The sequence below is a fragment of the Platalea leucorodia genome (genome assembly GCF_965183815.1).
Source record: "Platalea leucorodia genome assembly, chromosome: 9".
In the NCBI taxonomy this organism is placed as follows: domain Eukaryota; kingdom Metazoa; phylum Chordata; class Aves; order Pelecaniformes; family Threskiornithidae; genus Platalea; species Platalea leucorodia.
This window is the reverse complement of record NC_138831.1, coordinates 26,781,147-26,852,760: the sequence shown is the minus strand read 5'-3', so window position 1 is coordinate 26,852,760 and position 71,614 is coordinate 26,781,147.

The following is a 71,614-nucleotide window of genomic DNA, read 5'->3' as shown; positions in this document are numbered from 1 at the left end:
GGACACGACCAAAAGCTCTTGCTGCTCTTCAAGTGTCCAGGAAACCCCATTCACAGCCCCACAAACGCTGCGGCTCTCTCTTTCTACAGCCTCTCAAAGTGCAATCCTATCGGCCTGGGCAAATGAGTACAGCCCAACTCCGCAATTGCGACCGTCCAGGGATTCCTCCCACACCAAAGGGGACACGACCAAAAGCTCTTGCTGCTCTTCAAGTGTCCAGGCAACCCCATTCACAGCCCCACAAACGCTGCGGCTCTCTCTTTCTACAGCCTCCCAAAGTGCAATCCTATCGGCCTGGGCCGATGAGTAGAGCCCAACTCAGCAATTGTGATCGTCCAGGGATTCCTCCCACACCAAGGGGACACGACCAAAAGCTCTTGCTGCTCTTCAAGTGTCCAGGCAACCCCATTCACAGCCCCACAAACGCTGCGGCTCTCTCTTTCTACAGCCTCCCAAAGTGCAATACTGTCGGCCTGGGACAATTAGTAGAGCCAGAGCCCAGCTCAGCAATTGCGAACGTCCAGGGATTCCTCCCACACCAAAGGGGCCACAAACAAAAGCTCTTGCTGCTCTTCAAGCGTCCAGGCAACCCCGTTCACAGCCCCACAAACGCTGCGGCTCTCTTTTTCTAGAGCCTCCCAAAGTGCAATACTGTCGGCCTGGGCCAATGAGTAGAGCCAGAGACCAGCTCAGCAATTGCGACCGTCCAGGGATTCCTCCCACCCCAAAGGGGCCACGACCAGAAGCTCTTGCTGCTCTTCAAGTGTCCAGGCAACCCCATTCACAGCCCCACAAATGCTGCGGCTCTCTCTTTCTACAGCCTCCCAAAGTGCAATACTATCTGCCTGGGACAATGAGTAGAGCCCAACTCAGCAATTGCGACCGTCCAGGGATTCCTCCCACACCAAAGGGGACACGACCAAAAGCTCTTGCTGCTCTTCAAGTGTCCAGGAAACCCCATTCACAGCCCCACAAACGCTGCGGCTCTCTCTTTCTACAGCCTCCCAAAGTGCAATACTATCTGCCTGGGCCGATGAGTAGAGCCCAACTCAGCAATTGCGACCGTCCAGGGATTCCTCCCACACCAAAGGGGACACGACCAAAAGCTCTTGCTGCTCTTCAAGTGTCCAGGAAACCCCATTCACAGCCCCACAAACGCTGCGGCTCTCTTTTTCTACAGCCTCCCAAAGTGCAATACTGTCGGCCTGGGCCAATGAGTAGAGCCAGAGCCCAGCTCAGCAATTGCGAACGTCCAGGGATTCCTCCCACACCAAAGGGGCCACAAACAAAAGCTCTTGCTGCTCTTCAAGTGTCCAGGCAACCCCATTCACAGCCCCACAAACGCTGCGGCTCTCTCTTTCTACAGCCTCCCAAAGTGCAATCCTATGGGCCTGGGCCAATGAGTAGAGCCCAACTCAGCAATTGCGACCGTCCAGGGATTCCTCCCATCCCAAAGGGGACACGACCAAAAGCTCTTGCTGCTCTTCAAGTGTCCAGGAAACCCCATTCACAGCCCCACAAACGCTGCGGCTCTCTCTTTCTACAGCCTCTCAAAGTGCAATCCTATCGGCCTGGGCAAATGAGTAGAGCCCAACTCCGCAATTGCGACCGTCCAGGGATTCCTCCCACACCAAAGGGGCCACAACCAAAAGCTCTTGCTGCTCTTCAAGTGTCCAGGAAACCCCATTCACAGCCCCACAAACGCTGCGGCTCTCTCTTTCTACAGCCTCTCAAAGTGCAATCATATCGGCCTGGGCCGATGAGTAGGGCCAGAGCCCAGCTGAGCAATTGCGACCGTCCAGGGATTCCTCCCACCCCAAAGGGGCCACGACCAAAAGCTCTTGCTGCTCTTCAAGTGTCCAGGCAACCCCATTCACAGCACCACAAACGCTGCGGCTCTCTCTTTCTACAGCATCCCAAAGTGCAATCCTATCGGCCTGGGACAATGAGTAGGGCCAGAGACCATCTCAGCAATTGCGAACGTCCAGGGATTCCTCCCACACCAAAGGGGCCACGACCAGAAGCTCTTGCTGCTCTTCAAGCGTCCAGGCAACCCCGTTCACAGCCCCACAAACGCTGCGGCTCTCTTTTTCTACAGCCTCCCAAAGTGCAATCCTATCGGCCTGGGCCAATGAGTAGAGCCAGAGACCAGCTCAGCAATTGCGACCGTCCAGGGATTCCTCCCACCCCAAAGGGGCCACGACCAGAAGCTCTTGCTGCTCTTCAAGTGTCCAGGCAACCTCATTCACAGCACCACAAAAGCTGCGGCTCTCTCTTTCTACAGCCTCCCAAAGTGCAATACTATCTGCCTGGGACAATGAGTAGAGCCCAACTCAGCAATTGCGACCGTCCAGGGATTCCTCCAACACCAAAGGGGACACGACCAAAAGCTCTTGCTGCTCTTCAAGTGTCCAGGCAACCCCATTCACAGCCCCACAAACGCTGCGGCTCTCTCTTTCTACAGCCTCCCAAAGTGCAATACTATCTGCCTGGGCCGATGAGTAGAGCCCAACTCAGCAATTGCGACCGTCCAGGGATTCCTCCCACCCCAAAGGGGACACGACCAAAAGCTCTTGCTGCTCTTCAAGCGTCCAGGAAACCCCATTCACAGCCCCACAATCGCTGCGGCTCTCTTTTTCTACAGCCTCCCAAAGTGCAATACTGTCGGCCTGGGCCAATGAGTAGAGCCAGAGCCCAGCTCAGCAATTGCGACCGTCCAGGGATTCCTCCCACACCAAAGGGGCCACGACCAGAAGCTTTTGCTGCTCTTCAAGTGTCCAGGCATCCCCATTCACAGCCCCACAAACGCTGCGGCTCTCTCTTTCTACAGCCTCCCAAAGTGCAATACTATCTGCCTGGGCCGATGAGTAGAGCCCAACTCAGCAATTGCGACCGTCCAGGGATTCCTCCCACCCCAAAGGGGACACGACCAAAAGCTCTTGCTGCTCTTCAAGCGTCCAGGAAACCCCATTCACAGCCCCACAATCGCTGCGGCTCTCTTTTTCTACAGCCTCCCAAAGTGCAATACTGTCGGCCTGGGCCAATGAGTAGAGCCAGAGCCCAGCTCAGCAATTGCGACCGTCCAGGGATTCCTCCCACACCAAAGGGGCCACGACCAGAAGCTTTTGCTGCTCTTCAAGTGTCCAGGCATCCCCATTCACAGCCCCACAAACGCTGCGGCTCTCTCTTTCTACAGCCTCCCAAAGTGCAATACTATCTGCCTGGGCCGATGAGTAGAGCCCAACTCAGCAATTGCGACCGTCCAGGGATTCCTCCCACCCCAAAGGGGCCACGACCAAAAGCTCTTGCTGCTCTTCAAGTGTCCAGGCAACCCCATTCACAGCCCCACAAACGCTGCGGCTCTCTCTTTCTACAGCCTCCCAAAGTGCAATCCTATCGGCCTGGGCCGATGAGTAGAGCCCAACTCAGCTATTGTGATCGTCCAGGGATTCCTCCCACACCAAGGGGACACGACCAAAAGCTCTTGCTGCTCTTCAAGTGTCCAGGCAACCCCATTCACAGCCCCACAAACGCTGCGGCTCTCTCTTTCTACAGCCTCCCAAAGTGCAATACTGTCGGCCTGGGACAATTAGTAGAGCCAGAGCCCAGCTCAGCAATTGCGAACGTCCAGGGATTCCTCCCACACCAAAGGGGCCACAAACAAAAGCTCTTGCTGCTCTTCAAGCGTCCAGGCAACCCCGTTCACAGCCCCACAAACGCTGCGGCTCTCTTTTTCTAGAGCCTCCCAAAGTGCAATACTGTCGGCCTGGGCCAATGAGTAGAGCCAGAGACCAGCTCAGCAATTGCGACCGTCCAGGGATTCCTCCCACCCCAAAGGGGCCACGACCAGAAGCTCTTGCTGCTCTTCAAGTGTCCAGGCAACCCCATTCACAGCCCCACAAATGCTGCGGCTCTCTCTTTCTACAGCCTCCCAAAGTGCAATACTATCTGCCTGGGACAATGAGTAGAGCCCAACTCAGCAATTGCGACCGTCCAGGGATTCCTCCCACACCAAAGGGGACACGACCAAAAGCTCTTGCTGCTCTTCAAGTGTCCAGGAAACCCCATTCACAGCCCCACAAACGCTGCGGCTCTCTCTTTCTACAGCCTCCCAAAGTGCAATACTATCTGCCTGGGCCGATGAGTAGAGCCCAACTCAGCAATTGCGACCGTCCAGGGATTCCTCCCACACCAAAGGGGACACGACCAAAAGCTCTTGCTGCTCTTCAAGTGTCCAGGAAACCCCATTCACAGCCCCACAAACGCTGCGGCTCTCTTTTTCTACAGCCTCCCAAAGTGCAATACTGTCGGCCTGGGCCAATGAGTAGAGCCAGAGCCCAGCTCAGCAATTGCGAACGTCCAGGGATTCCTCCCACACCAAAGGGGCCACAAACAAAAGCTCTTGCTGCTCTTCAAGTGTCCAGGCAACCCCATTCACAGCCCCACAAACGCTGCGGCTCTCTCTTTCTACAGCCTCCCAAAGTGCAATCCTATGGGCCTGGGCCAATGAGTAGAGCCCAACTCAGCAATTGCGACCGTCCAGGGATTCCTCCCATCCCAAAGGGGACACGACCAAAAGCTCTTGCTGCTCTTCAAGTGTCCAGGAAACCCCATTCACAGCCCCACAAACGCTGCGGCTCTCTCTTTCTACAGCCTCTCAAAGTGCAATCCTATCGGCCTGGGCAAATGAGTAGAGCCCAACTCCGCAATTGCGACCGTCCAGGGATTCCTCCCACACCAAAGGGGCCACAACCAAAAGCTCTTGCTGCTCTTCAAGTGTCCAGGAAACCCCATTCACAGCCCCACAAACGCTGCGGCTCTCTCTTTCTACAGCCTCTCAAAGTGCAATCATATCGGCCTGGGCCGATGAGTAGGGCCAGAGCCCAGCTGAGCAATTGCGACCGTCCAGGGATTCCTCCCACCCCAAAGGGGCCACGACCAAAAGCTCTTGCTGCTCTTCAAGTGTCCAGGCAACCCCATTCACAGCACCACAAACGCTGCGGCTCTCTCTTTCTACAGCATCCCAAAGTGCAATCCTATCGGCCTGGGACAATGAGTAGGGCCAGAGACCATCTCAGCAATTGCGAACGTCCAGGGATTCCTCCCACACCAAAGGGGCCACGACCAGAAGCTCTTGCTGCTCTTCAAGCGTCCAGGCAACCCCGTTCACAGCCCCACAAACGCTGCGGCTCTCTTTTTCTACAGCCTCCCAAAGTGCAATCCTATCGGCCTGGGCCAATGAGTAGAGCCAGAGACCAGCTCAGCAATTGCGACCGTCCAGGGATTCCTCCCACCCCAAAGGGGCCACGACCAGAAGCTCTTGCTGCTCTTCAAGTGTCCAGGCAACCTCATTCACAGCACCACAAAAGCTGCGGCTCTCTCTTTCTACAGCCTCCCAAAGTGCAATACTATCTGCCTGGGACAATGAGTAGAGCCCAACTCAGCAATTGCGACCGTCCAGGGATTCCTCCAACACCAAAGGGGACACGACCAAAAGCTCTTGCTGCTCTTCAAGTGTCCAGGCAACCCCATTCACAGCCCCACAAACGCTGCGGCTCTCTCTTTCTACAGCCTCCCAAAGTGCAATACTATCTGCCTGGGCCGATGAGTAGAGCCCAACTCAGCAATTGCGACCGTCCAGGGATTCCTCCCACCCCAAAGGGGACACGACCAAAAGCTCTTGCTGCTCTTCAAGCGTCCAGGAAACCCCATTCACAGCCCCACAATCGCTGCGGCTCTCTTTTTCTACAGCCTCCCAAAGTGCAATACTGTCGGCCTGGGCCAATGAGTAGAGCCAGAGCCCAGCTCAGCAATTGCGACCGTCCAGGGATTCCTCCCACACCAAAGGGGCCACGACCAGAAGCTTTTGCTGCTCTTCAAGTGTCCAGGCATCCCCATTCACAGCCCCACAAACGCTGCGGCTCTCTCTTTCTACAGCCTCCCAAAGTGCAATACTATCTGCCTGGGCCGATGAGTAGAGCCCAACTCAGCAATTGCGACCGTCCAGGGATTCCTCCCACCCCAAAGGGGACACGACCAAAAGCTCTTGCTGCTCTTCAAGCGTCCAGGAAACCCCATTCACAGCCCCACAATCGCTGCGGCTCTCTTTTTCTACAGCCTCCCAAAGTGCAATACTGTCGGCCTGGGCCAATGAGTAGAGCCAGAGCCCAGCTCAGCAATTGCGACCGTCCAGGGATTCCTCCCACACCAAAGGGGCCACGACCAGAAGCTTTTGCTGCTCTTCAAGTGTCCAGGCATCCCCATTCACAGCCCCACAAACGCTGCGGCTCTCTCTTTCTACAGCCTCCCAAAGTGCAATACTATCTGCCTGGGCCGATGAGTAGAGCCCAACTCAGCAATTGCGACCGTCCAGGGATTCCTCCCACCCCAAAGGGGCCACGACCAAAAGCTCTTGCTGCTCTTCAAGTGTCCAGGCAACCCCATTCACAGCCCCACAAACGCTGCGGCTCTCTCTTTCTACAGCCTCCCAAAGTGCAATGCTATCGGCCTGGGCCGATGAGTAGAGCACAACTCAGCTATTGCGACCGTCCAGGGATTCCTCCCACCCCAAAGGGGCCACGACCAAAAGCTCTTGCTGCTCTTCAAGTGTCCAGGCAACCCCATTCACAGCCCCACAAACGCTGCGGCTCTCTCTTTCTACAGCCTCTCAAAGTGCAATCATATCGGCCTGGGCCAATGAGTAAGGGCCAGAGACCATCTCAGCAATTGCGACCGTCCAGGGATTCCTCCCACCCCAAAGGGGCCACAAACAAAAGCTCTTGCTGCTCTTCAAGTGTCCAGGCATCCCCATTCACAGCCCCACAAACGCTGCGGCTCTCTCTTTCTACAGCCTCCCAAAGTGCAATACTATCTGCCTAGGGGATGAGTAGAGCCAAGCTCAGCAATTGAAAACGTCCAGGGATTCCTCCCACACCAAAGGGGCCACAAACAAAAGCTCTTGCTGCTCTTCATGTGTCCAGGCAACCCCATTCACAGCCCCACAAACGCTGCGGCTCTCTTTTTCTACAGCCTCCCAAAGTGCAATACTGTCGGCCTGGGCCAATGAGTAGAGCCAGAGACCAGCTCAGCAATTGCGACCGTCCAGGGATTCCTCCCACACCAAAGGGGCCACGACCAGAAGCTTTTGCTGCTCTTCAAGTGTCCAGGCATCCCCATTCACAGCCCCACAAACGCTGCACCTTTCTCTTTCTACAGCCTCCCAAATTGCAATACTATCTGCCTGGGCCAATGAGTAGAGCCAAGCTCAGCAATTGCGAACTTCCAGGGATTCCTCCCACACCAAAGGGGCCACAAACAAAAGCTCTTGCTGCTCTTCAAGTGTCCAGGCAACCTCATTCAAAGCACCACAAAAGCTGCGGCTCTCTCTTTCTACAGCCTCCCAAAGTGCAATACTATCTACCTGTGCCAATGAGTAGAGCCATAGACAGGCTCAGCAATTGCGAACGTCCAGGGATTCCTCCCACACCAAAGGGGCCACGACCAGAAGCTTTTGCTGCTCTTCAAGTGTCCAGGCATCCCCATTCACAGCCCCACAAACGCTGCACCTTTCTCTTTCTACAGCCTCCCAAATTGCAATACTATCTGCCTGGGCCAATGAGTAGAGCCAAGCTCAGCAATTGCGAACTTCCAGGGATTCCTCCCACACCAAAGGGGCCACAAACAAAAGCTCTTGCTGCTCTTCAAGCGTCCAGGCAACCTCATTCACAACCCCACAAACTCTGCGCCTTTCTCTTTCTACAGCCTCCCAAAGTCCAATCCTATCTGCCTAGGGGATGAGTAGAGCCAACCTCAGCAATTGCGAACGTCCAGGGATTCCTCCCACACCAAAGGGGCCACAAACAAAAGCTCTTGCTGCTCTTCAAGTGTCCAGGCAACCCCATTCACAGCCCCACAAACGCTGCGGCTCTCTTTTTCTAGAGCCTCCCAAAGTGCAATACTGTCGGCCTGGGACAATTAGTAGAGCCAGAGCCCAGCTCAGCAATTGCGAACGTCCAGGGATTCCTCCCACACCAAAGGGGCCACAAACAAAAGCTCTTGCTGCTCTTCAAGTGTCCAGGCAACCCCATTCACAGCCCCACAAACGCTGCGCCTCTCTTTTTCTAGAGTCTCCCAAAGTGCAATACTGTCGGCCTGGGCCAATGAGTAGAGCCAGAGACCAGCTCAGCAATTGCGAACGTCCAGGGATTCCTCCCACACCAAAGGGGACACGACCAAAAGCTCTTGCTGCTCTTCAAGTGTCCAGGCAACCCCATTCACAGCCCCACAAACGCTGCGGCTCTCTCTTTCTACAGCATCCCAAAGTGCAATCCTATCGGCCTGGGCCGATGAGTAGAGCCCAACTCAGCAATTGTAACCGTCCAGGGATTCCTCCCACACCAAAGGGGCCACGACCAAAAGCTCTTGCTGCTCTTCAAGTGTCCAGGCAACCCCATTCACAGCCCCACAAACGCTGCGCCTCTCTCTTTCTACAGCCTCTCAAAGTGCAATCCTATCGGCCTGGGCCGATGAGTAGGGCCAGAGCCCAGCTGAGCAATTGCGACCGTCCAGGGATTCCTCCCACACCAAAGGGGCCACGACCAAAAGCTCTTGCTGCTCTTCAAGTGTCCAGGCAACCCCATTCACAGCCCCACAAACGCTGCGGCTCTCTCTTTCTACAGCCTCCCAAAGTGCAATCCTATCGGCCTGGGACAATGAGTAGGGCCAGAAACCATCTCAGCAATTGCGACCGTCCAGGGATTCCTCCCACACCAAAGGGGCCACGACCAGAAGCTTTTGCTGCTCTTCAAGTGTCCAGGCATCCCCATTCACAGCCCCACAAACGCTGCGGCTCTCTTTTTCTAGAGTCTCCCAAAGTGCAATACTGTCGGCCTGGGCCAATGAGTAAAGCCATAGACAGGCTCAGCAATTGCGACCGTTCAGGGATTCCTCCCACCCCAAAGGGGCCACGACCAGAAGCTCTTGCTGCTCTTCAAGTGTCCAGGCAACCTCATTCACAGCACCACAAAAGCTGCGGCTCTCTCTTTCTACAGCCTCCCAAAGTGCAATACTATCTGCCTGGGACAATGAGTAGAGCCCAACTCAGCAATTGTGATCGTCCAGGGATTCCTCCCACACCAAGGGGACACGACCAAAAGCTCTTGCTGCTCTTCAAGTGTCCAGGCAACCCCATTCACAGCCCCACAAACGCTGCGCCTCTCTCTTTCTACAGCCTCCCAAAGTGCAATACTGTCGGCCTGGGCCAATGAGTAGAGCCAGAGACCAGCTCAGCAATTGCGACCGTCCAGGGATTCCTCCCACACCAAAGGGGCCACAAACAAAAGCTCTTGCTGCTCTTCAAGTGTCCAGGCATCCCCATTCACAGCCCCACAAACGCTGCAGCTCTCTCTTTCTACAGCCTCCCAAAGTGCAATACTGTCGGCCTGGGACAATGAGTAGAGCCCAACTCAGCAATTGCGACCGTCCAGGGATTCCTCCCACCCCAAAGGGGCCACGACCAAAAGCTCTTGCTGCTCTTCAAGTGTCCAGGCAACCCCATTCACAGCCCCACAAACGCTGCGGCGCTCTCTTTCTACAGCCTCTCAAAGTGCAATCCTATCGGCCTGGGCCAATGAGTACAGGCATAGACAGGCTCAGCAATTGCGAACGTCCAGGGATTCCTCCCACACCAAAGGGGCCACGACCAGAAGCTCTTGCTGCTCTTCAAGTGTCCAGGCAACCCCATTCACAGCCCCACAAACGCTGCGCCTCTCTCTTTCTACAGCCTCCCAAAGTGCAATCCTATCAGCTTGGGCCGATGAGTAAGGCCAGAGACCAGCTCAGCACTTGCGAACGTCCAGGGATTCCTCCCACACCAAAGGGGCCACGACCAGAAGCTTTTGCTGCTCTTCAAGTGTCCAGGCATCCCCATTCACAGCCCCACAAACGCTGCACCTTTCTCTTTCTACAGCCTCCCAAATTGCAATGCTATCGGCCTGGGCCAATGAGTAGAGCCAAGCTCAGCAATTGCGAACTTCCAGGGATTCCTCCCACACCAAAGGGGCCACAAACAAAAGCTCTTGCTGCTCTTCAAGCGTCCAGGCAACCTCATTCACAACCCCACAAACTCTGCGCCTTTCTCTTTCTACAGCCTCCCAAAGTCCAATCCTATCTGCCTAGGGGATGAGTAGAGCCAAGCTCAGCAATTGCGAACGTCCAGGGATTCCTCCCACACCAAAGGGGCCACAAACAAAAGCTCTTGCTGCTCTTCAAGTGTCCAGGCAACCCCATTCACAGCCCCACAAACGCTGCGGCTCTCTTTTTCTACAGCCTCCCAAAGTGCAATACTATCTGCCTAGGGGATGAGTAGAGCCAAGCTCAGCAATTGCGACCGTCCAGGGATTCCTCCCACACCAAAGGGGCCACAAACAAAAGCTCTTGCTGCTCTTCAAGTGTCCAGGAAACCCCATTCACAACCCCACAAACGCTGCGCCTCTCTTTTTCTAGAGTCTCCCAAAGTGCAATACTGTCGGCCTGGGCCAATTAGTAGAGCCAGAGACAAGCTCAGCAATTGCGAACGTCCAGGGATTCCTCCCACACCAAAGGGGCCACAAACAAAAGCTCTTGCTGCTCTTCAAGTGTCCAGGCAACCCCATTCACAGCCCCAAAAACGCTGCGGCTCTCTCTTTCTACAGCCTCCCAAAGTGCAATACTATCTGCCTGGGCCGATGAGTAGAGCCCAACTCAGCAATTGCGACCGTCCAGGGATTCCTCCCACCCCAAAGGGGCCACGACCAAAAGCTCTTGCTGCTCTTCAAGTGTCCAGGCAACCGCATTCACAGCCCCACAAACGCTGCGGCTCTCTCTTTCTAGAGCCTCCCAAAGTGCAATCCTATCGGCCTGGGACAATGAGTAGGGCCAGAGACCATCTCAGCAATTGCGAACGTCCAGGGATTCCTCCCACACCAAAGGGGCCACGACCAGAAGCTCTTGCTGCTCTTCAAGTGTCCAGGCAACCCCATTCACAGCCCCACAAACGCTCCGCCTTTCTCTTTCTACAGCCTCCCAAAGTGCAATACTATCTGCCTAGGGGATGAGTAGAGCCAAGCTCAGCAATTGAAAACGTCCAGGGATTCCTCCCACACCAAAGGGGCCACAAACAAAAGCTCTTGCTGCTCTTCAAGTGTCCAGGCAACCCCATTCACAGCCCCACAAACGCTGCGCCTCTCTTTTTCTAGTGTCTCCCAAAGTGCAATACTGTCGGCCTGGGCCAATGAGTAGAGCCATAGACAGGCTCAGCAATTGCGAACGTCCAGGGATTCCTCCCACACCAAAGGGGCCACAAACAAAAGCTCTTGCTGCTCTTCAAGTGTCCAGGCAACCCCATTCACAGCCCCACAAACGCTGCGGCTCTCTCTTTCTACAGCCTCCCAAAGTGCAATACTATCTGCCTGGGCCGATGAGTAGAGCCCAACTCAGCAATTGCGACCGTCCAGGGATTCCTCCCACCCCAAAGGGGACACGACCAAAAGCTCTTGCTGCTCTTCAAGTGTCCAGGCAACCCCATTCACAGCACCACAAACGCTGTGGCTCTCTCTTTCTACAGCATCCCAAAGTGCAATCCTATCGGCCTGGGCAAATGAGTAGAGCCCAACTCAGCAATTGCGACCGTCCAGGGATTCCTCCCACACCAAAGGGGCCACGACCAAAAGCTCTTGCTGCTCTTCAAGTGTCCAGGCAACCCCATTCACAGCCCCACAAACGCTGCGCCTCTCTTTTTCTAGAGTCTCCCAAAGTGCAATACTGTCGGCCTGGGCCAATGAGTAGAGCCAGAGACCAGCTCAGCAATTGCGAACGTCCAGGGATTCCTCCCACACCAAAGGGGACACGACCAAAAGCTCTTGCTGCTCTTCAAGTGTCCAGGCAACCCCATTCACAGCCCCACAAACGCTGCGGCTCTCTCTTTCTACAGCATCCCAAAGTGCAATCCTATCGGCCTGGGCCGATGAGTAGAGCCCAACTCAGCAATTGTAACCGTCCAGGGATTCCTCCCACACCAAAGGGGCCACGACCAAAAGCTCTTGCTGCTCTTCAAGTGTCCAGGCAACCCCATTCACAGCCCCACAAACGCTGCGGCTCTCTCTTTCTACAGCCTCTCAAAGTGCAATCCTATCGGCCTGGGCCGATGAGTAGGGCCAGAGCCCAGCTGAGCAATTGCGACCGTCCAGGGATTCCTCCCACACCAAAGGGGCCACGACCAAAAGCTCTTGCTGCTCTTCAAGTGTCCAGGCAACCCCATTCACAGCCCCACAAACGCTGCGGCTCTCTCTTTCTACAGCCTCCCAAAGTGCAATCCTATCGGCCTGGGACAATGAGTAGGGCCAGAAACCATCTCAGCAATTGCGAACGTCCAGGGATTCCTCCCACACCAAAGGGGCCACGACCAGAAGCTTTTGCTGCTCTTCAAGTGTCCAGGCATCCCCATTCACAGCCCCACAAACGCTGCGGCTCTCTTTTTCTAGAGTCTCCCAAAGTGCAATACTGTCGGCCTGGGCCAATGAGTAAAGCCATAGACAGGCTCAGCAATTGCGACCGTTCAGGGATTCCTCCCACCCCAAAGGGGCCACGACCAGAAGCTCTTGCTGCTCTTCAAGTGTCCAGGCAACCTCATTCACAGCACCACAAAAGCTGCGGCTCTCTCTTTCTACAGCCTCCCAAAGTGCAATACTATCTGCCTGGGACAATGAGTAGAGCCCAACTCAGCAATTGTGATCGTCCAGGGATTCCTCCCACACCAAGGGGACACGACCAAAAGCTCTTGCTGCTCTTCAAGTGTCCAGGCAACCCCATTCACAGCCCCACAAACGCTGCGCCTCTCTCTTTCTACAGCCTCCCAAAGTGCAATACTGTCGGCCTGGGCCAATGAGTAGAGCCAGAGACCAGCTCAGCAATTGCGACCGTCCAGGGATTCCTCCCACACCAAAGGGGCCACAAACAAAAGCTCTTGCTGCTCTTCAAGTGTCCAGGCATCCCCATTCACAGCCCCACAAACGCTGCAGCTCTCTCTTTCTACAGCCTCCCAAAGTGCAATACTATCTGCCTGGGACAATGAGTAGAGCCCAACTCAGCAATTGCGACCGTCCAGGGATTCCTCCCACCCCAAAGGGGCCACGACCAAAAGCTCTTGCTGCTCTTCAAGTGTCCAGGCAACCCCATTCACAGCCCCACAAACGCTGCGGCGCTCTCTTTCTACAGCCTCTCAAAGTGCAATCCTATCGGCCTGGGCCAATGAGTACAGGCATAGACAGGCTCAGCAATTGCGAACGTCCAGGGATTCCTCCCACACCAAAGGGGCCACGACCAGAAGCTCTTGCTGCTCTTCAAGTGTCCAGGCAACCCCATTCACAGCCCCACAAACGCTGCAGCTCTCTCTTTCTACAGCCTCCCAAAGTGCAATCCTATCAGCTTGGGCCGATGAGTAAGGCCAGAGACCAGCTCAGCACTTGCGAACGTCCAGGGATTCCTCCCACACCAAAGGGGCCACGACCAGAAGCTTTTGCTGCTCTTCAAGTGTCCAGGCATCCCCATTCACAGCCCCACAAACGCTGCACCTTTCTCTTTCTACAGCCTCCCAAATTGCAATGCTATCGGCCTGGGCCAATGAGTAGAGCCAAGCTCAGCAATTGCGAACTTCCAGGGATTCCTCCCACACCAAAGGGGCCACAAACAAAAGCTCTTGCTGCTCTTCAAGCGTCCAGGCAACCTCATTCACAACCCCACAAACTCTGCGCCTTTCTCTTTCTACAGCCTCCCAAAGTCCAATCCTATCTGCCTAGGGGATGAGTAGAGCCAAGCTCAGCAATTGCGAACGTCCAGGGATTCCTCCCACACCAAAGGGGCCACAAACAAAAGCTCTTGCTGCTCTTCAAGTGTCCAGGCAACCCCATTCACAGCCCCACAAACGCTGCGGCTCTCTTTTTCTACAGCCTCCCAAAGTGCAATACTATCTGCCTAGGGGATGAGTAGAGCCAAGCTCAGCAATTGCGACCGTCCAGGGATTCCTCCCACACCAAAGGGGCCACAAACAAAAGCTCTTGCTGCTCTTCAAGTGTCCAGGAAACCCCATTCACAACCCCACAAACGCTGCGCCTCTCTTTTTCTAGAGTCTCCCAAAGTGCAATACTGTCGGCCTGGGCCAATTAGTAGAGCCAGAGACCAGCTCAGCAATTGCGAACGTCCAGGGATTCCTCCCACACCAAAGGGGCCACAAACAAAAGCTCTTGCTGCTCTTCAAGTGTCCAGGCAACCCCATTCACAGCCCCAAAAACGCTGCGGCTCTCTCTTTCTACAGCCTCCCAAAGTGCAATACTATCTGCCTGGGCCGATGAGTACAGCCCAACTCAGCAATTGCGACCGTCCAGGGATTCCTCCCACCCCAAAGGGGCCACGACCAAAAGCTCTTGCTGCTCTTCAAGTGTCCAGGCAACCGCATTCACAGCCCCACAAACGCTGCGGCTCTCTCTTTCTAGAGCCTCCCAAAGTGCAATCCTATCGGCCTGGGACAATGAGTAGGGCCAGAGACCATCTCAGCAATTGCGAACGTCCAGGGATTCCTCCCACCCCAAAGGGGCCACGACCAGAAGCTCTTGCTGCTCTTCAAACGTCCAGGCAACCCCATTCACAGCCCCACAAACGCTCCGCCTTTCTCTTTCTACAGCCTCCCAAAGTGCAATACTATCTGCCTAGGGGATGAGTAGAGCCAAGCTCAGCAATTGAAAACGTCCAGGGATTCCTCCCACACCAAAGGGGCCACAAACAAAAGCTCTTGCTGCTCTTCAAGTGTCCAGGCAACCCCATTCACAGCCCCACAAACGCTGCGCCTCTCTTTTTCTAGTGTCTCCCAAAGTGCAATACTGTCGGCCTGGGCCAATGAGTAGAGCCATAGACAGGCTCAGCAATTGCGACCGTCCAGGGATTCCTCCCACCCCAAAGGGGCCACAAACAAAAGCTCTTGCTGCTCTTCAAGTGTCCAGGCAACCCCATTCACAGCCCCACAAACGCTGCGGCTCTCTCTTTCTACAGCCTCCCAAAGTGCAATACTATCTGCCTGGGCCGATGAGTAGAGCCCAACTCAGCAATTGCGACCGTCCAGGGATTCCTCCCACCCCAAAGGGGCCACGACCAAAAGCTCTTGCTGCTCTTCAAGTGTCCAGGCAACCGCATTCACAGCCCCACAAACGCTGCGGCTCTCTCTTTCTAGAGCCTCCCAAAGTGCAATCCTATCGGCCTGGGACAATGAGTAGAGCCAGAGACCATCTCAGCAATTGCGAACGTCCAGGGATTCCTCCCACCCCAAAGGGGCCACGACCAGAAGCTCTTGCTGCTCTTCAAACGTCCAGGCAACCCCATTCACAGCCCCACAAACGCTCCGCCTTTCTCTTTCTACAGCCTCCCAAAGTGCAATACTATCTGCCTAGGGGATGAGTAGAGCCAAGCTCAGCAATTGAAAACGTCCAGGGATTCCTCCCACACCAAAGGGGCCACAAACAAAAGCTCTTGCTGCTCTTCAAGTGTCCAGGCAACCCCATTCACAGCCCCACAAACGCTGCGGCTCTCTTTTTCTAGAGCCTCCCAAAGTGCAATACTGTCGGCCTGGGCCGATGAGTAGAGCCAGAGCCCAGCTCAGCAATTGCGAACTTCCAGGGATTCCTCCCACACCAAAGGGGCCACAAACAAAAGCTCTTGCTGCTCTTCAAGTGTCCAGGCAACCCCATTCACAGCCCCACAAACGCTGCGGCTCTCTCTTTCTACAGCCTCCCAAAGTGCAATACTATCTGCCTGGGCCGATGAGTAGAGCCCAACTCAGCAATTGCGACCGTCCAGGGATTCCTCCCACCCCAAAGGGGACACGACCAAAAGCTCTTGCTGCTCTTCAAGTGTCCAGGCAACCCCATTCACAGCACCACAAACGCTGCGGCTCTCTCTTTCTACAGCATCCCAAAGTGCAATCCTATCGGCCTGGGCAAATGAGTAGAGCCCAACTCAGCAATTGCGACCGTCCAGGGATTCCTCCCACACCAAAGGGGACACGACCAAAAGCTCTTGCTGCTCTTCAAGTGTCCAGGAAACCCCATTCACAGCCCCACAAACGCTGCGGCTCTCTCTTTCTACAGCCTCCCAAAGTGCAATCCTATCGGCCTGGGACAATGAGTAGGGCCAGAGACCATCTCAGCAATTGCGAACGTCCAGGGATTCCTCCCACACCAAAGGGGCCACGACCAGAAGCTCTTGCTGCTCTTCAAGCGTCCAGGCAACCCCGTTCACAGCCCCACAAACGCTGCGGCTCTCTTTTTCTAGAGTCTCCCAAAGTGCAATACTGTCGGCCTGGGCCAATGAGTAGAGCCAGAGACCAGCTCAGCAATTGCGACCGTCCAGGGATTCCTCCCACCCCAAAGGGGCCACGACCAGAAGCTCTTGCTGCTCTTCAAGTGTCCAGGCAACCTCATTCACAGCACCACAAAAGCTGCGGCTCTCTCTTTCTACAGCCTCCCAAAGTGCAATACTATCTGCCTGGGACAATGAGTAGAGCCCAACTCAGCAATTGCGACCGTCCAGGGATTCCTCCCACACCAAAGGGGACACGACCAAAAGCTCCTGCTGCTCTTCAAGTGTCCAGGCAACCCCATTCACAGCCCCACAAACGCTGCGGCTCTCTCTTTCTACAGCCTCCCAAAGTGCAATACTATCTGCCTGGGCCGATGAGTAGAGCCCAACTCAGCAATTGCGACCGTCCAGGGATTCCTCCCACACCAAAGGGGACACGACCAAAAGCTCTTGCTGCTCTTCAAGTGTCCAGGAAACCCCATTCACAGCCCCACAAACGCTGCGGCTCTCTTTTTCTACAGCCTCCCAAAGTGCAATACTGTCGGCCTGGGCCGATGAGTAGAGCCAGAGCCCAGCTCAGCAATTGCGACCGTCCAGGGATTCCTCCCACACCAAAGGGGCCACGACCAGAAGCTTTTGCTGCTCTTCAAGTGTCCAGGCATCCCCATTCACAGCCCCACAAACGCTGCGGCTCTCTCTTTCTACAGCCTCCCAAAGTGCAATACTATCTGCCTGGGCCGATGAGTAGAGCCCAACTCAGCAATTGCGACCGTCCAGGGATTCCTCCCACACCAAAGGGGACACGACCAAAAGCTCTTGCTGCTCTTCAAGTGTCCAGGAAACCCCATTCACAGCCCCACAAACGCTGCGGCTCTCTCTTTCTACAGCCTCCCAAAGTGCAATACTATCTGCCTGGGCCGATGAGTAGAGCCCAACTCAGCAATTGCGACCGTCCAGGGATTCCTCCCACACCAAAGGGGACACGACCAAAAGCTCTTGCTGCTCTTCAAGTGTCCAGGCAACCCCATTCACAGCCCCACAAACGCTGCGGCTCTCTTTTTCTACAGCCTCCCAAAGTGCAATACTGTCGGCCTGGGCCAATGAGTAGAGCCAGAGACCAGCTCAGCAATTGCGACCGTCCAGGTATTCCTCCCACACCAAAGGGGCCACGACCAGAAGCTCTTGCTGCTCTTCAAGTGTCCAGGCATCCCCATTCACAGCCCCACAAACGCTGCGGCTCTCTCTTTCTACAGCCTCCCAAAGTGCAATACTATCTGCCTGGGCCGATGAGTAGAGCCCAACTCAGCAATTGCGACCGTCCAGGGATTCCTCCCACACCAAAGGGGACACGACCAAAAGCTCTTGCTGCTCTTCAAGTGTCCAGGCAACCCCATTCACAGCCCCACAAACGCTGCGGCTCTCTTTTTCTAGAGCCTCCCAAAGTGCAATACTGTCGGCCTGGGCCAATGAGTAGAGCCAGAGACCAGCTCAGCAACTGCGACCGTCCAGGGATTCCTCCCACACCAAAGGGGCCACGACCAGAAGCTCTTGCTGCTCTTCAAGTGTCCAGGCAACCCCATTCACAGCACCACAAAAGCTGCGGCTCTCTCTTTCTACAGCCTCCCAAAGTGCAATACTATCTACCTGGGCCAATGAGTAGAGCCATAGACAGGCTCAGCAATTGCGAACGTCCAGGGATTCCTCCCACACCAAAGGGGCCACGACCAGAAGCTTTTGCTGCTCTTCAAGTGTCCAGGCAACCCCATTCACAGCCCCACAAACGCTGCACCTTTCTCTTTCTACAGCCTCCCAAATTGCAATACTATCTTCCTGGGCCAATGAGTAGAGCCAAGCTCAGCAATTGCGAACTTCCAGGGATTCCTCCCACACCAAAGGGGCCACAAACAAAAGCTCTTGCTGCTCTTCAAGCGTCCAGGCAACCTCATTCACAACCCAACAAACTCTGCGCCTTTCTCTTTCTACAGCCTCCCAAAGTCCAATCCTATCTGCCTAGGGGATGAGTAGAGCCAAGCTCAGCAATTGAAAACGTCCAGGGATTCCTCCCACACCAAAGGGGCCACAAACAAAAGCTCTTGCTGCTCTTCAAGTGTCCAGGCAACCCCATTCACAGCCCCACAAACGCTGCGCCTCTCTTTTTCTAGAGCCTCCCAAAGTGCAATACTGTCGGCCTGGGCCAATTAGTAGAGCCAGAGACCAGCTCAGCGATTGCGAAAGTCCAGGGATTCCTCCCACACCAAAGGGGCCACAAACAAAAGCTCTTGCTGCTCTTCAAGTGTCCAGGAAACCCCATTCACAGCCCCACAAACGCTGCGGCTCCCTCTTTCTACAGCATCCCAAAGTGCAATCCTATCGGCCTGGGCCGATGAGTAGAGCCCAACTCAGCAATTGCGACCGTCCAGGGATTCCTCCCACACCAAAGGGGCCACAACCAAAAGCTCTTGCTGCTCTTCAAGTGTCCAGGCAACCCCATTCACAGCCCCACAAACGCTGCGGCTCTCTCTTTCTGCAGCCTCCCAAAGTGCAAACCTATCGGCCTGGGACAATGAGTAGGGCCAGAGACCATCTCAGCAATTGCGAACGTCCAGGGATTCCTCCCACACCAAAGGGGCCACGACCAGAAGCTTTTGCTGCTCTTCAAGTGTCCAGGCATCCCCATTCACAGCACCACAAACGCTGCGGCTCTCTCTTTCTACAGCCTCCCAAAGTGCAATCCTATCTGCCTGAGCCGATGAGTAGAGCCAGAGCCAAGCTCAGCAATTGCGAACGTCCAGGGGTTCCTCCCACACCAAAGGGGCCACGACCAAAAGCTCTTGCTGCTCTTCAAGTGTCCAGGCAACCTCATTCACAGCACCACAAAAGCTGCGGCTCTCTCTTTCTACAGCCTCCCAAAGTGCAATACTGTCGGCCTGGTACAATGTGTAGAGCACAACTCAGCAATTGCGACCGTCCAGGGATTCCTCCCACACCAAAGGGGCCACAAACAAAAGCTCTTGCTGCTCTTCAAGTGTCCAGGCAACCCCATTCACAGCCCCACAAACGCTGCGGCTCTCTCTTTCTACAGCCTCTCAAAGTGCAATCCTATCGGCCTGGGCCAATGAGTAAGGGCCAGAGACCAGCTCAGCAATTGCGACCGTCCAGGGATTCCTCCCACACCAAAGGGGCCACAAACAAAAGCTCTTGCTGCTCTTCAAGTGTCCAGGCAACCCCATTCACAGCCCCACAAACGCTGCGGCTCTCTCTTTCTACAGCCTCCCAAAGTGCAATACTATCTGCCTGGGCCGATGAGTAGAGCCCAACTCAGCAATTGCGACCGTCCAGGGATTCCTCCCACCCCAAAGGGGACACGACCAAAAGCTCTTGCTGCTCTTCAAGTGTCCAGGCAACCCCATTCACAGCACCACAAACGCTGCGGCTCTCTCTTTCTACAGCATCCCAAAGTGCAATCCTATCGGCCTGGGCAAATGAGTAGAGCCCAACTCAGCAATTGCGACCGTCCAGGGATTCCTCCCACACCAAAGGGGCCACGACCAAAAGCTCTTGCTGCTCTTCAAGTGTCCAGGCAACCCCATTCACAGCCCCACAAACGCTGCGGCTCTCTCTTTCTACAGCCTCCCAAAGTGCAATCCTATCGGCCTGGGACAATGAGTAGGGCCAGAGACCATCTCAGCAATTGCGAACGTCCAGGGATTCCTCCCACACCAAAGGGGCCACAAACAAAAGCTCTTGCTGCTCTTCAAGCGTCCAGGCAACCCCGTTCACAGCCCCACAAACGCTGCGGCTCTCTTTTTCTAGAGCCTCCCAAAGTGCAATACTGTCGGCCTGGGCCAATGAGTAGAGCCAGAGACCAGCTCAGCAATTGCGACCGTCCAGGGATTCCTCCCACCCCAAAGGGGCCACGACCAGAAGCTCTTGCTGCTCTTCAAGTGTCCAGGCAACCTCATTCACAGCACCACAAAAGCTGCGGCTCTCTCTTTCTACAGCCTCCCAAAGTGCAATACTATCTGCCTGGGCCAATGAGTAGAGCCCAACTCAGCAATTGCGACCGTCCAGGGATTCCTCCCACACCAAAGGGGACACGACCAAAAGCTCTTGCTGCTCTTCAAGTGTCCAGGCAACCCCATTCACAGCCCCACAAACGCTGCGCCTTTCTCTTTCTACAGCCTCCCAAAGTGCAATACTATCTGCCTGGGCCGAAGACTAGAGCCCAACTCAGCAATTGCGACCGTCCAGGGATTCCTCCCACACCAAAGGGGACACGACCAAAAGCTCTTGCTGCTCTTCAAGTGTCCAGGAAACCCCATTCACAGCCCCACAAACGCTGCGGCTCTCTTTTTCTACAGCCTCCCAAAGTGCAATACTGTCGGCCTGGTCCAATGAGTAGAGCCAGAGCCCAGCTCAGCAATTGCGACCGTCCAGGGATTCCTCCCACACCAAAGGGGCCACGACCAGAAGCTTTTGCTGCTCTTCAAGTGTCCAGGCAACCCCATTCACAGCCCCACAAAAGCTGCGGCTCTCTCTTTCTACAGCCTCCCAAAGTGCAATCCTATCTGCCTGGGCCGATGAGTAGAGCCCAACTCAGCAATTGCGACCATCCAGGGATTCCTCCCACCCCAAAGGGGACACGACCAAAAGCTCTTGCTGCTCTTCAAGCGTCCAGGCAACCCCATTCACAGCCCCACAAACGCTGCGGCTCTCTTTTTCTAGAGCCTCCCAAAGTGCAATACTGTCGGCCTGGGCCAATGAGTAGAGCCAGAGACCAGCTCAGCAATTGCGACCGTCCAGGGATTCCTCCCACCCCAAAGGGGCCACGACCAGAAGCTCTTGCTGCTCTTCAAGTGTCCAGGCAACCTCATTCACAGCACCACAAAAGCTGCGGCTCTCTCTTTCTACAGCCTCCCAAAGTGCAATACTATCTGCCTGGGACAATGAGTAGAGCCCAACTCAGCAATTGCGACCGTCCAGGGATTCCTCCCACACCAAAGGGGACACGACCAAAAGCTCCTGCTGCTCTTCAAGTGTCCAGGCAACCCCATTCACAGCCCCACAAACGCTGCGGCTCTCTCTTTCTACAGCCTCCCAAAGTGCAATACTATCTGCCTGGGCCGATGAGTAGAGCCCAACTCAGCAATTGCGACCGTCCAGGGATTCCTCCCACACCAAAGGGGACACGACCAAAAGCTCTTGCTGCTCTTCAAGTGTCCAGGCAACCCCATTCACAGCCCCACAAACGCTGCGGCTCTCTTTTTCTACAGCCTCCCAAAGTGCAATACTGTCGGCCTGGGCCGATGAGTAGAGCCAGAGCCCAGCTCAGCAATTGCGACCGTCCAGGGATTCCTCCCACACCAAAGGGGCCACGACCAGAAGCTTTTGCTGCTCTTCAAGTGTCCAGGCATCCCCATTCACAGCCCCACAAACGCTGCGGCTCTCTCTTTCTACAGCCTCCCAAAGTGCAATACTATCTGCCTGGGCCGATGAGTAGAGCCCAACTCAGCAATTGCGACCGTCCAGGGATTCCTCCCACACCAAAGGGGCCACGACCAAAAGCTCTTGCTGCTCTTCAAGTGTCCAGGAAACCCCATTCACAGCACCACAAACGCTGCGGCTCTCTCTTTCTACAGCCTCCCAAAGTGCAATACTATCTGCCTGGGCCGATGAGTAGAGTCCAACTCAGCAATTGCGACCGTCCAGGGATTCCTCCCACACCAAAGGGGCCACGACCAAAAGCTCTTGCTGCTCTTCAAGTGTCCAGGCAACCCCATTCACAGCCCCACAAACGCTGCGGCTCTCTTTTTCTACAGCCTCCCAAAGTGCAATACTGTCGGCCTGGGCCAATGAGTAGAGCCAGAGACCAGCTCAGCAATTGCGACCGTCCAGGGATTCCTCCCACACCAAAGGGGCCACGACCAGAAGCTCTTGCTGCTCTTCAAGTGTCCAGGCATCCCCATTCACAGCCCCACAAACGCTGCGGCTCTCTCTTTCTACAGCCTCCCAAAGTGCAATACTATCTGCCTGGGCCGATGAGTAGAGCCCAACTCAGCAATTGCGACCGTCCAGGGATTCCTCCCACACCAAAGGGGCCACAAACAAAACCTCTTGCTGCTCTTCAAGTGTCCAGGCAACCCCATTCACAGCCCCACAAACGCTGCGCCTCTCTTTTTCTAGAGTCTCCCAAAGTGCAATACTGTCGGCCTGGGCCAATGAGTAGAGCCAGAGACCAGCTCAGCAACTGCGACCGTCCAGGGATTCCTCCCACACCAAAGGGGCCACGACCAGAAGCTCTTGTTGCTCTTCAAGTGTCCAGGCAACCCCATTCACAGCACCACAAAAGCTGCGGCTCTCTCTTTCTACAGCCTCCCAAAGTGCAATACTATCTACCTGGGCCAATGAGTAGAGCCATAGACAGGCTCAGCAATTGCGAACGTCCAGGGATTCCTCCCACACCAAAGGGGCCACGACCAGAAGCTTTTGCTGCTCTTCAAGTGTCCAGGCATCCCCATTCACAGCCCCACAAACGCTGCACCTTTCTCTTTCTACAGCCTCCCAAATTGCAATACTATCTTCCTGGGCCAATGAGTAGAGCCAAGCTCAGCAATTGCGAACTTCCAGGGATTCCTCCCACACCAAAGGGGCCACAAACAAAAGCTCTTGCTGCTCTTCAAGCGTCCAGGCAACCTCATTCACAACCCAACAAACTCTGCGCCTTTCTCTTTCTACAGCCTCCCAAAGTCCAATCCTATCTGCCTAGGGGATGAGTAGAGCCAAGCTCAGCAATTGAAAACGTCCAGGGATTCCTCCCACAGCAAAGGGGCCACAAACAAAAGCTCTTGCTGCTCTTCAAGTGTCCAGGCAACCCCATTCACAGCCCCACAAACGCTGCGCCTCTCTTTTTCTAGAGCCTCCCAAAGTGCAATACTGTCGGCCTGGGCCAATTAGTAGAGCCAGAGACCAGCTCAGCGATTGCGAAAGTCCAGGGATTCCTCCCACACCAAAGGGGCCACAAACAAAAGCTCTTGCTGCTCTTCAAGTGTCCAGGAAACCCCATTCACAGCCCCACAAACGCTGCGGCTCCCTCTTTCTACAGCATCCCAAAGTGCAATCCTATCGGCCTGGGCCGATGAGTAGAGCCCAACTCAGCAATTGCGACCGTCCAGGGATTCCTCCCACACCAAAGGGGCCACAAACAAAAGCTCTTGCTGCTCTTCAAGTGTCCAGGCAACCCCATTCACAGCCCCACAAACGCTGCGGCTCTCTCTTTCTGCAGCCTCCCAAAGTGCAAACCTATCGGCCTGGGACAATGAGTAGGGCCAGAGACCATCTCAGCAATTGCGAACGTCCAGGGATTCCTCCCACACCAAAGGGGCCACGACCAGAAGCTTTTGCTGCTCTTCAAGTGTCCAGGCATCCCCATTCACAGCACCACAAACGCTGCGGCTCTCTCTTTCTACAGCCTCCCAAAGTGCAATCCTATCTGCCTGAGCCGATGAGTAGAGCCAGAGCCAAGCTCAGCAATTGCGAACGTCCAGGGGTTCCTCCCACACCAAAGGGGCCACGACCAAAAGCTCTTGCTGCTCTTCAAGTGTCCAGGCAACCTCATTCACAGCACCACAAAAGCTGCGGCTCTCTCTTTCTACAGCCTCCCAAAGTGCAATACTGTCGGCCTGGTACAATGTGTAGAGCACAACTCAGCAATTGCGACCGTCCAGGGATTCCTCCCACCCCAAAGGGGCCACAAACAAAAGCTCTTGCTGCTCTTCAAGTGTCCAGGCATCCCCATTCACAGCCCCACAAACGCTGCGGCTCTCTCTTTCTACAGCCTCCCAAAGTGCAATACTATCTGCCTAGGGGATGAGTAGAGCCAAGCTCAGCAATTGAAAACGTCCAGGGATTCCTCCCACACCAAAGGGGCCACAAACAAAAGCTCTTGCTGCTCTTCATGTGTCCAGGCAACCCCATTCACAGCCCCACAAACGCTGCGGCTCTCTTTTTCTACAGCCTCCCAAAGTGCAATACTGTCGGCCTGGGCCAATGAGTAGAGCCAGAGACCAGCTCAGCAATTGCGACCGTCCAGGGATTCCTCCCACACCAAAGGGGCCACGACCAGAAGCTCTTGCTGCTCTTCAAGTGTCCAGGCAACCTCATTCAAAGCACCACAAAAGCTGCGGCTCTCTCTTTCTACAGCCTCCCAAAGTGCAATACTATCTACCTGTGCCAATGAGTAGAGCCATAGACAGGCTCAGCAATTGCGAACGTCCAGGGATTCCTCCCACACCAAAGGGGCCACGACCAGAAGCTTTTGCTGCTCTTCAAGTGTCCAGGCATCCCCATTCACAGCCCCACAAACGCTGCACCTTTCTCTTTCTACAGCCTCCCAAATTGCAATACTATCTGCCTGGGCCAATGAGTAGAGCCAAGCTCAGCAATTGCGAACTTCCAGGGATTCCTCCCACACCAAAGGGGCCACAAACAAAAGCTCTTGCTGCTCTTCAAGCGTCCAGGCAACCTCATTCACAACCCCACAAACTCTGCGCCTTTCTCTTTCTACAGCCTCCCAAAGTCCAATCCTATCTGCCTAGGGGATGAGTAGAGCCAAGCTCAGCAATTGAAAACGTCCAGGGATTCCTCCCACACCAAAGGGTCCACGACCAAAAGCTCTTGCTGCTCTTCAAGTGTCCAGGCAACCCCATTCACAGCCCCACAAACGCTGCACCTCTCTTTTTCTAGAGCCTCCCAAAGTGCAATACTGTCGGCCTGGGCCAATGAGTAGAGCCAGAGACCAGCTCAGCAATTGCGAACGTCCAGGGATTCCTCCCACACCAAAGGGGACACGACCAAAAGCTCTTGCTGCTCTTCAAGTGTCCAGGCAACCCCATTCACAGCCCCACAAACGCTGCGGCTCTCTCTTTCTACAGCATCCCAAAGTGCAATCCTATCGGCCTGGGCCGATGAGTAGAGCCCAACTCAGCAATTGTAACCGTCCAGGGATTCCTCCCACACCAAAGGGGCCACAAACAAAAGCTCTTGCTGCTCTTCAAGTGTCCAGGAAACCCCATTCACAGCCCCACAAACGCTGCGGCTCTCTCTTTCTACAGCCTCTCAAAGTGCAATACCATCGGCCTGGGCCGATGAGTAGGGCCAGAGCCCAGCTGAGCAATTGCGACCGTCCAGGGATTCCTCCCACCCCAAAGGGGCCACGACCAAAAGCTCTTGCTGCTCTTCAAGTGTCCAGGCAACCCCATTCACAGCACCACAAACGCTGCGGCTCTCTCTTTCTACAGCCTCCCAAAGTGCAATCCTATCGGCCTGGGACAATGAGTAGGGCCAGAAACCATCTCAGCAATTGCGAACGTCCAGGGATTCCTCCCACACCAAAGGGGACACGACCAGAAGCTCTTGCTGCTCTTCAAGTGTCCAGGCATCCCCATTCACAGCCCCACAAACGCTGCGGCTCTCTTTTTCTAGAGCCTCCCAAAGTGCAATACTGTCGGCCTGGGCCAATGAGTAAAGCCATAGACAGGCTCAGCAATTGCGACCGTCCAGGGATTCCTCCCACCCCAAAGGGGCCACGACCAGAAGCTCTTGCTGCTCTTCAAGTGTCCAGGCAACCTCATTCACAGCACCACAAAAGCTGCGGCTCTCTCTTTCTACAGCCTCCCAAAGTGCAATACTATCTGCCTGGGACAATGAGTAGAGCCCAACTCAGCAATTGTGATCGTCCAGGGATTCCTCCCACACCAAGGGGACACGACCAAAAGCTCTTGCTGCTCTTCAAGTGTCCAGGCAACCCCATTCACAGCCCCACAAACGCTGCGCCTCTCTCTTTCTACAGCCTCCCAAAGTGCAATACTGTCGGCCTGGGCCAATGAGTAGAGCCAGAGCCCAGCTCAGCAATTGCGACCGTCCAGGGATTCCTCCCACACCAAAGGGGCCACAAAGAAAAGCTCTTGCTGCTCTTCATGTGTCCAGGCAACCCCATTCACAGCCCCACAAACGCTGCGCCTCTCTTTTTCTAGAGTCTCCCAAAGTGCAATACTGACGGCCTGGGTCAATGAGTAGAGCCAGAGACCAGCTCAGCAATTGCGAACGTCCAGGGATTCCTCCCACACCAAAGGGGCCACAAACAAAAGCTCTTGCTGCTCTTCAAGTGTCCAGGCAACCCCATTCACAGCCCCACAAACGCTGCGGCGCTCTCTTTCTACAGCCTCTCAAAGTGCAATCCTATCGGCCTGGGCCAATGAGTACAGGCATAGACAGGCTCAGCAATTGCGAACGTCCAGGGATTCCTCCCACACCAAAGGGGCCACGACCAGAAGCTCTTACTGCTCTTCAAGTGTCCAGGCAACCCCATTCACAGCCCCACAAACGCTGCGCCTCTCTCTTTCTACAGCCTCCCAAAGTGCAATCCTATCAGCTTGGGCCGATGAGTAAGGCCAGAGACCAGCTCAGCACTTGCGAACGTCCAGGGATTCCTCCCACACCAAAGGGGCCATGACCAGAAGCTTTTGCTGCTCTTCAAGTGTCCAGGCATCCCCATTCACAGCCCCACAAACGCTGCACCTTTCTCTTTCTACAGCCTCCCAAATTGCAATACTATCTGCCTGGGCCAATGAGTAGAGCCAAGCTCAGCAATTGCGAACTTCCAGGGATTCCTCCCACACCAAAGGGGCCACAAACAAAAGCTCTTGCTGCTCTTCAAGCGTCCAGGCAACCTCATTCACAACCCCACAAACTCTGCGCCTTTCTCTTTCTACAGCCTCCCAAAGTCCAATCCTATCTGCCTAGGGGATGAGTAGAGCCAAGCTCAGCAATTGCGAACGTCCAGGGATTCCTCCCACACCAAAGGGGCCACGACCAAAAGCTCTTGCTGCTCTTCAAGTGTCCAGGCAACCTCATTCACAGCCCCACAAACGCTGCGCCTTTCTCTTTCTACAGCCTCCCAAAGTCCAATACTATCTGCCTAGGGGATGAGTAGAGCCAAGCTCAGCAATTGCGACCGTCCAGGGATTCCTCCCACACCAAAGGGGCCACAAACAAAAGCTCTTGCTGCTCTTCAAGTGTCCAGGAAACCCCATTCACAACCCCACAAACGCTGCGCCTCTCTTTTTCTAGAGTCTCCCAAAGTGCAATACTGTCGGCCTGGGCCAATTAGTAGAGCCAGAGACCAGCTCAGCAATTGCGAACGTCCAGGGATTCCTCCCACACCAAAGGGGCCACAAACAAAAGCTCTTGCTGCTCTTCAAGTGTCCAGGCAACCCCATTCACAGCCCCACAAACGCTGCGCCTCTCTTTTTCTAGAGTCTCCCAAAGTGCAATACTGTCGGCCTGGGCCAATGAGTAGAGCCAGAGACCAGCTCAGCAATTGGAACGTCCAGGGATTCCTCCCACACCAAAGGGGCCACAAACAAAAGCTCTTGCTGCTCTTCAAGTGTCCAGGCAACCCCATTCACAGCCCCACAAACGCTGCGGCTCTCTCTTTCTACAGCCTCCCAAAGTGCAATACTATCTGCCTGGGCCAATGAGTAGAGCCAAGCTCAGCAATTGCGAACTTCCAGGGATTCCTCCCACCCCAAAGGGGCCACGACCAAAAGCTCTTGCTGCTCTTCAAGTGTCCAGGCAACCGCATTCACAGCCCCACAAACGCTGCGGCTCTCTCTTTCTACAGCCTCCCAAAGTGCAATCCTATCGGCCTGGGACAATGAGTAGGGCCAGAGACCATCTCAGCAATTGCGAACGTCCAGGGATTCCTCCCACCCCAAAGGGGCCACGACCAGAAGCTCTTGCTGCTCTTCAAGCGTCCAGGCAACCCCATTCACAGCCCCACAAACGCTCCGCCTTTCTCTTTCTACAGCCTCCCAAAGTGCAATACTATCTGCCTAGGGGATGAGTAGAGCCAAGCTCAGCAATTGAAAACGTCCAGGGATTCCTCCCACAGCAAAGGGGCCACAAACAAAAGCTCTTGCTGCTCTTCAAGTGTCCAGGCAACCCCATTCACAGCCCCACAAACGCTGCGCCTCTCTTTTTCTAGTGTCTCCCAAAGTGCAATACTGTCGGCCTGGGCCAATGAGTAGAGCCAGAGACCAGCTCAGCAATTGCGAACGTCGAGGGATTCCTCCCACACCAAAGGGGCCACAAACAAAAGCTCTTGCTGCTCTTCAAGTGTCCAGGCAACCCCATTCACAGCCCCACAAACGCTGCGGCTCTCTCTTTCTACAGCCTCCCAAAGTGCAATACTATCTGCCTGGGCCGATGAGTAGAGCCCAACTCAGCAATTGCGACCGTCCAGGGATTCCTCCCACACCAAAGGGGACACGACCAAAAGCTCTTGCTGCTCTTCAAGTGTCCAGGCAACCCCATTCACAGCACCACAAACGCTGCGGCTCTCTCTTTCTACAGCATCCCAAAGTGCAATCCTATCGGCCTGGGACAATGAGTAGGGCCAGAGACCATCTCAGCAATTGCGAACGTCCAGGGATTCCTCCCACACCAAAGGGGCCACGACCAGAAGCTCTTGCTGCTCTTCAAGCGTCCAGGCAACCCCGTTCACAGCCCCACAAACGCTGCGGCTCTCTTTTTCTAGAGCCTCCCAAAGTGCAATACTGTCGGCCTGGGCCAATGAGTAGAGCCAGAGCCCAGCTCAGCAATTGCGACCGTCCAGGGATTCCTCCCACCCCAAAGGGGCCACGACCAGAAGCTCTTGCTGCTCTTCAAGTGTCCAGGCAACCTCATTCACAGCACCACAAAAGCTGCGGCTCTCTCTTTCTACAGCCTCCCAAAGTGCAATACTATCTGCCTGGGCCAATGAGTAGAACCCAACTCAGCAATTGCGACCGTCCAGGGATTCCTCCCACCCCAAAGGGGACACGACCAAAAGCTCTTGCTGCTCTTCAAGTGTCCAGGCAACCCCATTCACAGCCCCACAAACGCTGCGGCTCTCTCTTTCTACAGCCTCCCAAAGTGCAATCCTATCTGCCTGGGCCGATGAGTAGAGCCAGAGACCAGCTCAGCAATTGCGACCGTCCAGGGATTCCTCCCACCCCAAAGGGGCCATGACCAGAAGCTCTTGCTGCTCTTCAAGTGTCCAGGCAACCTCATTCACAGCACCACAAAAGCTGCGGCTCTCTCTTTCTACAGCCTCCCAAAGTGCAATACTATCTGCCTGGGACAATGAGTAGAGCCCAACTCAGCAATTGCGACCGTCCAGGGCTTCCTCCCACACCAAAGGGGACACGACCAAAAGCTCTTGCTGCTCTTCAAGTGTCCAGGCAACCGCATTCACAGCCCCACAAACGCTGCGGCTCTCTCTTTCTACAGCCTCCCAAAGTGCAATACTATCTGCCTGGGCCGATGAGTAGAGCCCAACTCAGCAATTGCGACCGTCCAGGGATTCCTCCCACACCAAAGGGGACACGACCAAAAGCTCTTGCTGCTCTTCAAGTGTCCAGGAAACCCCATTCACAGCCCCACAAACGCTGCGGCTCTCTTTTTCTACAGCCTCCCAAAGTGCAATACTGTCGGCCTGGGCCAATGAGTAGAGCCAGAGCCCAGCTCAGCAATTGGAACGTCCAGGGATTCCTCCCACACCAAAGGGGCCACGACCAGAAGCTTTTGCTGCTCTTCAAGTGTCCAGGCATCCCCATTCACAGCCCCACAAACGCTGCGGCTCTCTCTTTCTACAGCCTCCCAAAGTGCAATACTATCTGCCTGGGCCGATGAGTAGAGCCCAACTCAGCAATTGCGACCGTCCAGGGATTCCTCCCACACCAAAGGGGACACGACCAAAAGCTCTTGCTGCTCTTCAAGTGTCCAGGAAACCCCATTCACAGCCCCACAAACGCTGCGGCTCTCTCTTTCTACAGCCTCCCAAAGTGCAATACTATCTGCCTGGGCCGATGAGTAGAGTCCAACTCAGCAATTGCGACCGTCCAGGGATTCCTCCCACACCAAAGGGGACACGACCAAAAGCTCTTGCTGCTCTTCAAGTGTCCAGGAAACCCCATTCACAGCCCCACAAACGCTGCGGCTCTCTTTTTCTACAGCCTCCCAAAGTGCAATACTGTCGGCCTGGGCCAATGAGTAGAGCCAGAGACCAGCTCAGCAATTGCGACCGTCCAGGGATTCCTCCCACACCAAAGGGGCCACGACCAGAAGCTCTTGCTGCTCTTCAAGTGTCCAGGCATCCCCATTCACAGCCCCACAAACGCTGCGGCTCTCTCTTTCTACAGCCTCCCAAAGTGCAATACTATCTGCCTGGGCCGATGAGTAGAGCCCAACTCAGCAATTGCGACCGTCCAGGGATTCCTCCCACACCAAAGGGGACACGACCAAAAGCTCTTGCTGCTCTTCAAGTGTCCAGGCAACCCCATTCACAGCCCCACAAACGCTGCGGCTCTCTTTTTCTAGAGCCTCCCAAAGTGCAATACTGTCGGCCTGGGCCAATGAGTAGAGCCAGAGACCATCTCAGCAACTGCGACCGTCCAGGGATTCCTCCCACCCCAAAGGGGCCACAAACAAAAGCTCTTGCTGCTCTTCAAGTGTCCAGGCAACCCCATTCACAGCACCACAAAAGCTGCGGCTCTCTCTTTCTACAGCCTCCCAAAGTGCAATACTATCTACCTGGGCCAATGAGTAGAGCCATAGACAGGCTCAGCAATTGCGAACGTCCAGGGATTCCTCCCACACCAAAGGGGCCACGACCAGAAGCTTTTGCTGCTCTTCAAGTGTCCAGGCATCCCCATTCACAGCCCCACAAACGCTGCACCTTTCTCTTTCTACAGCCTCCCAAATTGCAATACTATCTTCCTGGGCCAATGAGTAGAGCCAAGCTCAGCAATTGCGAACTTCCAGGGATTCCTCCCACACCAAAGGGGCCACAAACAAAAGCTCTTGCTGCTCTTCAAGCGTCCAGGCAACCTCATTCACAACCCAACAAACTCTGCGCCTTTCTCTTTCTACAGCCTCCCAAAGTCCAATCCTATCTGCCTAGGGGATGAGTAGAGCCAAGCTCAGCAATTGAAAACGTCCAGGGATTCCTCCCACAGCAAAGGGGCCACAAACAAAAGCTCTTGCTGCTCTTCAAGTGTCCAGGCAACCCCATTCACAGCCCCACAAACTCTGCGCCTCTCTTTTTCTAGAGCCTCCCAAAGTGCAATACTGTCGGCCTGGGCCAATTCGTAGAGCCAGAGCCCAGCTCAGCGATTGCGAAAGTCCAGGGATTCCTCCCACACCAAAGGGGCCACAAACAAAAGCTCTTGCTGCTCTTCAAGTGTCCAGGAAACCCCATTCACAGCCCCACAAACGCTGCGGCTCTCTCTTTCTACAGCATCCCAAAGTGCAATCCTATCGGCCTGGGCCGATGAGTAGAGCCCAACTCAGCAATTGCGACCGTCCAGGGATTCCTCCCACACCAAAGGGGCCACAAACAAAAGCTCTTGCTGCTCTTCAAGTGTCCAGGCAACCCCATTCACAGCCCCACAAACGCTGCGGCTCTCTCCTTCTACAGCCTCCCAAAGTGCAATCCTATCGGCCTGGGACAATGAGTAGGGCCAGAGCCCAGCTGAGCAATTGCGACCGTCCAGGGATTCCTCCCACACCAAAGGGGCCACGACCAAAAGCTCTTGCTGCTCTTCAAGTGTCCAGGCAACCCCATTCACAGCCCCACAAACGCTGCGGCTCTCTCTTTCTGCAGCCTCCCAAAGTGCAAACCTATCGGCCTGGGACAATGAGTAGGGCCAGAGACCATCTCAGCAATTGCGAACGTCCAGGGATTCCTCCCACACCAAAGGGGCCACGACCAGAAGCTTTTGCTGCTCTTCAAGTGTCCAGGCATCCCCATTCACAGCACCACAAACGCTGCGGCTCTCTCTTTCTACAGCCTCCCAAAGTGCAATCCTATCTGCCTGAGCCGATGAGTAGAGCCAGAGCCAAGCTCAGCAATTGCGAACGTCCAGGGGTTCCTCCCACACCAAAGGGGCCACGACCAAAAGCTCTTGCTGCTCTTCAAGTGTCCAGGCAACCTCATTCACAGCACCACAAAAGCTGCGGCTCTCTCTTTCTACAGCCTCCCAAAGTGCAATACTGTCGGCCTGGTACAATGTGTAGAGCCCAACTCAGCAATTGTAACCGTCCAGGGATTCCTCCCACACCAAAGGGGACACGACCAAAAGCTCTTGCTGCTCATGAAGTGTCCAGGCAACCCCATTCACAGCCCCACAAACGCTGCGGCTCTCTCTTTCTACAGCCTCTCAAAGTGCAATACTATCGGCCTGGGCCGATGAGTAGAGCCCAACTCAGCAATTGCGACCGTCCAGGGATTCCTCCCACCCCAAAGGGGCCACGACCAGAAGCTCTTGCTGCTCTTCAAGTGTCCAGGCAACCCCATTCACAGCCCCACAAACGCTGCACCTTTCTCTTTCTACAGCATCCCAAAGTGCAATACTATCTACCTGAGCCAATTAGTAGAGCCATAGACAGGCTCAGCAATTGCGACCGTCCAGGGATTCCTCCCACACCAAAGGGGACACGACCAAAAGCTCTTGCTGCTCTTCAAGTGTCCAGGCAACCCCATTCACAGCCCCACAAACGCTGCGGCTCCCTCTTTCTACAGCCTCCCAAAGTGCAATACTATCTACCTGGGCCAATGAGTAGAGCACAACTCAGCAATTACGAACGTCCAGGGATTCCTCCCACACCAAAGGGCCACGACCAAAAGCTCTTGCTGCTCTTCAAGTGTCCAGGCAACCCCATTCACAGCCCCACAAACACTGTGGCTCTCTCTTTCTACAGCCTCTCAAAGTTCAATCCTATCAGCCTGGGCCAATGAGTAAAGCCATAGACAGGCTCAGCAATTGCGACCGTCCAGGGATTCCTCCCACACCAAAGGGGCCACAAACAAAAGCTCTTGCTGCTCTTCAAGTGTCCAGGCAACCCCATTCACAGCACCACAAAAGCTGCGGCTCTCTCTTTCTACAGCCTCCCAAAGTGCAATACTATCTACCTGGGCCAATGAGTAGAGCCATAGACAGGCTCAGCAATTGCGAACGTCCAGGGATTCCTCCCACACCAAAGGGGCCACGACCAGAAGCTTTTGCTGCTCTTCAAGTGTCCAGGCATCCCCATTCACAGCCCCACAAACGCTGCACCTTTCTCTTTCTACAGCCTCCCAAATTGCAATACTATCTTCCTGGGCCAATGAGTAGAGCCAAGCTCAGCAATTGCGAACTTCCAGGGATTCCTCCCACACCAAAGGGGCCACAAACAAAAGCTCTTGCTGCTCTTCAAGCGTCCAGGCAACCTCATTCACAACCCAACAAACTCTGCGCCTTTCTCTTTCTACAGCCTCCCAAAGTCCAATCCTATCTGCCTAGGGGATGAGTAGAGCCAAGCTCAGCAATTAAAAACGTCCAGGGATTCCTCCCACAGCAAAGGGGCCACAAACAAAAGCTCTTGCTGCTCTTCAAGTGTCCAGGCAACCCCATTCACAGCCCCACAAACTCTGCGCCTCTCTTTTTCTAGAGCCTCCCAAAGTGCAATACTGTCGGCCTGGGCCAATTCGTAGAGCCAGAGCCCAGCTCAGCGATTGCGAAAGTCCAGGGATTCCTCCCACACCAAAGGGGCCACAAACAAAAGCTCTTGCTGCTCTTCAAGTGTCCAGGAAACCCCATTCACAGCCCCACAAACGCTGCGGCTCTCTCTTTCTACAGCATCCCAAAGTGCAATCCTATCGGCCTGGGCCGATGAGTAGAGCCCAACTCAGCAATTGCGACCGTCCAGGGATTCCTCCCACACCAAAGGGGCCACAAACAAAAGCTCTTGCTGCTCTTCAAGTGTCCAGGCAACCCCATTCACAGCCCCACAAACGCTGCGGCTCTCTCCTTCTACAGCCTCCCAAAGTGCAATCCTATCGGCCTGGGACAATGAGTAGGGCCAGAGCCCAGCTGAGCAATTGCGACCGTCCAGGGATTCCTCCCACACCAAAGGGGCCACGACCAAAAGCTCTTGCTGCTCTTCAAGTGTCCAGGCAACCCCATTCACAGCCCCACAAACGCTGCGGCTCTCTCTTTCTGCAGCCTCCCAAAGTGCAAACCTATCGGCCTGGGACAATGAGTAGGGCCAGAGACCATCTCAGCAATTGCGAACGTCCAGGGATTCCTCCCACACCAAAGGGGCCACGACCAGAAGCTTTTGCTGCTCTTCAAGTGTCCAGGCATCCCCATTCACAGCACCACAAACGCTGCGGCTCTCTCTTTCTACAGCCTCCCAAAGTGCAATCCTATCTGCCTGAGCCGATGAGTAGAGCCAGAGCCAAGCTCAGCAATTGCGAACGTCCAGGGGTTCCTCCCACACCAAAGGGGCCACGACCAAAAGCTCTTGCTGCTCTTCAAGTGTCCAGGCAACCTCATTCACAGCACCACAAAAGCTGCGGCTCTCTCTTTCTACAGCCTCCCAAAGTGCAATACTGTCGGCCTGGTACAATGTGTAGAGCCCAACTCAGCAATTGTAACCGTCCAGGGATTCCTCCCACACCAAAGGGGACACGACCAAAAGCTCTTGCTGCTCATGAAGTGTCCAGGCAACCCCATTCACAGCCCCACAAACGCTGCGGCTCTCTCTTTCTACAGCCTCTCAAAGTGCAATACTATCGGCCTGGGCCGATGAGTAGAGCCCAACTCAGCAATTGCGACCGTCCAGGGATTCCTCCCACCCCAAAGGGGCCACGACCAGAAGCTCTTGCTGCTCTTCAAGTGTCCAGGCAACCCCATTCACAGCCCCACAAACGCTGCACCTTTCTCTTTCTACAGCATCCCAAAGTGCAATACTATCTACCTGAGCCAATTAGTAGAGCCATAGACAGGCTCAGCAATTGCGACCGTCCAGGGATTCCTCCCACACCAAAGGGGACACGACCAAAAGCTCTTGCTGCTCTTCAAGTGTCCAGGCAACCCCATTCACAGCCCCACAAACGCTGCGGCTCCCTCTTTCTACAGCCTCCCAAAGTGCAATACTATCTACCTGGGCCAATGAGTAGAGCACAACTCAGCAATTACGAACGTCCAGGGATTCCTCCCACACCAAAGGGGCCACAAACAAAAGCTCTTGCTGCTCTTCAAGTGTCCAGGCAACCCCATTCACAGCCCCACAAACACTGTGGCTCTCTCTTTCTACAGCCTCTCAAAGTTCAATCCTATCAGCCTGGGCCAATGAGTAAAGCCATAGACAGGCTCAGCAATTGCGACCGTCCAGGGATTCCTCCCACACCAAAGGGGCCACAAACAAAAGCTCTTGCTGCTCTTCAAGTGTCCAGGCAACCCCATTCACAGCCCCACAAACGCTGCGCCTCTGCCTTTCTAGAGCCTCCCAAAGTGCAATAATATCTGCCTGGGCCAATGAGTAGGGCCAGAGACCATCTCAGCAATTGCGAACGTCCAGGGATTCCTCCCACACCAAAGGGGCCACGACCAAAAGCTCTTGCTGCTCTTCAAGCGTCCAGGCAACCCCATTCACAGCCCCACAAACGCTGCGGCTCTCTCTTTCTACAGCCTCCCAAAGTGCAATACTTTCGGCCTGGGCCAATGAGTAGAGCCAGAGACCAGCTCAGCAATTGCGAACGTCCAGGGATTCCTCCCACACCAAAGGGGCCACAAACAAAAGCTCTTGCTGCTCTTCAAGTGTCCAGGCAACCCCATTCACAGCCCCACAAACGCTGCGGTGCACTCTTTCTACAGCCTCTCAAAGTGCACTCCTATCGGCCTGGGCCAATGAGTACAGGCATAGACAGGCTCAGCAATTGCGACCGTCCAGGGATTCCTCCCTCACCAAAGGGGCCACAAACAAAAGCTCTTGCTGCTCTTCAAGTGTCCAGGCAACCTCATTCACAGCCCCACAAACGCTGCGCCTCTCTCTTTCTACAGCCTCCCAAAGTGCAATACTATCTGCCTGGGCCGATGAGTAGAGCCCAACTCAGCAATTGCGACCGTCCAGGGATTCCTCCCACACCAAAGGGGACACGACCAAAAGCTCTTGCTGCTCTTCAAGTGTCCAGGCATCCCCATTCACAGCCCCACAAACACTGCGCCTCTCTCTTTCTACAGCCTCTCAAAGTGCAATCCTATCGGCCTGGGCCGATGAGTAGGGCCAGAGCCCAGCTGAGCAATTGCGACCGTCCAGGGATTCCTCCCACACCAAAGGGGCCACGACCAAAAGCTCTTGCTGCTCTTCAAGTGTCCAGGCAACCCCATTCACAGCACCACAAAAGCTGCGGCTCTCTCTTTCTACAGCCTCCCAAAGTGCAATACTATCTACCTGGGCCAATGAGTAGAGCCATAGACAGGCTCAGCAATTGCGAACGTCCAGGGATTCCTCCCACACCAAAGGGGCCACGACCAGAAGCTTTTGCTGCTCTTCAAGTGTCCAGGCAACCCCATTCACAGCCCCACAAACGCTGCGGCTCTCTCTTTCTACAGCCTCCCAAAGTGCAATACTGTCGGCCTGGGCCAATGAGTAGAGCCAAACTCAGCAATTGCGAACTTCCAGGGATTCCTCCCACACCAAAGGGGCCACAAACAAAAGCTCTTGCTGCTCTTCAAGCGTCCAGGCAACCTCATTCACAACCCCACAAACTCTGCGCCTTTCTCTTTCTACAGCATCCCAAAGTCCAATCCTATCTGCCTAGGGGATGAGTAGAGCCAAGCTCAGCAATTGCGAACGTCCAGGGATTCCTCCCACACCAAAGGGGCCACGACCAAAAGCTCTTGCTGCTCTTCAAGTGTCCAGGCAACCCCATTCACAGCCCCACAAACGCTGCGCCTCTGTCTTTCTAGAGCCTCCCAAAGTGCAATACTATCTGCCTGGGCCGATGAGTAGGGCCAGAGACCAGCTCGCAATTGCGAACGACCAGGGATTCCTCCCACACCAAAGGGGCCACGACCAAAAGCTCTTGCTGCTCTTCAAGTGTCCAGGCAACCTCATTCACAGCCCCACAAACGCTGCGGCTCTCTCTTTCTACAGCCTCCCAAAGTCCAATATTATCTGCCTGGGCCAATGAGTAGAGCCCAGCTGAGCAATTGCGACCGTCCAGGGATTACTCCCACACCAAAGGGGCCACGACCAAAAGCTCTTGCTGCTCTTCAAGTGTCCAGGCAACCCCATTCACAGCCCCACAAACGCTGCGCCTTTCTCTTTCTACAGCCTCCCAAAGTGCAATACTATCTGCCTAGGGGATGAGTAGAGCCAAGCTCAGCAATTGAAAACGTCCAGGGATTCCTCCCACACCAAAGGGGCCACAAACAAAAGCTCTTGCTGCTCTTCAAGTGTCCAGGCAACCCCATTCACAGCCCCACAAACGCTGCGCCTCTCTTTTTCTAGAGTCTCCCAAAGTGCAATACTATCTGCCTAGGGGATGAGTAGAGCCAAGCTCAGAAATTGAAAACGTCCAGGGATTCCTCCCACACCAAAGGGGCCACAAACAAAACCTCTTGCTGCTCTTCAAGTGTCCAGGCAACCCCATTCACAGCCCCACAAACGCTGCGCCTCTCTTTTTCTAGAGTCTCCCAAAGTGCAATACTGTCGGCCTGGGCCAATGAGTAGAGCCAGAGACCAGCTCAGCAATTGCGAACGTCCAGGGATTCCTCCCACCCCAAAGGGGCCACGACCAGAAGCTCTTGCTGCTCTTCAAGTGTCCAGGCAACCTCATTCACAGCACCACAAAAGCTGCGGCTCTCTCTTTCTACAGCCTCCCAAAGTGCAATACTATCTACCTGAGCCAATTACTAGAGCCATAGACAGGCTCAGCAATTGCGAACGTCCAGGGATTCCTCCCACACCAAAGGGGCCACGACCAGAAGCTGTTGCTGCTCTTCAAGTGTCCAGGCATCCCCATTCACAGCCCCACAAACGCTGCACCTTTCTCTTTCTACAGCCTCCCAAATTGCAATACTATCTGCCTGGGCCAATGAGTAGAGCCAGAGACGAGCTCAGATATTTGCGAATGTCTAGGGATTCCTCCCACCCCAAAGGGGCCACGACCAGAACCTCTTGCTGCTCTTCAAGTGTCCAGGCAACCCCATTCACAGCCCCACAAACGCTGCGGCGCTCTCTTTCTACAGCCTCTCAAAGTCCAATCCTATCTACCTGGGCCAATGACTAAAGCCATAGACAGGCTCAGCAATTGCGAACGTCCAGGGATTCCTCCCACACCAAAGGGGCCACGACCAGAAGCTCCTGCTGCTCTTCAAGTGTCCAGGCAACCCCATTCACAGCCCCACAAACGCTGCGCCTTTCTCTTTCTACAGCCTCCCAAAGTGCAATAATATCTGCCAGGGTCAATTAGTAGAGCCAGAGACCAGCACACATATTTGCGAACGTCTAGGGATTCCTCCCACCCTAAAGGGGCCACGACCAGAAGCTCTTGCTGCTCTTCAAGTGTCCAGGCAACCTCATTCACAGCCCCACAAACGCTGCGGCTCTCTCTTTCTACAGCCTCCCAAAGTGCAATACTGTCGGCCTGGGCCAATGAGTAGAGCCAAACTCAGCAATTGCGAACTTCCAGGGATTCCTCCCACACCAAAGGGGCCACAAACAAAAGCTCTTGCTGCTCTTCAAGCGTCCAGGCAACCTCATTCACAACCCCACAAACTCTGCGCCTTTCTCTTTCTACAGCATCCCAAAGTCCAATCCTATCTGCCTAGGGGATGAGTAGAGCCAAGCTCAGCAATTGCGAACGTCCAGGGATTCCTCCCACACCAAAGGGGCCACGACCAAAAGCTCTTGCTGCTCTTCAAGTGTCCAGGCAACCCCATTCACAGCCCCACAAACGCTGCGCCTCTGTCTTTCTAGAGCCTCCCAAAGTGCAATACTATCTGCCTGGGCCGATGAGTAGGGCCAGAGACCAGCTCGCAATTGCGAACGACCAGGGATTCCTCCCACACCAAAGGGGCCACGACCAAAAGCTCTTGCTGCTCTTCAAGTGTCCAGGCAACCTCATTCACAGCCCCACAAACGCTGCGGCTCTCTCTTTCTACAGCCTCCCAAAGTCCAATATTATCTGCCTGGGCCAATGAGTAGAGCCCAGCTGAGCAATTGCGACCGTCCAGGGATTACTCCCACACCAAAGGGGCCACGACCAAAAGCTCTTGCTGCTCTTCAAGTGTCCAGGCAACCCCATTCACAGCCCCACAAACGCTGCGCCTTTCTCTTTCTACAGCCTCCCAAAGTGCAATACTATCTGCCTAGGGGATGAGTAGAGCCAAGCTCAGCAATTGAAAACGTCCAGGGATTCCTCCCACACCAAAGGGGCCACAAACAAAAGCTCTTGCTGCTCTTCAAGTGTCCAGGCAACCCCATTCACAGCCCCACAAACGCTGCGCCTCTCTTTTTCTAGAGTCTCCCAAAGTGCAATACTATCTGCCTAGGGGATGAGTAGAGCCAAGCTCAGCAATTGAAAACGTCCAGGGATTCCTCCCACACCAAAGGGGCCACAAACAAAACCTCTTGCTGCTCTTCAAGTGTCCAGGCAACCCCATTCACAGCCCCACAAACGCTGCGCCTCTCTTTTTCTAGAGTCTCCCAAAGTGCAATACTGTCGGCCTGGGCCAATGAGTAGAGCCAGAGACCAGCTCAGCAATTGCGACCGTCCAGGGATTCCTCCCACCCCAAAGGGGCCACGACCAGAAGCTCTTGCTGCTCTTCAAGTGTCCAGGCAACCTCATTCACAGCACCACAAAAGCTGCGGCTCTCTCTTTCTACAGCCTCCCAAAGTGCAATACTATCTGCCTGGGACAATGAGTAGAGCCCAACTCAGCAATTGCGACCGTCCAGGGATTCCTCCCACACCAAAGGGGACACGACCAAAAGCTCTTGCTGCTCTTCAAGTGTCCAGGAAACCCCATTCACAGCCCCACAAACGCTGCGGCTCTCTCTTTCTACAGCCTCTCAAAGTGCAATCCTATCGGCCTGGGCAAATGAGTACAGCCCAACTCCGCAATTGCGACCGTCCAGGGATTCCTCCCACACCAAAGGGGACACGACCAAAAGCTCTTGCTGCTCTTCAAGTGTCCAGGCAACCCCATTCACAGCCCCACAAACGCTGCGGCTCTCTCTTTCTACAGCCTCCCAAAGTGCAATCCTATCGGCCTGGGCCGATGAGTAGAGCCCAACTCAGCAATTGTGATCGTCCAGGGATTCCTCCCACACCAAGGGGACACGACCAAAAGCTCTTGCTGCTCTTCAAGTGTCCAGGCAACCCCATTCACAGCCCCACAAACGCTGCGGCTCTCTCTTTCTACAGCCTCCCAAAGTGCAATACTGTCGGCCTGGGACAATTAGTAGAGCCAGAGCCCAGCTCAGCAATTGCGAACGTCCAGGGATTCCTCCCACACCAAAGGGGCCACAAACAAAAGCTCTTGCTGCTCTTCAAGCGTCCAGGCAACCCCGTTCACAGCCCCACAAACGCTGCGGCTCTCTTTTTCTAGAGCCTCCCAAAGTGCAATACTGTCGGCCTGGGCCAATGAGTAGAGCCAGAGACCAGCTCAGCAATTGCGACCGTCCAGGGATTCCTCCCACCCCAAAGGGGCCACGACCAGAAGCTCTTGCTGCTCTTCAAGTGTCCAGGCAACCCCATTCACAGCCCCACAAATGCTGCGGCTCTCTCTTTCTACAGCCTCCCAAAGTGCAATACTATCTGCCTGGGCCGATGAGTAGAGCCCAACTCAGCAATTGCGACCGTCCAGGGATTCCTCCCACACCAAAGGGGACACGACCAAAAGCTCTTGCTGCTCTTCAAGTGTCCAGGAAACCCCATTCACAGCCCCACAAACGCTGCGGCTCTCTCTTTCTACAGCCTCCCAAAGTGCAATACTATCTGCCTGGGCCGATGAGTAGAGTCCAACTCAGCAATTGCGACCGTCCAGGGATTCCTCCCACACCAAAGGGGACACGACCAAAAGCTCTTGCTGCTCTTCAAGTGTCCAGGAAACCCCATTCACAGCCCCACAAACGCTGCGGCTCTCTTTTTCTACAGCCTCCCAAAGTGCAATACTGTCGGCCTGGGCCAATTAGTAGAGCCAGAGACCAGCTCAGCAATTGCGAACGTCCAGGGATTCCTCCCACAACAAAGGGGCCACGACCAGAAGCTCTTGCTGCTCTTCAAGTGTCCAGGCATCCCCATTCACAGCCCCACAAACGCTGCGGCTCTCTCTTTCTACAGCCTCCCAAAGTGCAATACTATCTGCCTGGGCCGATGAGTAGAGCCCAACTCAGCAATTGCGACCGTCCAGGGATTCCTCCCACACCAAAGGGGACACGACCAAAAGCTCTTGCTGCTCTTCAAGTGTCCAGGCAACCCCATTCACAGCCCCACAAACGCTGCGGCTCTCTTTTTCTAGAGCCTCCCAAAGTGCAATACTGTCGGCCTGGGCCAATGAGTAGAGCCAGAGACCATCTCAGCAACTGCGACCGTCCAGGGATTCCTCCCACCCCAAAGGGGCCACAAACAAAAGCTCTTGCTGCTCTTCAAGTGTCCAGGCAACCCCATTCACAGCACCACAAAAGCTGCGGCTCTCTCTTTCTACAGCCTCCCAAAGTGCAATACTATCTACCTGGGCCAATGAGTAGAGCCATAGACAGGCTCAGCAATTGCGAACGTCCAGGGATTCCTCCCACACCAAAGGGGCCACGACCAGAAGCTTTTGCTGCTCTTCAAGTGTCCAGGCATCCCCATTCACAGCCCCACAAACGCTGCACCTTTCTCTTTCTACAGCCTCCCAAATTGCAATACTATCTTCCTGGGCCAATGAGTAGAGCCAAGCTCAGCAATTGCGAACTTCCAGGGATTCCTCCCACACCAAAGGGGCCACAAACAAAAGCTCTTGCTGCTCTTCAAGCGTCCAGGCAACCTCATTCACAACCCAACAAACTCTGCGCCTTTCTCTTTCTACAGCCTCCCAAAGTCCAATCCTATCTGCCTAGGGGATGAGTAGAGCCAAGCTCAGCAATTGAAAACGTCCAGGGATTCCTCCCACAGCAAAGGGGCCACAAACAAAAGCTCTTGCTGCTCTTCAAGTGTCCAGGCAACCCCATTCACAGCCCCACAAACTCTGCGCCTCTCTTTTTCTAGAGCCTCCCAAAGTGCAATACTGTCGGCCTGGGCCAATTCGTAGAGCCAGAGCCCAGCTCAGCGATTGCGAAAGTCCAGGGATTCCTCCCACACCAAAGGGGCCACAAACAAAAGCTCTTGCTGCTCTTCAAGTGTCCAGGAAACCCCATTCACAGCCCCACAAACGCTGCGGCTCTCTCTTTCTACAGCATCCCAAAGTGCAATCCTATCGGCCTGGGCCGATGAGTAGAGCCCAACTCAGCAATTGCGACCGTCCAGGGATTCCTCCCACACCAAAGGGGCCACAAACAAAAGCTCTTGCTGCTCTTCAAGTGTCCAGGCAACCCCATTCACAGCCCCACAAACGCTGCGGCTCTCTCCTTCTACAGCCTCCCAAAGTGCAATCCTATCGGCCTGGGACAATGAGTAGGGCCAGAGCCCAGCTGAGCAATTGCGACCGTCCAGGGATTCCTCCCACACCAAAGGGGCCACGACCAAAAGCTCTTGCTGCTCTTCAAGTGTCCAGGCAACCCCATTCACAGCCCCACAAACGCTGCGGCTCTCTCTTTCTGCAGCCTCCCAAAGTGCAAACCTATCGGCCTGGGACAATGAGTAGGGCCAGAGACCATCTCAGCAATTGCGAACGTCCAGGGATTCCTCCCACACCAAAGGGGCCACGACCAGAAGCTTTTGCTGCTCTTCAAGTGTCCAGGCATCCCCATTCACAGCACCACAAACGCTGCGGCTCTCTCTTTCTACAGCCTCCCAAAGTGCAATCCTATCTGCCTGAGCCGATGAGTAGAGCCAGAGCCAAGCTCAGCAATTGCGAACGTCCAGGGGTTCCTCCCACATCAAAGGGGCCACGACCAAAAGCTCTTGCTGCTCTTCAAGTGTCCAGGCAACCTCATTCACAGCACCACAAAAGCTGCGGCTCTCTCTTTCTACAGCCTCCCAAAGTGCAATACTGTCGGCCTGGTACAATGTGTAGAGCCCAACTCAGCAATTGTAACCGTCCAGGGATTCCTCCCACACCAAAGGGGACACGACCAAAAGCTCTTGCTGCTCATGAAGTGTCCAGGCAACCCCATTCACAGCCCCACAAACGCTGCGGCTCTCTCTTTCTACAGCCTCTCAAAGTGCAATACTATCGGCCTGGGCCGATGAGTAGAGCCCAACTCAGCAATTGCGACCGTCCAGGGATTCCTCCCACCCCAAAGGGGCCACGACCAGAAGCTCTTGCTGCTCTTCAAGTGTCCAGGCAACCCCATTCACAGCCCCACAAACGCTGCACCTTTCTCTTTCTACAGCATCCCAAAGTGCAATACTATCTACCTGAGCCAATTAGTAGAGCCATAGACAGGCTCAGCAATTGCGAACGTCCAGGGATTCCTCCCACACCAAAGGGGACACGACCAAAAGCTCTTGCTGCTCTTCAAGTGTCCAGGCAACCCCATTCACAGCCCCACAAACGCTGCGGCTCCCTCTTTCTACAGCCTCCCAAAGTGCAATACTATCTACCTGGGCCAATGAGTAGAGCACAACTCAGCAATTACGAACGTCCAGGGATTCCTCCCACACCAAAGGGCCACGACCAAAAGCTCTTGCTGCTCTTCAAGTGTCCAGGCAACCCCATTCACAGCCCCACAAACACTGTGGCTCTCTCTTTCTACAGCCTCTCAAAGTTCAATCCTATCAGCCTGGGCCAATGAGTAAAGCCATAGACAGGCTCAGCAATTGCGACCGTCCAGGGATTCCTCCCACACCAAAGGGGCCACAAACAAAAGCTCTTGCTGCTCTTCAAGTGTCCAGGCAACCCCATTCACAGCACCACAAAAGCTGCGGCTCTCTCTTTCTACAGCCTCCCAAAGTGCAATACTATCTACCTGGGCCAATGAGTAGAGCCATAGACAGGCTCAGCAATTGCGAACGTCCAGGGATTCCTCCCACACCAAAGGGGCCACGACCAGAAGCTTTTGCTGCTCTTCAAGTGTCCAGGCATCCCCATTCACAGCCCCACAAACGCTGCACCTTTCTCTTTCTACAGCCTCCCAAATTGCAATACTATCTTCCTGGGCCAATGAGTAGAGCCAAGCTCAGCAATTGCGAACTTCCAGGGATTCCTCCCACACCAAAGGGGCCACAAACAAAAGCTCTTGCTGCTCTTCAAGCGTCCAGGCAACCTCATTCACAACCCAACAAACTCTGCGCCTTTCTCTTTCTACAGCCTCCCAAAGTCCAATCCTATCTGCCTAGGGGATGAGTAGAGCCAAGCTCAGCAATTAAAAACGTCCAGGGATTCCTCCCACAGCAAAGGGGCCACAAACAAAAGCTCTTGCTGCTCTTCAAGTGTCCAGGCAACCCCATTCACAGCCCCACAAACTCTGCGCCTCTCTTTTTCTAGAGCCTCCCAAAGTGCAATACTGTCGGCCTGGGCCAATTCGTAGAGCCAGAGCCCAGCTCAGCGATTGCGAAAGTCCAGGGATTCCTCCCACACCAAAGGGGCCACAAACAAAAGCTCTTGCTGCTCTTCAAGTGTCCAGGAAACCCCATTCACAGCCCCACAAACGCTGCGGCTCTCTCTTTCTACAGCCTCCCAAAGTGCAATACTTTCGGCCTGGGCCAATGAGTAGAGCCAGAGACCAGCTCAGCAATTGCGAACGTCCAGGGATTCCTCCCACACCAAAGGGGCCACAAACAAAAGCTCTTGCTGCTCTTCAAGTGTCCAGGCAACCCCATTCACAGCCCCACAAACGCTGCGGTGCACTCTTTCTACAGCCTCTCAAAGTGCACTCCTATCGGCCTGGGCCAATGAGTACAGGCATAGACAGGCTCAGCAATTGCGACCGTCCAGGGATTCCTCCCTCACCAAAGGGGCCACAAACAAAAGCTCTTGCTGCTCTTCAAGTGTCCAGGCAACCTCATTCACAGCCCCACAAACGCTGCGCCTCTCTCTTTCTACAGCCTCCCAAAGTGCAATACTATCTGCCTGGGCCGATGAGTAGAGCCCAACTCAGCAATTGCGACCGTCCAGGGATTCCTCCCACACCAAAGGGGACACGACCAAAAGCTCTTGCTGCTCTTCAAGTGTCCAGGCATCCCCATTCACAGCCCCACAAACACTGCGCCTCTCTCTTTCTACAGCCTCTCAAAGTGCAATCCTATCGGCCTGGGCCGATGAGTAGGGCCAGAGCCCAGCTGAGCAATTGCGACCGTCCAGGGATTCCTCCCACACCAAAGGGGCCACGACCAAAAGCTCTTGCTGCTCTTCAAGTGTCCAGGCAACCCCATTCACAGCACCACAAAAGCTGCGGCTCTCTCTTTCTACAGCCTCCCAAAGTGCAATACTATCTACCTGGGCCAATGAGTAGAGCCATAGACAGGCTCAGCAATTGCGAACGTCCAGGGATTCCTCCCACACCAAAGGGGCCACGACCAGAAGCTTTTGCTGCTCTTCAAGTGTCCAGGCAACCCCATTCACAGCCCCACAAACGCTGCGGCTCTCTCTTTCTACAGCCTCCCAAAGTGCAATACTGTCGGCCTGGGCCAATGAGTAGAGCCAAACTCAGCAATTGCGAACTTCCAGGGATTCCTCCCACACCAAAGGGGCCACAAACAAAAGCTCTTGCTGCTCTTCAAGCGTCCAGGCAACCTCATTCACAACCCCACAAACTCTGCGCCTTTCTCTTTCTACAGCATCCCAAAGTCCAATCCTATCTGCCTAGGGGATGAGTAGAGCCAAGCTCAGCAATTGCGAACGTCCAGGGATTCCTCCCACACCAAAGGGGCCACGACCAAAAGCTCTTGCTGCTCTTCAAGTGTCCAGGCAACCCCATTCACAGCCCCACAAACGCTGCGCCTCTGTCTTTCTAGAGCCTCCCAAAGTGCAATACTATCTGCCTGGGCCGATGAGTAGGGCCAGAGACCAGCTCGCAATTGCGAACGACCAGGGATTCCTCCCACACCAAAGGGGCCACGACCAAAAGCTCTTGCTGCTCTTCAAGTGTCCAGGCAACCTCATTCACAGCCCCACAAACGCTGCGGCTCTCTCTTTCTACAGCCTCCCAAAGTCCAATATTATCTGCCTGGGCCAATGAGTAGAGCCCAGCTGAGCAATTGCGACCGTCCAGGGATTACTCCCACACCAAAGGGGCCACGACCAAAAGCTCTTGCTGCTCTTCAAGTGTCCAGGCAACCCCATTCACAGCCCCACAAACGCTGCGCCTTTCTCTTTCTACAGCCTCCCAAAGTGCAATACTATCTGCCTAGGGGATGAGTAGAGCCAAGCTCAGCAATTGAAAACGTCCAGGGATTCCTCCCACACCAAAGGGGCCACAAACAAAAGCTCTTGCTGCTCTTCAAGTGTCCAGGCAACCCCATTCACAGCCCCACAAACGCTGCGCCTCTCTTTTTCTAGAGTCTCCCAAAGTGCAATACTATCTGCCTAGGGGATGAGTAGAGCCAAGCTCAGCAATTGAAAACGTCCAGGGATTCCTCCCACACCAAAGGGGCCACAAACAAAACCTCTTGCTGCTCTTCAAGTGTCCAGGCAACCCCATTCACAGCCCCACAAACGCTGCGCCTCTCTTTTTCTAGAGTCTCCCAAAGTGCAATACTGTCGGCCTGGGCCAATGAGTAGAGCCAGAGACCAGCTCAGCAATTGCGAACGTCCAGGGATTCCTCCCACCCCAAAGGGGCCACGACCAGAAGCTCTTGCTGCTCTTCAAGTGTCCAGGCAACCTCATTCACAGCACCACAAAAGCTGCGGCTCTCTCTTTCTACAGCCTCCCAAAGTGCAATACTATCTACCTGAGCCAATTACTAGAGCCATAGACAGGCTCAGCAATTGCGAACGTCCAGGGATTCCTCCCACACCAAAGGGGCCACGACCAGAAGCTGTTGCTGCTCTTCAAGTGTCCAGGCATCCCCATTCACAGCCCCACAAACGCTGCACCTTTCTCTTTCTACAGCCTCCCAAATTGCAATACTATCTGCCTGGGCCAATGAGTAGAGCCAGAGACGAGCTCAGATATTTGCGAATGTCTAGGGATTCCTCCCACCCCAAAGGGGCCACGACCAGAAGCTCTTGCTGCTCTTCAAGTGTCCAGGCAACCCCATTCACAGCCCCACAAACGCTGCGGCGCTCTCTTTCTACAGCCTCTCAAAGTCCAATCCTATCTACCTGGGCCAATGACTAAAGCCATAGACAGGCTCAGCAATTGCGAACGTCCAGGGATTCCTCCCACACCAAAGGGGCCACGACCAGAAGCTCCTGCTGCTCTTCAAGTGTCCAGGCAACCCCATTCACAGCCCCACAAACGCTGCGCCTTTCTCTTTCTACAGCCTCCCAAAGTGCAATAATATCTGCCAGGGTCAATTAGTAGAGCCAGAGACCAGCACACATATTTGCGAACGTCTAGGGATTCCTCCCACCCTAAAGGGGCCACGACCAGAAGCTCTTGCTGCTCTTCAAGTGTCCAGGCAACCTCATTCACAGCCCCACAAACGCTGCGGCTCTCTCTTTCTACAGCCTCCCAAAGTGCAATACTGTCGGCCTGGGCCAATGAGTAGAGCCAAACTCAGCAATTGCGAACTTCCAGGGATTCCTCCCACACCAAAGGGGCCACAAACAAAAGCTCTTGCTGCTCTTCAAGCGTCCAGGCAACCTCATTCACAACCCCACAAACTCTGCGCCTTTCTCTTTCTACAGCATCCCAAAGTCCAATCCTATCTGCCTAGGGGATGAGTAGAGCCAAGCTCAGCAATTGCGAACGTCCAGGGATTCCTCCCACACCAAAGGGGCCACGACCAAAAGCTCTTGCTGCTCTTCAAGTGTCCAGGCAACCCCATTCACAGCCCCACAAACGCTGCGCCTCTGTCTTTCTAGAGCCTCCCAAAGTGCAATACTATCTGCCTGGGCCGATGAGTAGGGCCAGAGACCAGCTCGCAATTGCGAACGACCAGGGATTCCTCCCACACCAAAGGGGCCACGACCAAAAGCTCTTGCTGCTCTTCAAGTGTCCAGGCAACCTCATTCACAGCCCCACAAACGCTGCGGCTCTCTCTTTCTACAGCCTCCCAAAGTCCAATATTATCTGCCTGGGCCAATGAGTAGAGCCCAGCTGAGCAATTGCGACCGTCCAGGGATTACTCCCACACCAAAGGGGCCACGACCAAAAGCTCTTGCTGCTCTTCAAGTGTCCAGGCAACCCCATTCACAGCCCCACAAACGCTGCGCCTTTCTCTTTCTACAGCCTCCCAAAGTGCAATACTATCTGCCTAGGGGATGAGTAGAGCCAAGCTCAGCAATTGAAAACGTCCAGGGATTCCTCCCACACCAAAGGGGCCACAAACAAAAGCTCTTGCTGCTCTTCAAGTGTCCAGGCAACCCCATTCACAGCCCCACAAACGCTGCGCCTCTCTTTTTCTAGAGTCTCCCAAAGTGCAATACTATCTGCCTAGGGGATGAGTAGAGCCAAGCTCAGCAATTGAAAACGTCCAGGGATTCCTCCCACACCAAAGGGGCCACAAACAAAACCTCTTGCTGCTCTTCAAGTGTCCAGGCAACCCCATTCACAGCCCCACAAACGCTGCGCCTCTCTTTTTCTAGAGTCTCCCAAAGTGCAATACTGTCGGCCTGGGCCAATGAGTAGAGCCAGAGACCAGCTCAGCAATTGCGACCGTCCAGGGATTCCTCCCACCCCAAAGGGGCCACGACCAGAAGCTCTTGCTGCTCTTCAAGTGTCCAGGCAACCTCATTCACAGCACCACAAAAGCTGCGGCTCTCTCTTTCTACAGCCTCCCAAAGTGCAATACTATCTACCTGAGCCAATTACTAGAGCCATAGACAGGCTCAGCAATTGCGAACGTCCAGGGATTCCTCCCACACCAAAGGGGCCACGACCAGAAGCTGTTGCTGCTCTTCAAGTGTCCAGGCAACCCCATTCACAGCCCCACAAACGCTGCAGCTGTCTCTTTCTACAGCCTCCCAAAGTCCAATCCTATCTGTCTGGGCCGATGACTAGAGCCAGAGACAAACTCAGCAATTGCAAACGTCCAGGGATTCCTCCCACCCCAAAGGTGCCAGGTTCAAAAGCTCTTGCTGCTGTTCAAGTCCCCAGGGAACGCCATTCACAGCCCACAAATGTTGGCACTACCTCCTTCTGCAGCCTCCCAAAGTCCTATACAATCTGTCTCTCTGGGCCGCTTGTTACTGCCTGAGACCTGCTCAGCAATTGCAAACGTTCAGGGATTTCTCCCACCGCAAAGGTGCCAGGTGCAAAAGCTCTTGCTGCTCTTCAAGTCTCCACGGAACTGTGGGATATCTAAAAAACCAAGGACGTGTAGTGAGCAACCCAGACTCAGGCTATGTGGGCTTAATCTGCATTTAACACAAGAGGAATTCAAGGATGCTGCGAAGGTCGACTGCGGTTTGGAAGACATGAAACAAGCAGATTAAGAGGAAGAAACTATTGGTTGCAATGTTGAAAACAAGATATGGGAGAAGCGGGCGGTGCGTGTGAACTATTGTTATGAACGAATCAGAATATTGATAGTGGCGCGTGAACAGCATATTGCCAAATATGGTTAACCAATTAGCGATAAGTTTTTCCATGATTGGAAGGCAAGAAACTATATTAACTAAGCTGTGTATGTAATAAACCGACATTTTGCTTGATCATATTGATCGTGTGCTGTGTCCGTGACTTCCGCGTCAGCAGGTGGCGCCCGAACAGGGACCCTCAGATCGGAGTTGGATTTTCTGACGAAACCGAGAACGGAGGGGGCGGAAGCCGGCCGAAGGTGAGTGCTGCCCCGGCACTCGGGAGACGCTAGCGCGAAAGGTGGAATCTCACCCTGATCAGGTGAGCGGCCGGGGAGGAGATGGGGGCTACCATGACAAAAGAAGAGTCAGCGGTGGTTAAGCTCCTCCAACACATCCTCTCAACGGGAGGTATAAGTTATGACTCGTCTACTCTGAAAGCGTTATTGCTCTGGGCAAAAGGAAAGGATTTGATCCCCACGGTTGGAGTTGCCTTTGACATGGGAGAAAATAGGGGCAGAACTGTGGGAAGAAATAAGTAAAGGATCCAAAGAGACGAGCAAATTCCCCACTGTGTGGAGACTGATTCATGAAACTTTAAAAAGCATGGGGGAGGAGCGGCAAGTTGCTGCATCGGCATTCGCAGCTTTGATTGCAGGTGGCGGGCTCACCTCTGCAACCAGTATGTTGTTTTCGGGTCCGACAATCCCTGCAGCGACCCCGGCCCGCGTTGCAGGAGGGGTCCGGATCCCAGCAGGGACTGCAACCGCAGCTCCCACCACCACCGAAGTGCAGTCACCAGAAAAAACGCTGCGGAGGCTAGTCCACCATCGCCCGATGTACCACAGTCGGACCGCCCTCCGAGTTACGATGAGGCTGATCTACCAAATCGACCTCCCTCACCGGTGGTAACCACCTCACTTTACCCTGCTTTGCCACCAGGTGGCGAAGAGGAGGAGGAAAACAATGGTGTTCTAGAGGAGAAAGCTGCATTACAGGAACTGATAAAAAGACTAGAGACTTTAGAAGCGCGATTGGCGGACCCGCCAGAAAACCCACCAGCGTCACTGTCCGCAATTTTACCCAGGACGGTCAGCACCCAACGTTTCTTGCTCCAACTAGGACACCGGTGGAAACTGGTGCTTTTCCGTCTTTGCCACCACAACAACCATCGGGGGGGGGGGTGTGTGTATTCGGGCAAGGGATGTTGGTGGGAGGAGTTGGGGATCCGTCAATGTGATGGAAAGGTGTTATCCGAGATGCCATGATAGAGGGACAGGATTTACCCATGGCTTTTCCTGATGTAGTTGATAATAATGGGAGAGGTGTACGGGAAGCACTGGACTGGAAAATATTGAAGGAAGCGAAAAGCGCTCTTACTCAATATGGTTTAAAATCACCATATACTCAATCTATATTACAGCACATTTTTTCAGCACAGTTATTAACTCCTTATGATGCTAGAATGATTGTCCAGATGCTATTACCAGCATTAAAACAACTACAATTTTTCCAACATTGGCAAACTGCCTGCGGTAGGGCACCTTCAATACCTCGACAACAAGGCGAGCCGTTATTCGGAATACAGGCTCACATGGAACGCTGCGGCTCTCTCTTTCTACAGCCTCCCAAAGTGTAATAGTATCTGCCTGGGCCGCTGAGTAGACCAAGAGCCCAGCTTAGCAATTGCGACCGTCCAGGCATTCCTGCCACACCAAAGGGGCCATGCCCAGAAGCTCTTGCTGCTCTTCAAGTGTCCAGGCAACCCCATTCACAGCCCCCCAAACGCTGCGCCTCTCTTTTTCTAGAGCCTCCCAAAGTGCAATACTGTCGGCCTGGGCCAATTAGTAGAGCCAGAGACCAGCTCAGCAATTGCGAACGTCCAGGGATTCCTCCCACCCCAAAGGGGCCACGACCAAAAGCTCTTGCTGCTCTTCAAGCGTCCAGGCATCCCCATTCACAGCCCCACAAACGCTGCGGCTCTCTCTTTCTACAGCCTCCCAAAGTGCAATCCTATCGGCCTGGGCCGATGAGTAGGGCCAGAGCCCAGCTGAGCAATTGCGACCGTCCAGGGATTCCTCCCACCCCAAAGGGGCCACGACCAGAAGCTCTTGCTGCTCTTCAAGTGTCCAGGCAACCCCATTCACAGCCCCACAAACGCTGCGGCTCTCTTTTTCTAGAGCCTCCCAAAGTGCAATACTGTCGGCCTGGGCCAATGGGTAGAGCCAGAGACCATCTCAGCAATTGCGACCGTCCAGGGATTCCTCCCACCCCAAAGGGGCCACGACCAGAAGCTCTTGCTGCTCTTCAAGTGTCCAGGCAACCCCATTCACAGCACCACAAAAGCTGCGGCTCTCTCTTTCTACAGCCTCCCAAAGTGCAATACTATCTACCTGGGCCAATGAGTAGAGCCATAGACAGGCTCAGCAATTGCGAACGTCCAGGGATTCCTCCCAAACCAAAGAGGCCACGACCAGAAGTTTTTGCTGCTCTTCAAGTGTCCAGGCAACCCCATTCACAGCTCCACATCGCTGCGGCTCTCTCTTTCTACAGCCTCCCAAAGTCCAATATTATCTGCCTGGGCCAATGAGTAGAGCCCAACTCAGCAATTGCGACCGTCCAGGGATTACTCCCACACCAAAGGGGCCACGACCAAAAGCTCTTGCTGCTCTTCAAGTGTCCAGGCAACCCCATTCACAGCCCCACAAATGCTGCGCCTTTCTCTTTCTACAGCCTCCCAAATTGCAATACTATCTGCCTGGGCCAATGAGTAGAGCCAAGCTCAGCAATTGCGACCGTCCAGGGATTCCTCCCACACCAAAGGGGCCACGACCAATAGCTCTTGCTGCTCTTCAAGCGTCCAGGCAACCTCATTCACAACCCCACAAACTCTGCGCCTTTCTCTTTCTACAGCCTCCCAAAGTCCAATCCTATCTGCCTAGGGGATGAGTAGAGCCAAGCTCAGCAATAGAAAACGTCCAGGGATTCCTCCCACAGCAAAGGGGCCACAAACAAAAGCTCTTGCTGCTCTTCAAGTGTCCAGGCAACCCCATTCACAGCCCCACAAACGCTGCGCCTCTCTCTTTCTAGAGCCTCCCAAAGTGCAATCCTATCGGCCTGGGACAATGAGTAGGGCCAGAGACCATCTCAGCAATTGTGAACGTCCAGGGATTCCTCCCACAACAAAGGGGCCATGACCAGAAGCTCTTGCTGCTCTTCAAGTGTCCAGGCAACCCCATTCACAGCCCCACAAACGCTGCGCCTTTCTCTTTCTACAGCCTCCCAAAGTGCAATACTATCTGCCTAGGGGATGAGTAGAGCCAAGCTCAGCAATTGAAAACGTCCAGGGATTCCTCCCACACCAAAGGGGCCACAAACAAAAGCTCTTGCTGCTCTTCAAGTGTCCAGGCAACCTCATTCACAGCACCACAAAAGCTGCGGCTCTCTCTTTCTACAGCCTCCCAAAGTCCAATCCTATCTGCCTGGGACAATGAGTAGAGCCCAACTCAGCAATTGTGATCGTCCAGGGATTCCTCCCACACCAAAGGGGACACGACCAAAAGCTCTTGCTGCTCTTCAAGTGTCCAGGCAACCCCATTCTCAGCCCCACAAACGCTGCGGCTCTCTCTTTCTACAGCCTCCCAAAGTGCAATCCTATAAGCCTGGGCCGATGAGTAGAGCCCAACTCAGCAATTGCGACCGTCCAGGGATTCCTCCCACCCCAAAGGGGCCACGACCAGAAGCTCTTGCTGCTCTTCAAGTGTCCAGGCAACCCCATTCTCAGCCCCACAAACGCTGCGGCGGCCTCTTTCTACAGCCTCCCAAAGTGCAATACTATCTACCTGGGCCAATGAGTAGAGCACAACTCAGCAATTGAAAACGTCCAGGGATTCCTCCCACACTAAAGGGGTCACGACCAGAAGCTCTTTCTGCTCTTCATGTGTCAGGGCAACCCCATTCACAGCCCCACAAACGCTGCGCCTCTCTCTTTCTACAGCCTCCCAAAGTCCAATCCTATCTGCCTGGGCCGATGTGTATAGCCCAACTCAGCAACTGCGGACGTCCAGGGATTCCTCCCACACCAAAGGGTCCACGACCAAAAGCTCTTGCTGCTCTTCAAGTGTCCAGGAAACCCCATTCACAGCCCCACAAACACTGCGCCTCTCTCTTTCTACAGCCTCCCAAAGTCCAATCCTATCTGCTTAGGCCAATGAGTAGAGCCAGAGACCATCTCAGCAATTGCGAACGACCAGGGATTCCTCCCACACCAAAGGGGCCACGACAAGAAGCTCTTGCTGCTCTTCAAGTGTCCAGGCAACCCCATTCACAGCCCCACAAACGCTGCGGCTGTCTCTTTCTACAGCCTCCCAAAGTGCAATACTATCTGCCTGGGCCGATGAGTAGAGCCCAACTCAGCAATTGCGACCGTCAGGGATTCCTCCCACACCAAAGGGGCCACGACCAGAAGCTCTTGCTGCTCTTCAAGTTTCCAGGCAACCCCATTCACAGCTCCACATCGCTGCGGCTCTCTCTTTCTACACCCTCCCAAAGTCCAATACTATCGGACTGGGCCGATGTGTACAGCCCAACTCAGCAATTGCGACCCTCCAGGGATTCCTCCCACACCAAAGGGGCCACGACCAAAACCTCTTGCTGCTCTTCAAGTGTCCAGGCCACCCCATTCAAAGCCCCACAAAGGCTGCGGCTCTCTCTTTCTACAGCCTCCCTAAGAGCAATGCTATCGGCCTGGGCCAATGAGTAGAGCCAGAGACCATCTCAGCAATTGCGACCGTCCAGGGATTCCTCCCACACCAAAGGGGCCACGACCAAAAGCTCTTGCTGCTCTTCAAGTGTCCAGGCAACCCCATTCAAAGCCCGACAATTGCTGCGGCTGTCTCTTTCTACAGCCTCCCAAAGTGCAATACTATCTGCCTAGGGGATGAGTAGAGCCAGAGACCAGCTCAGATATTTTGAACGTCCAGGATTCCTCCCACACCAAAGGGGCCACGACCAGAAGCTCTTGCTGCTCTTCAAGTGTCAGGGCAACCCCATTCACAGCCCCACAAAAGCTGCGGCTCTCTCTTTCTACAGCCTCCCAAAGTGCAATACTATCTACCTGGGCCGATGTGTAGAGCCAGAGACCAGATCAGCAATTGCGACCGTCCAGGGACTCCTCCAACACCAAAGGGGCCACAAACAAAAGCTCTTGCTGCTTTTCATGTGTCCAGGCAACCCCATTGAAAACCTGAAAAACGCTGCGGCTCTCTCTTTCTACAACCTTCCATAGTGCAATCCTCTCTGCCTGGGCCGATGAGTAGGGCCCAGCTTAGGAATTGCGAAAGTCCAGGGATTCCTGCCACACCAAATGGTCCACGACCAGAACCTCTTGCTGCTCTTCAAGTGTCCAGGCAACCCCATTCACAGCCCCACAAACGCTGCAGCTGTCTCTTTCTACAGCCTCCCAAAGTCCAATCCTATCTGTCTGGGCCGATGACTAGAGCCAGAGACAAACTCAGCAATTGCAAACGTCCAGGGATTCCTCCCACCCCAAAGGTGCCAGGTTCAAAAGCTCTTGCTGCTGTTCAAGTCCCCAGGGAACGCCATTCACAGCCCACAAATGTTGGCACTACCTCCTTCTGCAGCCTCCCAAAGTCCTATACAATCTGTCTCTCTGGGCCGCTTGTTACTGCCTGAGACCTGCTCAGCAATTGCAAACGTTCAGGGATTTCTCCCACCGCAAAGGTGCCAGGTGCAAAAGCTCTTGCTGCTCTTCAAGTCTCCACGGAACTGTGGGATATCTAAAAAACCAAGGACGTGTAGTGAGCAACCCAGACTCAGGCTATGTGGGCTTAATCTGCATTTAACACAAGAGGAATTCAAGGATGCTGCGAAGGTCGACTGCGGTTTGGAAGACATGAAACAAGCAGATTAAGAGGAAGAAACTATTGGTTGCAATGTTGAAAACAAGATATGGGAGAAGCGGGCGGTGCGTGTGAACTATTGTTATGAACGAATCAGAATATTGATAGTGGCGCGTGAACAGCATATTGCCAAATATGGTTAACCAATTAGCGATAAGTTTTTCCATGATTGGAAGGCAAGAAACTATATTAACTAAGCTGTGTATGTAATAAACCGACATTTTGCTTGATCATATTGATCGTGTGCTGTGTCCGTGACTTCCGCGTCAGCAGGTGGCGCCCGAACAGGGACCCTCAGATCGGAGTTGGATTTTCTGACGAAACCGAGAACGGAGGGGGCGGAAGCCGGCCGAAGGTGAGTGCTGCCCCGGCACTCGGGAGACGCTAGCGCGAAAGGTGGAATCTCACCCTGATCAGGTGAGCGGCCGGGGAGGAGATGGGGGCTACCATGACAAAAGAAGAGTCAGCGGTGGTTAAGCTCCTCCAACACATCCTCTCAACGGGAGGTATAAGTTATGACTCGTCTACTCTGAAAGCGTTATTGCTCTGGGCAAAAGGAAAGGATTTGATCCCCACGGTTGGAGTTGCCTTTGACATGGGAGAAAATAGGGGCAGAACTGTGGGAAGAAATAAGTAAAGGATCCAAAGAGACGAGCAAATTCCCCACTGTGTGGAGACTGATTCATGAAACTTTAAAAAGCATGGGGGAGGAGCGGCAAGTTGCTGCATCGGCATTCGCAGCTTTGATTGCAGGTGGCGGGCTCACCTCTGCAACCAGTATGTTGTTTTCGGGTCCGACAATCCCTGCAGCGACCCCGGCCCGCGTTGCAGGAGGGGTCCGGATCCCAGCAGGGACTGCAACCGCAGCTCCCACCACCACCGAAGTGCAGTCACCAGAAAAAACGCTGCGGAGGCTAGTCCACCATCGCCCGATGTACCACAGTCGGACCGCCCTCCGAGTTACGATGAGGCTGATCTACCAAATCGACCTCCCTCACCGGTGGTAACCACCTCACTTTACCCTGCTTTGCCACCAGGTGGCGAAGAGGAGGAGGAAAACAATGGTGTTCTAGAGGAGAAAGCTGCATTACAGGAACTGATAAAAAGACTAGAGACTTTAGAAGCGCGATTGGCGGACCCGCCAGAAAACCCACCAGCGTCACTGTCCGCAATTTTACCCAGGACGGTCAGCACCCAACGTTTCTTGCTCCAACTAGGACACCGGTGGAAACTGGTGCTTTTCCGTCTTTGCCACCACAACAACCATCGGGGGGGGGGGTGTGTGTATTCGGGCAAGGGATGTTGGTGGGAGGAGTTGGGGATCCGTCAATGTGATGGAAAGGTGTTATCCGAGATGCCATGATAGAGGGACAGGATTTACCCATGGCTTTTCCTGATGTAGTTGATAATAATGGGAGAGGTGTACGGGAAGCACTGGACTGGAAAATATTGAAGGAAGCGAAAAGCGCTCTTACTCAATATGGTTTAAAATCACCATATACTCAATCTATATTACAGCACATTTTTTCAGCACAGTTATTAACTCCTTATGATGCTAGAATGATTGTCCAGATGCTATTACCAGCATTAAAACAACTACAATTTTTCCAACATTGGCAAACTGCCTGTGATAGGGCACCTTCAATACCTCGACAACAAGGCGAGCCGTTATTCGGAATACAGGCTCAAATGGAACGCTGCGGCTCTCTCTTTCTACAGCCTCCCAAAGTGTAATAGTATCTGCCTGGGCCGCTGAGTAGACCAAGAGCCCAGCTTAGCAATTGCGACCGTCCAGGCATTCCTGCCACACCAAAGGGGCCATGCCCAGAAGCTCTTGCTGCTCTTCAAGTGTCCAGGCAACCCCATTCACAGCCCCCCAAACGCTGCGCCTCTCTTTTTCTAGAGCCTCCCAAAGTGCAATACTGTCGGCCTGGGCCAATTAGTAGAGCCAGAGACCAGCTCAGCAATTGCGAACGTCCAGGGATTCCTCCCACCCCAAAGGGGCCACGACCAAAAGCTCTTGCTGCTCTTCAAGCGTCCAGGCATCCCCATTCACAGCCCCACAAACGCTGCGGCTCTCTCTTTCTACAGCCTCCCAAAGTGCAATCCTATCGGCCTGGGCCGATGAGTAGGGCCAGAGCCCAGCTGAGCAATTGCGACCGTCCAGGGATTCCTCCCACCCCAAAGGGGCCACGACCAGAAGCTCTTGCTGCTCTTCAAGTGTCCAGGCAACCCCATTCACAGCCCCACAAACGCTGCGGCTCTCTTTTTCTAGAGCCTCCCAAAGTGCAATACTGTCGGCCTGGGCCAATGGGTAGAGCCAGAGACCATCTCAGCAATTGCGACCGTCCAGGGATTCCTCCCACCCCAAAGGGGCCACGACCAGAAGCTCTTGCTGCTCTTCAAGTGTCCAGGCAACCCCATTCACAGCACCACAAAAGCTGCGGCTCTCTCTTTCTACAGCCTCCCAAAGTGCAATACTATCTACCTGGGCCAATGAGTAGAGCCATAGACAGGCTCAGCAATTGCGAACGTCCAGGGATTCCTCCCAAACCAAAGAGGCCACGACCAGAAGTTTTTGCTGCTCTTCAAGTGTCCAGGCAACCCCATTCACAGCTCCACATCGCTGCGGCTCTCTCTTTCTACAGCCTCCCAAAGTCCAATATTATCTGCCTGGGCCAATGAGTAGAGCCCAACTCAGCAATTGCGAACGTCCAGGGATTCCTCCCACACCAAAGGGGCCACGACCAATAGCTCTTGCTGCTCTTCAAGCGTCCAGGCAACCTCATTCACAACCACACAAACTCTGCGCCTTTCTCTTTCTACAGCCTCCCAAAGTCCAATCCTATCTGCCTAGGGGATGAGTAGAGCCAAGCTCAGCAATTGAAAACGTCGAGGGATTCCTCCCACAGCAAAGGGGCCACAAACAAAAGCTCTTGCTGCTCTTCAAGTGTCCAGGCAACCCCATTCACAGCCCCACAAACGCTGCGCCTCTCTTTTTCTAGAGTCTCCCAAAGTGCAATACTGTCGGCCTGGGCCAATTAGTAGAGCCAGAGACCATCTCAGCAATTGCGAACTTCCAGGGATTCCTCCCACACCAAAGGGGCCACAAACAAAAGCTCTTGCTGCTCTTCAAGTGTCCAGGCAACCTCATTCACAACCCCACAAACTCTGCGCCTTTCTCTTTCTACAGCCTCCCAAAGTCCAATCCTATCTGCCTAGGGGATGAGTAGAGCCAAGCTCAGCAATTGCGAACGTCCAGGGATTCCTCCCACACCAAAGGGGCCACGACCAAAAGCTCTTGCTGCTCTTCAAGTGTCCAGGCAACCCCATTCACAGCCCCACAAACGCTGCGGCTCTCTCTTTCTACAGCCTCGCAAAGTGCAATACTATCTACCTGGACCAATGAGTAAAGCCATACACAGGCTCAGCAATTGCGACCGTCCAGGGATTCCTCCCACCCCAAAGGGGCCACGACCAAAAGCTCTTGCTGCTCTTCAAGTGTCCAGGCAACCCCATTCACAGCCCCACAAACGCTGCGGCTCTCTCTTTCTAGAGCCTCCCAAAGTGCAATCCTATCGGCCTGGGACAATGAGTAGGGCCAGAGACCATCTCAGCAATTGTGAACGTCCAGGGATTCCTCCCACAACAAAGGGGCCATGACCAGAAGCTCTTGCTGCTCTTCAAGTGTCCAGGCAACCTCATTCACAGCCCCACAAACGCTGCACCTTTCTCTTTCTACAGCCTCCCAAATTGCAATACTATCTGCCTAGGGGATGAGTAGAGCCAAGCTCAGCAATTGCGAACTTCCAGGGATTCCTCCCACACCAAAGGGGCCACAAACAAAAGCTCTTGCTGCTCTTCAAGCGTCCAGGCAACCTCATTCACAACCCCACAAACTCTGCGGCTTTCTCTTTCTACAGCCTCCCAAAGTCCAATCCTATCTCCCTAGGGGATGAGTAGAGCCAAGCTCAGCAATTGCAAACGTCCAGGGATTCCTCCCACACCAAAGGGTCCACGACCAAAAGCTCTTGCTACTCTTCAAGTGTCCAGGCAACCCCATTCACAGCCCCACAAAAGGTTCGCCTCTCTCTTTCTACAGCCTCCCAAAGTCCAATACTATCTGCCTGGGCCGATGAGTAGGGCCAGAGACCAGCTCGCAATTGCGAACGTCCAGGGATTCCTCCCACACCAAAGGGGCCACAAACAAAAGCTCTTGCAGCTCTTCAAGTGTCCAGGCAACCTCATTCACAGCCCCACAAACGCTGCGCCTCTCTTTTTCTAGAGTCTCCCAAAGTGCAATACTGTCGGCCTGGGCCAATGAGTAGAGCCAGAGACCAGCTCAGCAATTGCGAACGTCCAGGGATTCCTCCCACCCCAAAGGGGCCACGACCAAAAGCTCTTGCTGCTCTTCAAGCGTCCAGGCATCCCCATTCACAGCCCCACAAACGCTGCGGCTCTCTCTTTCTACAGCCTCTCAAAGTGCAATCCTATCGGCCTGGGCCGATGAGTAGGGCCAGAGCCCAGCTGAGCAATTGCGACCGTCCAGGGATTCCTCCCACCCCAAAGGGGCCACGACCAGAAGCTCTTGCTGCTCTTCAAGCGTCCAGGCAACCCCGTTCACAGCCCCACAAACGCTGCGGCTCTCTTTTTCTAGAGCCTCCCAAAGTGCAATACTGTCGGCCTGGGCCAATGGGTAGAGCCAGAGACCATCTCAGCAATTGCGACCGTCCAGGGATTCCTCCCACCCCAAAGGGGCCACGACCAGAAGCTCTTGCTGCTCTTCAAGTGTCCAGGCAACCCCATTCACAGCACCACAAAAGCTGCGGCTCTCTCTTTCTACAGCCTCCCAAAGTGCAATACTATCTACCTGGGCCAATGAGTAGAGCCATAGACAGGCTCAGCAATTGCGAACGTCCAGGGATTCCTCCCAAACCAAAGAGGCCACGACCAGAAGTTTTTGCTGCTCTTCAAGTGTCCAGGCAACCCCATTCACAGCACCACAAAAGCTGCGGCTCTCTCTTTCTACAGCCTCCCAAAGTCCAATATTATCTGCCTGGGCCAATGAGTAGAGCCCAACTCAGCAATTGCGACCGTCCAGGGATTACTCCCACACCAAAGGGGCCACGACCAAAAGCTCTTGCTGCTCTTCAAGTGTCCAGGCAACCCCATTCACAGCCCCACAAACGCTGCGCCTTTCTCTTTCTACAGCCTCCCAAAGTCCAATCCTATCTGCCTAGGGGATGAGTAGAGCCAAGCTCAGCAATTGCGAACGTCCAGGGATTCCTCCCACACCAAAGGGGCCACGACCAAAAGCTCTTGCTGCTCTTCAAGTGTCCAGGCAACCCCATTCACAGCCCCACAAACGCTGCGCCTCTCTTTTTCTAGAGTCTCCCAAAGTGCAATACTGTCGGCCTGGGCCAATTAGTAGAGCCAGAGACCATCTCAGCAATTGCGAACTTCCAGGGATTCCTCCCACACCAAAGGGGCCACAAACAAAAGCTCTTGCTGCTCTTCAAGTGTCCAGGCAACCTCATTCACAACCCCACAAACTCTGCGCCTTTCTCTTTCTACAGCCTCCCAAAGTCCAATCCTATCTGCCTAGGGGATGAGTAGAGCCAAGCTCAGCAATTGCGAACGTCCAGGGATTCCTCCCACACCAAAGGGGCCACGACCAAAAGCTCTTGCTGCTCTTCAAGTGTCCAGGCAACCCCATTCACAGCCCCACAAACGCTGCGGCTCTCTCTTTCTACAGTCTCCCAAAGTGCAATCCTATCTGCCTGGGCCGATGAGTAGGGCCAGAGACCAGCTCGCAATTGCGAACGTCCAGGGATTCCTCCCACACCAAAGGGGCCACGACCAAAAGCTCTTGCTGCTCTTCAAGTGTCCAGGCAACCTCATTCACAGCCCCACAAACGCTGCACCTTTCTCTTTCTACAGCCTCCCAAATTGCAATACTATCTGCCTGGGCCCATGAGTAGAGCCAAGCTCAGCAATTGCGAACTTCCAGGGATTCCTCCCACACCAAAGGGGACACGACCAAAAGCTCTTGCTGCTCTTCAAGTGTCCAGGAAACCCCATTCACAGCCCCACAAACGCTGCGGCTCTCTCTTTCTACAGCCTCGCAAAGTGCAATAATATCTACCTGGGCCAATGAGTAAAGCCATACACAGGCTCAGCAATTGCGACCGTCCAGGGATTCCTCCCACCCCAAAGGGGCCACGACCAAAAGCTCTTGCTGCTCTTCAAGTGTCCAGGCAACCCCATTCACAGCCCCACAAACGCTGCGGCTCTCTCTTTCTAGAGCCTCCCAAAGTGCAATCCTATCGGCCTGGGACAATGAGTAGGGCCAGAGACCATCTCAGCAATTGTGAACGTCCAGGGATTCCTCCCACACCAAAGGGGCCATGACCAGAAGCTCTTGCTGCTCTTCAAGTGTCCAGGCATCCCCATTCACAGCCCCACAAACGCTGCGCCTTTCTCTTTCTACAGCCTCCCAAAGTGCAATACTATCTGCCTAGGGGATGAGTAGAGCCAAGCTCAGCAATTGAAAACGTCCAGGGATTCCTCCCACACCAAAGGGGCCACAAACAAAAGCTCTTGCTGCTCTTCAAGTGTCCAGGCAACCTCATTCACAGCACCACAAAAGCTGCGGCTCTCTCTTTCTACAGCCTCCCAAAGTCCAATCCTATCTGCCTGGGACAATGAGTAGAGCCCAACTCAGCAATTGTGATCGTCCAGGATTCCTCCCACACCAAAGGGGACACGACCAAAAGCTCTTGCTGCTCTTCAAGTGTCCAGGCAACCCCATTCTCAGCCCCACAAACGCTGCGGCTCTCTCTTTCTACAGCCTCCCAAAGTGCAATACTGTCGGCCTGGGCCGATGAGTAGAGCACAACTCAGCAATTGCGAACTTCCAGGGATTCCTCCCACCCCAAAGGGGCCACGACCAGAAGCTCTTGCTGCTCTTCAAGTGTCCAGGCAACCCCATTCTCAGCCCCACAAACGCTGCACCTTTCTCTTTCTACAGCCTCCCAAAGTGCAATACTATCTACCTGGGCCAATGAGTAGAGCACAACTCAGCAATTGAAAACGTCCAGGGATTCTTCCCACACTAAAGGGGTCACGACCAGAAGCTCTTTCTGCTCTTCATGTGTCAGGGCAACCCCATTCACAGCCCCACAAACGCTGCGCCTCTCTCTTTCTACAGCCTCCCAAAGTCCAATCCTATCTGCCTGGGCCGATGTGTACAGCCCAACTCAGCAACTGCGGACGTCCAGGGATTCCTCCCACACCAAAGGGTCCACGACCAAAAGCTCTTGCTGCTCTTCAAGTGTCCAGGAAACCCCATTCACAGCCCCACAAACACTGCGCCTCTCTCTTTCTACAGCCTCCCAAAGTCCAATCCTATCTGCTTAGGCCAATGAGTAGAGCCAGAGACCATCTCAGCAATTGCGAACGACCAGGGATTCCTCCCACACCAAAGGGGCCACGACAAGAAGCTCTTGCTGCTCTTCAAGTGTCCAGGCAACCCCATTCAAAGCCCCACAAAGGCTGCGGCTCTCTCTTTCTACAGCCTCCCTAAGAGCAATGCTATCGGCCTGGGCCAATGAGTAGAGCCAGAGACCAGCTCAGCAATTGCGACCGTCCAGGGATTCCTCCCACACCAAAGGGGCCACAAACAAAACCTCTTGCTGCTCTTCAAGTGTCCAGGCAACCCCATTCAAAGCCCGACAATTGCTGCGGCTGTCTCTTTCTACAGCCTCCCAAAGTGCAATACTATCTGCCTAGGGGATGAGTAGAGCCAGAGACCAGCTCAGATATTTTGAACGTCCAGGATTCCTCCCACACCAAAGGGGCCACGACCAGAAGCTCTTGCTGCTCTTCAAGTGTCAGGGCAACCCCATTCACAGCCCCACAAAAGCTGCGGCTCTCTCTTTCTACAGCCTCCCAAAGTGCAATACTATCTACCTGGGCCGATGTGTAGAGCCAGAGACCAGATCAGCAATTGCGACCGTCCAGGGACTCCTCCAACACCAAAGGGGCCACAAACAAAAGCTCTTGCTGCTCTTCATGTGTCCAGGCAACCCCATTGAAAACCTGAAAAACGCTGCGGCTCTCTCTTTCTACAACCTTCCATAGTGCAATCCTGTCTGCCTGGGCCGATGAGTAGGGCCCAGCTTAGGAATTGCGAAAGTCCAGGGATTCCTGCCACACCAAATGGTCCACGACCAGAACCTCTTGCTGCTCTTCAAGTGTCCAGGCAACCCCATTCACAGCCCCACAAACGCTGCAGCTGTCTCTTTCTACAGCCTCCCAAAGTCCAATCCTATCTGTCTGGGCCGATGACTAGAGCCAGAGACAAACTCAGCAATTGCAAACGTCCAGGGATTCCTCCCACCCCAAAGGTGCCAGGTTCAAAAGCTCTTGCTGCTGTTCAAGTCCCCAGGGAACGCCATTCACAGCCCACAAATGTTGGCACTACCTCCTTCTGCAGCCTCCCAAAGTCCTATACAATCTGTCTCTCTGGGCCGCTTGTTACTGCCTGAGACCTGCTCAGCAATTGCAAACGTTCAGGGATTTCTCCCACCGCAAAGGTGCCAGGTGCAAAAGCTCTTGCTGCTCTTCAAGTCTCCACGGAACTGTGGGATATCTAAAAAACCAGGGACGTGTAGTGAGCAACCCAGACTCAGGCTATGTGGGCTTAATCTGCATTTAACACAAGAGGAATTCAAGGATGCTGCGAAGGTCGACTGCGGTTTGGAAGACATGAAACAAGCAGATTAAGAGGAAGAAACTATTGGTTGCAATGTTGAAAACAAGATATGGGAGAAGCGGGCGGTGCGTGTGAACTATTGTTATGAACGAATCAGAATATTGATAGTGGCGCGTGAACAGCATATTGCCAAATATGGTTAACCAATTAGCGATAAGTTTTTCCATGATTAGGAAGGCAAGAATCTATATTAACTAAGCTGTGTATGTAATAAACCGACATTTTGCTTGATCATATTGATCGTGTGCTGTGTCCGTGACTTCCGCGTCAGCAGGTGGCGCCCGAACAGGGACCCTCAGATCGGAGTTGGATTTTCTGACGAAACCGAGAACGGAGGGGGCGGAAGCCGGCCGAAGGTGAGTGCTGCCCCGGCACTCGGGAGACGCTAGCGCGAAAGGTGGAATCTCACCCTGATCAGGTGAGCGGCCGGGGAGGAGATGGGGGCTACCATGACAAAAGAAGAGTCAGCGGTGGTTAAGCTCCTCCAACACATCCTCTCAACGGGAGGTATAAGTTATGACTCGTCTACTCTGAAAGCGTTATTGCTCTGGGCAAAAGGAAAGGATTTGATCCCCACGGTTGGAGTTGCCTTTGATGCTATGACATGGGAGAAAATAGGGGCAGAACTGTGGGAAGAAATAAGTAAAGGATCCAAAGAGACGAGCAAATTCCCCACTGTGTGGAGACTGATTCATGAAACTTTAAAAAGCATGGGGGAGGAGCGGCAAGTTGCTGCATCGGCATTCGCAGCTTTGATTGCAGGTGGCGGGCTCACCTCTGCAACCAGTATGTTGTTTTCGGGTCCGACAATCCCTGCAGCGACCCCGGCCCCCGTTGCAGGAGGGGTCCGGATCCCAGCAGGGACTGCAACCGCAGCTCCCACCACCACCGAAGTGCAGTCACCAGAAAAAATGCTGCGGAGGCTAGTCCACCATCGCCCGATGTACCACAGTCGGACCGCCCTCCGAGTTACGATGAGGCTGATCTACCAAATCGACCTCCCTCACCGGTGGTAACCACCTCACTTTACCCTGCTTTGCCACCAGGTGGCGAAGAGGAGGAGGAAAACAATGGTGTTCTAGAGGAGAAAGCTGCATTACAGGAACTGATAAAAAGACTAGAGACTTTAGAAGCGCGATTGGCGGACCCGCCAGAAAACCCACCAGCGTCACTGTCCGCAATTTTACCCAGGACGGTCAGCACCCAACGTTTCTTGCTCCAACTAGGACACAGGTGGAAACTGGTGCTTTTCCGTCTTTGCCACCACAACAACCATCGGGGGGGGGGGTGTGTGTATTCGGGCAAGGGATGTTGGTGGGAGGAGTTGGGGATCCGTCAATGTGATGGAAAGGTGTTATCCGAGATGCCATGATAGAGGGACAGGATTTACCCATGGCTTTTCCTGATGTAGTTGATAATAATGGGAGAGGTGTACGGGAAGCACTGGACTGGAAAATATTGAAGGAAGCGAAAAGCGCTCTTACTCAATATGGTTTAAAATCACCATATACTCAATCTATATTACAGCACATTTTTTCAGCACAGTTATTAACTCCTTATGATGCTAGAATGATTGTCCAGATGCTATTACCAGCATTAAAACAACTACAATTTTTCCAACATTGGCAAACTGCCTGCGGTAGGGCACCTTCAATACCTCGACAACAAGGCGAGCCGTTATTCGGAATACAGGCTCACATGGAACGCTGCGGCTCTCTCTTTCTACAGCCTCCCAAAGTGTAATAGTATCTGCCTGGGCCGCTGAGTAGACCAAGAGCCCAGCTTAGCAATTGCGACCGTCCAGGCATTCCTGCCACACCAAAGGGGCCATGCCCAGAAGCTCTTGCTGCTCTTCAAGTGTCCAGGCAACCCCATTCACAGCCCCACAAACGCTGCGCCTCTCTCTTTCTAGAGCCTCCCAAAGTGCAATACTGTCGGCCTGGGCCAATTAGTAGAGCCAGAGACCAGCTCAGCAATTGCGAACGTCCAGGGATTCTTCCCACCCCAAAGGGGCCACGACCAAAAGCTCTTGCTGCTCTTCAAGCGTCCAGGCATCCCCATTCACAGCCCCACAAACGCTGCGGCTCTCTCTTTCTTACAGCCTCTCAAAGTGCAATCCTATCGGCCTGGGCCGATGAGTAGGGCTAGAGCCCAGCTGAGCAATTCCGACCGTCCAGGGATTCCTCCCACACCAAAGGGGCCACGACCAGAAGCTCTTGCTGCTCTTCAAGTGTCCAGGCAACCCCATTCACAGCCCCACAAACGCTGCGGCTCTCTTTTTCTAGAGCCTCCCAAAGTGCAATACTGTCGGCCTGGGCCAATGGGTAGAGCCAGAGACCATCTCAGCAATTGCGACCGTCCAGGGATTCCTCCCACCCCAAAGGGGCCACGACCAGAAGCTCTTGCTGCTCTTCAAGTGTCCAGGCAACCCCATTCACAGCACCACAAAAGCTGCGGCTCTCTCTTTCTACAGCCTCCCAAAGTGCAATACTATCTACCTGGGCCAATGAGTAGAGCCATAGACAGGCTCAGCAATTGCGAACGTCCAGGGATTCCTCCCAAACCAAAGAGGCCACGACCAGAAGCTCTTGCTGCTCTTCAAGTGTCCAGGCAACCGCATTCACAGCCCCACAAACGCTGCGCCTTTCTCTTTCTACAGCCTCCCAAATTTCAATACTATCTGCCTGGGCCAATGAGTAGAGCCAAGCTCAGCAATTGAGAACGTCCAGGGATTCCTCCCACACCAAAGGGGCCACGACCAATAGCTCTTGCTGCTCTTCAAGCGTCCAGGCAACCTCATTCACAACCCCACAAACTCTGCGCCTTTCTCTTTCTACAGCCTCCCAAAGTCCAATCCTATCTGCCTAGGGGATGAGTAGAGCCAAGCTCAGCAATTGAAAACGTCGAGGGATTCCTCCCACAGCAAAGGGGCCACAAACAAAAGATCTTGCTGCTCTTCAAGTGTCCAGGCAACCCCATTCACAGCCCCACAAACGCTGTGCCTCTCTTTTTCTAGAGTCTCCCAAAGTGCAATACTGTCGGCCTGGGCCAATTAGTAGAGCCAGAGACCATCTCAGCAATTGCGAACTTCCAGGGATTCCTCCCACACCAAAGGGGCCACAAACAAAAGCTCTTGCTGCTCTTCAAGTGTCCAGGCAACCTCATTCACAACCCCACAAACTCTGCGCCTTTCTCTTTCTACAGCCTCCCAAAGTCCAATCCTATCTGCCTCGGCGATGAGTAGAGCCAAGCTCAGCAATTGCGAACGTCCAGGGATTCCTCCCACACCAAAGGGGCCACGACCAAAAGCTCTTGCTGCTCTTCAAGTGTCCAGGCAACCCCATTCACAGCCCCACAAACGCTGCGGCTCTCTCTTTCTACAGTCTCCCAAAGTGCAATCCTATCTGCCTGGGCCGATGAGTAGGGCCAGAGACCAGCTCGCAATTGCGAACGTCCAGGGATTCCTCCCACACCAAAGGGGCCACGACCAAAAGCTCTTGCTGCTCTTCAAGTGTCCAGGCAACCTCATTCACAGCCCCACAAACGCTGCACCTTTCTCTTTCTACAGCCTCCCAAATTGCAATACTATCTGCCTGGGCCAATGAGTAGAGCCAAGCTCAGCAATTGCGAACTTCCAGGGATTCCTCCCACACCAAAGGGGACACGACCAAAAGCTCTTGCTGCTCTTCAAGTGTCCAGGAAACCCCATTCACAGCCCCACAAACGCTGCGGCTCTCTCTTTCTACAGCCTCGCAAAGTGCAATACTATCTACCTGGACCAATGAGTAAAGCCATACACAGGCTCAGCAATTGCGACCGTCCAGGGATTCCTCCCACCCCAAAGGGGCCACGACCAAAAGCTCTTGCTGCTCTTCAAGTGTCCAGGCAACCCCATTCACAGCCCCACAAACGCTGCGGCTCTCTCTTTCTAGAGCCTCCCAAAGTGCAATCCTATCGGCCTGGGACAATGAGTAGGGCCAGAGACCATCTCAGCAATTGTGAACGTCCAGGGATTCCTCCCACAACAAAGGGGCCATGACCAGAAGCTCTTGCTGCTCTTCAAGTGTCCAGGCAACCTCATTCACAGCCCCACAAACGCTGCACCTTTCTCTTTCTACAGCCTCCCAAATTGCAATACTATCTGCCTGGGCCAATGAGTAGAGCCAAGCTCAGCAATTGCGAACTTCCAGGGATTCCTCCCACACCAAAGGGGCCACAAACAAAAGCTCTTGCTGCTCTTCAAGCGTCCAGGCAACCTCATTCACAACCCCACAAACTCTGCGACTTTCTCTTTCTACAGCCTCCCAAAGTCCAATCCTATCTCCCTAGGAGATGAGTAGAGCCAAGCTCAGCAATTGCAAACGTCCAGGGATTCCTCCCACACCAAAGGGTCCACGACCAAAAGCTCTTGCTACTCTTCAAGTGTCCAGGCAACCCCATTCACAGCCCCACAAACGCTGCGCCTCTCTCTTTCTACAGCCTCCCAAAGTGCAATACTATCTGCCTGGGCCGATGAGTAGGGCCAGAGACCAGCTCGCAATTGCGAACGTCCAGGGATTCCTCCCACACCAAAGGGGCCACAAACAAAAGCTCTTGCAGCTCTTCAAGTGTCCAGGCAACCTCATTCACAGCCCCACAAACGCTGCGCCTCTCTTTTTCTAGAGTCTCCCAAAGTGCAATACTGTCGGCCTGGGCCAATGAGTAGAGCCAGAGACCAGCTCAGCAATTGCGAACGTCCAGGGATTCCTCCCACTCAAAGGGGCCACGACCAAAAGCTCTTGCTGCTCTTCAAGCGTTCAGGCATCCCCATTCACAGCCCCACAAACGCTGCGGCTCTCTCTTTCTACAGCCTCTCAAAGTGCAATCCTATCGGCCTGGGCCGATGAGTAGGGCCAGAGCCCAGCTGAGCAATTGCGACCGTCCAGGGATTCCTCCCACCCCAAAGGGGCCACGACCAGAAGCTCTTGCTGCTCTTCAAGCGTCCAGGCAACCCCGTTCACAGCCCCACAAACGCTGCGGCTCTCTTTTTCTAGAGCCTCCCAAAGTGCAATACTGTCGGCCTGGGCCAATGGGTAGAGCCAGAGACCATCTCAGCAATTGCGACCGTCCAGGGATTCCTCCCACCCCAAAGGGGCCACGACCAGAAGCTCTTGCTGCTCTTCAAGTGTCCAGGCAACCCCATTCACAGCACCACAAAAGCTGCGGCTCTCTCTTTCTACAGCCTCCCAAAGTGCAATACTATCTACCTGGGCCAATGAGTAGAGCCATAGACAGGCTCAGCAATTGCGAACGTCCAGGGATTCCTCCCAAACCAAAGAGGCCACGACCAGAAGTTTTTGCTGCTCTTCAAGTGTCCAGGCAACCCCATTCACAGCACCACAAAAGCTGCGGCTCTCTCTTTCTACAGCCTCCCAAAGTCCAAAATTATCTGCCTGGGCCAATGAGTAGAGCCCAACTCAGCAATTGCGACCGTCCAGGGATTACTCCCACACCAAAGGGGCCACGACCAAAAGCTCTTGCTGCTCTTCAAGTGTCCAGGCAACCCCATTCACAGCCCCACAAACGCTGCGCCTTTCTCTTTCTACAGCCTCCCAAATTTCAATACTATCTACCTGGGCCAATGAGTAGAGCCAAGCTCAGCAATTGCGAACGTCCAGGGATTCCTCCCACACCAAAGGGGCCACGACCAAAAGCTCTTGCTGCTCTTCAAGTGTCCAGGCAACCCCATTCACAGCACCACAAACGCTGCGGCTCTCTCTTTCTACAGCCTCCCAAAGTGCAATCCTATCTGCCTGGGCCGATGAGTAGAGCCCAGCTCAGCAATTGCGAACGTCCAGGGATTCCTCCCACCCCAAAGGGGCCACGACCAGAAGCTCTTGCTTCTCTTCAAGTGTCCAGGAAACCCGATTCACAACCCCACAAACGCTGCGGCTCTCTCTTTCTACAGCCTCCCAAAGACCAATCCTATCTGCCTGGACCGATGAGTAGAGCCAGAGACCAGCTTAGCAATTGCGAACGTCCAGGGATTCCTCCCACCCCAAAGGGGCCACGACCAGAAGCTCTTGCTGCTCTTCAAGTAGCAAGGCAACCCCATTCACAGCCCCACAAACACTGCAGCTCTGTCTTTCTACATACTCCCAAAGTGCATTCTTATCTGTCTGGGCTGATGACTAGAGCCAAGCTCAGCACTTTCGACCGTGCAGGGATTCCTCCCACACGAAAGGGGCCACAAACAAAAGCTCTTGCTGCTCTTCAAGTAGCCAGGCAACCCCATTCACAGCCCCACAAACGCTGCACCTCTCTCTTTCTACAGCCTCCCAAAGTCCAATCCTATCGGCTTAGGCCAATTTGTAGACACAGAGACCATCTCAGCACTTGCGAACGTCCAGGGATTCCACCCACACCAAAGGGGCCACGACCAGAAGCTCTTGCTGCTCTTCAAGTGTCCAGGCAACCTCATTCACAGCCCCACAAATGCTGCGGCTCTCTCTTTCTACAGCCTCCCAAAGTCCAATACTATCTGCCTGGCCCGATGAATAGGGCCAGAGACCATCTCAGCAATTGCGAACGTCCACGGATTCCTCCCACACCAAAGGGGCTATGACCAGAAGCTCTTGCTGCTCTTCAAGTGTCCAGGCAACCCCATTCAAAGCCCAAAAAACGCTGCGTCTCTCTCTTTCTACAGCCTCCCAAAGTGCAATACTATCTACCTGGGCCGATGTGTAGAGCCAGAGACCATCTCAGCAATTGCGAAAGTCCAGGGATTCCTCCCACACCAAAGGGGCCACGACCAGAAGATCTTGCTGCTCTTCAAGTGTCCAGGCAACCCCATTCACAGCCCCACAAACGCTGCGGCTCTGTCTTTCTACATACTCCCAAAGTGCATTCTTATC